This window comes from Stegostoma tigrinum, chromosome 30 (assembly GCF_030684315.1).
Source record: "Stegostoma tigrinum isolate sSteTig4 chromosome 30, sSteTig4.hap1, whole genome shotgun sequence".
Lineage (NCBI taxonomy): Eukaryota > Metazoa > Chordata > Chondrichthyes > Orectolobiformes > Stegostomatidae > Stegostoma > Stegostoma tigrinum.
In genome coordinates this window covers 39,426,430-39,497,478 of record NC_081383.1, presented here as the reverse complement: position 1 = coordinate 39,497,478, position 71,049 = coordinate 39,426,430, and the positions used below count along the sequence as shown (strand labels likewise).

Genomic DNA, 71,049 nt, shown 5'->3' with positions numbered 1-71,049 from the left:
CTTATAGATTGGAGACGCCCTAGTGCCATTTACAGCACTGGGCCAAGGCCCAAGTATGTAGCTCCAGGGTTGCTCACTTCCTCCGTATCCTCAATCCAGGCTGCCTTTGCCAAGTGTGGAGCAAAGCTGAGCTATGATGAAGAAGATTGAAGAAGTTAGGACTCTACTGCTTGAAGGGAAGAAGACTGAGAGGAGATTTGACAGAGGTTTTCAAGCTCACCAATGAGCTGGGTAGAGGAGATAGTGAGAAGCTGTTGCTGCAAATAAAAGAAAAGAAGATTGAGAGTGTATAGATTTAAAATAATGTAGAAAAAAAGAAAAAATGATGTGAGTAGTTCGGGGCTGGAATTCACTGCCTGGAAATGTGGTGGAGGCAGGGCTAAATGAAGCATTCAAGAGGGGCTCTAGACAATTATTTGGGCAGAAATAGTATGTAGGGATATGGAGAGAGGGCAGGAGGCTGGCACTGGAGAATACAACTGATGCAGATATGATGGACTGTATGGCTTCCTTCTGCATGGTCACAATTCTGTGATTCTCTGATTTGTATCTATGTTGCTCGCATGTAGCATCCCCCAGCCTTTTAGGATTCCCAAGGCACCACCCCAATCCACTTGCAGGACAATTTTAAGCTTAAAATCAGCGTCTTATGTTTTTCTGGTATTGAAATATTGCTGCATGGATACAGTACGTGCCAAGCTCACAGAATGGACCAGGCTGCATCTCAGGGCTGTTTGTTTACTCTCTTGACAATCACTCACTGTGAGACTATCTGGATGTTCACAGCATCCCTGCCATGCCACATTGCATTTTGTCCCCTCAGCCAGAATTACATTGCTCTCAGAATTTCTGTCTTGCATTGCATTTCCGTGCAGACAAAAAGCCAGGAAGCTTGTGCAAGGAAGATAGCTCTCAGTGAATGCATAAAATGTCAGGCAGCCCATCACTGGTCTTGGCTCTTTCTGCCAAATTGTGTGTTGTCCACTCCTGGAGTGACAGAAAGGGAGGGATAGAGTGAGATGAAAGTGGGTGATACAGTAGCTAGTGCTAGTGCAGGTGGGGCAGAGTGCTGTGGTGTACTGAGTGAGAGAAAAAGTGAGTGAGTGAGCGAGCAAGCAGATAGACAGGACAAGGATCTTGTATAATCAGCAGTATTGTGCCAGAGGTGCGTGAGGATGAGTGAGGAAAATAAGGCCAGAAGAAATAGCAACAGGAATAGGCCTTTCTGCCCCTCAAACCTGTTCCTCCATTCCATAAGATTACGGCTGATCTGATACACCTCACATTCAGTCTCCTGCATTTTCCCATAATCCTTGATTCCCTGGCTGATCAAGATTCTATCTATCTCAGCTTTAGACACAAAGACTCTGCTCTCAAAGCTCTCTGTGACAAGGACTTCTAAAGACTCACAGCCTTCTGAGAGAAGAAATTCATTTATATCTCAGTCTTAAATTGGCACGACTAAATTCTAGGACCATGCCCTTGAGTCCTAGACTCCCTCATTAGAGAAACAACCTCAGGATTAATGCTGTCACGCCACTTAAAAATATTAGATGTTTCAATGAGAACACCTCTCCCTGTTTCTAAATTCCAATCAGTTGAGCTCCGACCTGTTAGCCTTTGTTCATAAAACAATCTCTCCATAGCCAGGAGCATCCCAGTGAACCTTCTCTGAACTGCCTCCAATGAAATTATATCTTTTCTTAAATAGGTTCAAAACTACTCACAGTGCTCCAGAACATTGGATTCTGGATAAGTGCCAGAGATTAGGAAAACTGTCCCCACTCAAAAATGGAGGGAGATGAAAATCGGGAAACTTTAGACCAATGGGCCTCATATGTATTGTTGGAAAAGTTTTGGAATCAGTTTTAACGAAGTTTTCGAAAGATTTGGGAAATCATCATCTAATCAAACAGAGTTAGCACGACTTCATGAAAGTGAAATGCTGGCTGACTAATTTATGAAAGATCTTTGTGTAAGTATTAATCAGGGAAGACAGAAAGGAGCCAGTAGATGTGTTGTATTTGAATTTCCAGAAGGTGTTTAACAAGGTTCCCACCCACAAGTGATGCACCATGTCCCACTTGTCTGCCAGGTCTGGGGCAAATGCACAAGCCGTATCTGGCAGCACCAGATTGACAGCGCTCATCCGAACGCAAAGCGGAGTTTAAAGATCATGCAGGAGTGAGTGATATGGATCTCTGAGCTCTGGGATGTTTTTCTGGGTATGGTGAGTAGTAGAATCAGACAAAAGCATTGTCATGAGGGAGGAGGAGGGAATGAGTCAAACTTAGGATGATATGGTGAGAAATCTCACTCTCAGTGAGGAGCCCTCAGTGTAAATCAACTAAATTGACACTTGGCTAAACTTTGATAAGATTCACCCACAGAATTGTCCATTATGTCTGCACTAGCTCCATGAACTTTTTAACTTAGCACCAATCTAATGTCTTTTCAAATAAACCTGCAGACTCTTTCCATTCAAATAATCATGCAAAGGCCTCTGGTGTGCCTCAACTAAACTTACTTCCACTGTGCATTATTACAAAGTAAAAAGTGTTACAAAAGGATTTGCCGTGATGTTAGTGTATCTTGATTGAATGTGGAAGTATTTACTTAGCACACTCTCAATTCCAACAATCTTTTGACGTGTGCCCTCCTAGCTGCTGGCATGTAACTTATTCGATACAGAGTTAGTTCAAATTCAGGGAGAGCATTCCTGATGTTATTACCAATATTTATAGGGCTAGATCTATTCACTTTAAGGACAAGTCACTTTTTCCAGGTGAACATTGTGAGGACGATGTAAAGATTTGTGTGCTCCCTGCAAACTTAACGCAGAGCTTCAAGATGGCAATGTCTGAGGGATATTGGATTCTGCAATAGAACTGCTGGAGCATGAAATAGGGAAATGAAGTGTTACAATTCAGGCAACTTCCCAAAATTCTTATCATTTGTTCATTTAGTTTTGAATAACCGTTAAACCACAATTTCCAAACATGCTCCATTTCTGTTATCAGTTCTCTATTTGTATTGCTCTGATCTTCCTGTAACTGGCACAATTTCTCCCTGTATTTCTGACAGGGAAAAAATTAGTTGGGGAGGCTTTTTCCAGTGGAACCACCAATGTTATGACGAGGGAGTGAGAGACAATCTCAGGAAATCAATCCCACTTGCATTAAAGGGTGAGATACTTCAGTTCTTAGGAAAGCTAAAATTAATTTGTACATTCTTTATATGCAGCAAGAATGATATTTGATAATAAAGCCTGTTATTTGCCTATTGTGTATCAAGAAAATTTCCATGACTTGATTCAGTGTTTCCTTGGATTTGTCAGATATAAATGAAGTTGATGAGATAAAGGCAAATAGATTAGTTTAAATGTGACATGCTTTATCGATGCAAAATGTGTGCTCCACATGCATACCTCTTGAGTCTGATTCATGTTCTATATGCCAGATTATTTATGGCTAAATTGGATTTTCTTTCTCCACTTCACTATTCCCACTTCTATAATTGACGGAATTTAAATTCATTTAGTCGTGCGACTTTCTGAAAAATGTGGCATCAAGAGCGAGTCTCATTAATGGTGATTGTAAAAGTACCATTAATTGATGTAAAATTCCATCTACGGATGGCTGTATGTGACTGGATGTTTATGTCTTCAGATCCACAGCAACAATTCCTTACTACCCTCTGCAAGCAAGCACTTGGCTGTAACGAACCCGGATGGGCATAAAAATCCTGGCATTGCCAATGATGCCCATGATGTAGGAAGAATAAAACTCTGTGTAGAATGTTATTTGTACTTCAGTGCAAAGTAACTCTGAGCTGCCCCTCCTCAGAAAGACAACACAGAATGCTGGTGCTGAACAGAATGTAAATCACACAACTTTAAACAGAAGGATCATGTTCATATTAGTGGCGTTGGAAAGAAATGGACAACATTAAAGTCCCATGATTCATCACGTTAGTCTTAAAATGAATCTGAGGAAACCCACGAAGATTTCGAGAACTGAATGGCACAGTGGGTCACAGAGATCGGAAAGTAGAATCAGGATGGGGTTTCATTGTCACTTGTACTCGAGTACAGGGATACAGGAGTACAGTGAAAGGTTTACAATGCCGACATTAAAGCTGCCATGTGAGCTACAAGGTACATGGATACAAGATCTTCAGTAAAGAGTCCAAAAATAAAGAAGTTAAAAAGTTCAACACAAGAGATTTTCTCAGTATAAAATAGTGAATAAAAAGTAAGGTTAAAATTTCCAAATTACAGTCCTTCTTTAGCCATGGGCCAGCAGTAGCTCCACACTGAGCATTCCCCATGAGGGCTCAATCTCTCTCCCATGCTGGATTCAACTTCTTGACCCCGCGTTATCACTTTGCCGTCTCACCAGCGACTGCTGACCTGCTGTGGTGCTGCTCCTGGCTCCAAGCCACTTCTATGATGTTACTGACAGCCAGAGTTCTGCCTGGGCTCACCACCTGCCTCATGGCCAGCTGCTAAAGTCCACATTCTGGGTCCCCAATTGCTGCTGTCACTACCACTGCCTCCACGAGCGAGATCCCTTCAACAAGTAAGCAGGGAGAAAAAGAAAACTGAAAAAAAATGTAATACAGGCATGGCTCATTTCCTTTTGTGGAAAGACAGCCAGTGCTTTAGTATAAATGGGCTCATGTGCTCCTGGATATGACCCCACCTATGGGTCAGCAAACAAGGGTTCAGGTCCCATCAGCTCCAGAAATGTGTAATAACATCTCTGAACTGATTGCTTTGAAAATATCTGTAAATCAATGCTAAAGCTCCTCTGGAAAGCAGCATAAAGAGCTCACTTTGACTCTGGGAAATTCACCCTTATTCTGAAGGAATACTTTTTGAATGCTGTAGAAAAAGGGGGTTTACTGCTTAACATTGACACTCTGGCAACAACTAAGTGAAAACACCTCCCTTCCCATTACTCAGTAATCTCTCGAATAAATACCAGTTTTGTTCAAAATAATATGTGGATGAAAGGTAAATATCATACACTAAGCCAAGTTGTTCTATGGATTTTTTTTTAATCCACATGTACAGATATATTATGGTGAAGGTGGGACTTGAACCTGGACACCTGGCCTAGAGATAGGGACAATACCACTACACCACAAGGTCCCTAAATCTCCCTTTACACTTGAGGAAGGAGGACGCAGTTTATATTTTTTCGTCTTTCATCTGGAGATGCAATTGCACTCAAGTGATTTTTTTTATTAACCACCGTCAATCATCCGTGTTTCTAAATAAAACCGCAATTTATAGAAGTATGCAAATTGTTCAGCAATTCTTTTCATGACTTGCACTATTTGACTGTATTTGTTCATTAAACAATTAACCATGTTCGATTTGTCAATCAGTGATGCTATCATGATATTGAAGGGAGACTGTGTGTATATAAGGCAGGAATACACATGATGTGTGAGAGAGCGCTGTACTTAGATGGACCTAATCACTCCAAGAGGAGCTTATGATTACAAGGGATTATTTTCTTTTTCGAATTCCGGGATGGATAGCTGGATAGTTGGATGGATGGATGGATGGATGGATGGATGGAGGGATGGATGGATGGATTACGTCGGATGGGACTTCACTGTACTGTTTTACATCCAACTTTTGAAAATTCCGTTGTGTGATGACAGTACTATGACTTCAAGAGGTGCGTTTTGTATTTGTTTTTCGAGAGAAATTGGGGGAACTGGTACCAAGCAGTGTGAGAGGGTAAACAGCTTGTGACATCATGGGTGCTTTCTTCAACCATTGGAACAGTAGAAACTGTCTGAATTTGTTGGCCAAATGCCCACCCACAAACTAGGAAATTTAGGTTTAGCTTTCAGCAGTTTCTGTCTGAGTCTTGAAGACGTAATCGCTGCATTTTCCCTCTCTCAGTTACAGCTGAAAGCTGGAGTTCTCTATCTATCTGCAATATTCTTTCCTCCTGGATTGGAGAACTACATGTGACGCCTGAATTCTGAATTTGCCTTTTGTCAAGGGTGTGCTTATAGGATGTTACTATCTTCGAGTTGTTACTGTTTCTTAGTAAAATAATCTATTCTTCCATTCAGCTTTCCCATAGATTTGTTATTCCAAGTTCTTCGTTTTTGTTGTATTTTAAAAAAAGTGTTTAAATAGTGTTTTGTTTAACATGGAGTGTTTGACCAATCAAATTTTATCTGGAACACAACACCTCACATTTAACTTTAAAATAAGAAAATTAGGATCTCGACTGTCTTCAGAATAGTTTGAGGGGTTTTGATCTGGTCCATAAGAGAGCTTTGTGATTTGTAGGGAAGTATTTAGCCATGATAGAGGGGAATTTTGAGAGGTTCTTATTGAAGAGTTTGTAGAGTTTCTCACTCTCACCTTTTGCCTCAGTTGCTCTGTGCCATTTTCCCCGATCAGCACAGAAGTGAGTACAATCATAGAAATAGGATAATTCCTACTCTATAACCTTGCCTGTAATTAGGACCTGACAGCACATGGAAGGCCATGATTCATAGATTGAAGCTGGCTTTCCCCGCCGTTCCTATCCTCCCTTCCCCACCAGAGTTGTGTAATCTCAATTGTCAGGACCACCATCTGTGTCAATGAAGATCACCTCAGCACTGATTGTATTTTTAATACATGCAGCTTATCTTTGTACAGTGATATGTGTGAGATCACGTAGAGGAAAACAAGAGGCTGCACTCACCACATAACCAGCGACGTTTTCTGAAGGATAATGATTAAACTAACGTTGATATTTCCTGAGAACAGCTTCAGGAGTGTTCTATTGTATTTCACTGGATCACTGGCTTCCCCGACATATTTTACGAAAGGCACTGAATAATGAATAGATTATCAGGAGATAGTAAGAACTGCAGATACTGGGGTCAGAGATAACAGTGTGGATTATCCTAATAGACTATCAGGAAGGGCTTTTATCCATTCTATAATATATTTATTTAGAAAGGTCACCAATGGATTATGAATGCAGGTGTCAATGATGTGTCAATGACATTGTTATTCAGAGAATTCAGATTTATATTACTCCTTGAGAATGTTAACTCTACAATCTGATGAGTATTTAGTGATTGGTGTCACCAGTGAAAAATGTAGATGTGAGATGTTGCAGCATCAGTGATCGTGTGGGGTGGAAGTCGGTGGAAGATATAAATATGTACACATCAAAGACTGAAGAGGATACCCAGGATACGAATTCAGCAGTGTTTACATACCTATGTGTGAAAATGTCAAAGATCATCATGGCTGATTGCACTTTGACCTGCAGGAAGGCCCAAAACTTTACCCCACAGATGAGATAACGTCAGAAACTCATTGGATAGACCCCCAAGCATAGCAGCTGCTGGACGCTGCTCTGGGGAACACTTTTAGAATTCCAAAGTGCAGCTGCTGGCTGATCCACTTGGGCCAGGGAAATGGTGCAATTCCTCGAAAAATATGTTGTATGTTTTATTCACCTGACCAGACCACAGATAGGTGTGCAGCCAGATAGAGTCTGAAACGAGGTGAGTTCTGATTCTAAATGTCTCTGGCTACACATAAAACTCTCTGTTTTTGTCCCAAGAACTTCACAAAAGGCAAAATCACCCTCCCTCCTCTTGGAGAAAGGACTCAGACAAGAGACAATGTTGGCATGACGATTTTTTTTTAAACAACAGAGACACAATGCAATTATTTTGTGTGGCATTTATTCCTGAACAAAACACAACAGAGGGTAACCTAATGAATAATAAAATAACCAAATTGGAGCACTATACATCAGCCGAGGAAATATATTGGAGAAAATTTAAGGAATTAAATTCCAAAAAAATGCCCAGGCCTGACCAACTCTCTCCTCATGTTCTCACCTCAATGGCTGCAGAGAGAGTGGATGTGTCAGCTACAAATCTTACAATCTCCTTAGATTTATGATTGAATCGTGGATTGAAAGTTGACCAATGTAATAAAGTCAAATGGAAGCAGGGAACTGCAAGCCAGGAAGCTGACATCAGTCAGAACCTGCTAATAAGAGCCTCAGTAATGTGCTGAGAATCATTTCGCATGATTGTAACAAGTCAGCATGGTGTTCCAAAATGGGAATCCTGTATCTGGTAGCCCAGATTAAGAGGATCTAATAGGCGTAATGCACCTCAATTACAAAAAGCATTCAATATGATAATACAAAATTAGTAAATACAATTAGGGCTCGTGGAATTGGAAGCAATAAATTAAAATAGATAGAAGATAGCAAGGATAACATCAGGAGTGAGGATAACATTTATCACCCATGACTACTCACCAAGCAGAGAGCAGTGATGATCAAGTGTATCAAGTTTATGAGAAGGCTTGTAGCTCCTGTTGTGGACGAGGTGGGAGCCTTGCTTGCCGAGCCGGTGTGTTTGATTGCAGATGTTTTGTCACCCTGCTAAGTAACATTGTCAGTGCGCCTCTGGTGAAGCGTTGGTGTCCTGCCCTGCGTGTTATTTCTATGCCTTGGTTTGCTGGGGTGGTTGGCATCACTTCTGGTTGTGTTTTTCAGTGGTTTGTGTGTCAGAAACAGTTCAATGTGTTTGTTGTTGGAGTTCCGGCCGGAATGCCAGGCCTCCAGGAATTACCCGAAATGTCTCTCTTTCACGTGTGTTATTATGGATGACTCAGTCGAATTTGTGCCCCTCTTTGTCCATGTGTATTGAGGCTAGTGGGAATTTATCGTGTCTTTTGGAGGCTAGTTGGTGATTTTTTTAAGATTAGATTAGATCAGATTATCTACAGTGTGGAAACAGGCCCTTCGGCCCAACAAGTCCACACCGCCCTTTGAAGCATCCCACCCAGACCCATCCCCCTATAGCCCACACACCCCTGAACACTACGGGCAATTTAGCATGGCCAACCCACCTAGCCTGCACATCTTTGGACTGTGGGAGGAAACCGGAGCTCCCGGAGGAAACCCACACAGACACAGGGAGAATGTGCAAACTCGACACAGACAGTCGCCAGAGGCTGGAATTGAACCTGGGACCCTGGCACTGCGAGGCTGCAGTGCTAATCACTGAGCCACCGTGCCACACTATGTGGATCCTTATTGTCAGTTTCCTTCCAGTTCCCACGGTCTCACAGCCCTTTCTTGTTATTTTGAATATTAAATTAGTTTTATTGGTTGTGGGTATGGGATCCTTTATGCTTGTCAGCAGCTGTCACAGGGTGGGTGCTGGTTTGAGGTCTATCCTGATACCTCCGGCGGTATCCAGAGAATTCCACGACAGGCCACAACAAGAAGACACAACATGGTCAGACGTACTAGTCACCCTACTGTACAGCAGAGACATATCAGAGATGACCACAAGACTACTCAGACCCACAGGCAGCCCACAAACCAACATCCACCATGTGACAGCTACTGACGAACATAAAGGATCTGACACCCACAACGATTGAAACTGATGGAATGTACAAGATAGCAAGCAAGGACTGTGAGAAGCATTACACAGGCCAAACTGGAGGAAAACTGTCAATAAAGATACAAGAACACCAACTAGCCACCAAAACACAGACCAATTCTCACTGCTCTTAATACACATGGACAAAGAAGGACACAAATTCAACTGGTACAACATATTCATAACAGCGCAAGCCAAACAAAGACATGCCAGGGAATTGCTGGAGGCCTGGCATTCCAACCAGAATTCCATCAACAAACACATTGAGCTGTATCTGATACACAAACCACTGAGAAACAGAACTTGAAGTGATGTCAACCACCCCAGCAAACCGAAGCATATCAATAACAAGCGGGACAGGGCAACGATGTTTTACCGGAAGTGCACTGATGATGTTACCTAGCAGGTCGACAAAACATCAGCAACAAACTCATCAGCTCAGCGGGCAAGGCTACAACCTCACGACTCTGTGTATCTCGAGTCATAAGTACACTAACCGCTTTCCTTTCCTAAGGCACGTTAGTGCACCAGAGATAGTAGGAACTGCAGATGCTGGAGAATCTGAGATAACAAGGTGTAGACCTGAATAACACAGCAGGACGAACACAGCAGAACAAGCAGCATCAGAGGAGCAGGAAGGCTGACGTTTCGGGCCTAGACCCTTCTTCAGATTTTCTAAAGAAAGGTCTAGGCCCAAAACGTCAGCCTTCCTGCTCCTCTGATGCCTGTTGGCCTGCTGTGTTCATCCAGCTCTCCCCCTTGTTACATTAGTGGGCCAGGTGGGTTTTTACAATAATGGTAACACAGTCATCAAAACCATGTGCCGACAACATTAACCTGGGTTTCTTGATTTGTAATCCAGTGACATTAACACTACATCACCCCCTCCCCTGTCAATGGACAGGGAGCAGACAGCAAGCGTTAACACAACACTTTCAAGTTGTCAAGCAGAATATTGGAGTGCTGCAAGGATCTGTGTTGTGCCCTCAGCTACTTACAATGGCTGAGGAGACTGAGAGTAAAGTAGTCAAGTTTGCTAATGATACAAAGTGAGGTGGAAATGTAAATTGGAAGTGCACGAGGAGGCTAATCAGACATAGACAGATTTGGCAACAAAATGGTAAATCGAGTGAATTTAAGGAAATACTTGAGCATAAGAAAAATAATCTGATTTTTTTGAAAAGATTTAAAACTTGTACATGTTCAATGAGACTTTAAAGAATGCAAAAAGTTAGAATGCAATTAGGAAGCAAATGGTTTGTGAGGCTACATTGTGAGAGTACATGGGTACAGGAATAAAGAAATCATGGTACATATACTTACAGTCACCGGGGCTTGGTTGATGCCACATCAGGATTGCTGTGCAGTTTCTCATCTTTAAAGGAGGAGGTATTTTCATTGAGATGGTGGAGTGAAAATTCACTAAATTTCCTGGGGCCTGGAGATTTCTACTATGAAGGGCTGAATAACTGGGTCCATACTCCCTGGAGTTTAAAAGAATGAGAGGTAATTTCATTGAAAGATACAAGATTCTGAAGGGCCATCAGTGTTTCTGCTGGTCACAGAATGTAAAACACTGGTACACAGACTTTAGGAAAGGGGGCGATTGTTTAGCACTGAGATGGGGAACAATTATTTCACTCAAATGATTGTAAGCCTGTGGAATTCTCCACCCAGGCTTCTGTGGATGCCCTATCATTGAATACATTTAAAGTTAGCTTACGAAGAATGTTGGTTTCTCAGGGAATCCAGGGATTTAGGGACTAAGCAAGGAAGTGCAGTGCAACCCCAAGGTGAGCCATGATCATATTTATGGTGCTGAAGGCTTGAAGGATTGATTGGTCTACACTTCCCCCTTTTTCTGTGTGGCTAACATTTTCACTAATTGCCTATTTTCCTAATTTATAAGTTATTCCAACTTTAAAACGGATCATGTCAATAAAATTACTATGCGTTTAATTTAAGTCTGTGAAAATACAGTAACAAGAGTTGAGCAGGGTAAACAGTAACTTATATGTTTAGCTTAAATTCAATTAGCACAACACTGTTAACCTTCTCTTCATATTTGACAGGGAGATGGCAACGTTTTCACTGGATGGAAAATGTATGAATGTCAGGATAATTTAGTGTGGACATTGGTTCAATTCCTACCAGGGCATCTAAATCCTGTTAATTGTCATTATCTTGGATGTAAAGGTCTCATTGATTGTCAGGAAAATGCCCATCTTGTTTCCCAAGTCCTTTTTTGGGGAAAATCAACAATCCTTACCTGGTCTACTGGCTGTCATGTGGCTGCAGACATGCAACAATGTGGGTGATTCTAATCTGCCCTTAGCCTAATAAGCCAATCAGGTTTCAAGGGCAAGTCAGGTTGAGCAACACATGCTGATCTTGCCGATGAGCAAATAAAATGGAAGAACTGCAAATGCTGCAAATCAGAAACAAAAATTGCTGGAGAAACTCAGCAGATCTGGCCGCATCCAGAACATCAACCAAAACATCAACTCTGATTTCTGTCCACTGATACCGCTAGACCTGCTGAACTTCTCCAGCAATTTCTGATTTTGTTTCTGATCATGCCAGGGATACCTATAACCTGGTGAGGCTCCTCAATTAGTCATGGATCGAAATGGGATTGGCAAAGTTGTTAAACTCCTGGGTGAGGAGGGATGAGCCTTTGTCCTTTTTTATTCACCCACCCCATGGCTGATCACAAGAAGGTTAATTTAAAAAGGATCTCCTCCTTTCTGGGTCCCGTTACCTCCTGGACCAAAGGAATTTAGGTTTAACAGGAGGCAGTTTAAACCAGGTTTTCTTGAGTTAATAAAGGAGTAAGCGCATGAGTTACTCAACATGAGAAGAAGGAATAAAATAGCAAGCACAATCAGAGTAGAAATGAAATGTGAGCCCTAGAAGAGTAAAAGTTAAAAGATGTCCAATTCAGTCTCTGGGTCATTCATGATGATTGGATAATGGGACATTGATGGTTGAGCTGTTGATTTTAAGATTCTTGGCTGAGCAGGTTAGCTAAAATTCTTTTATCCTGTCTCATCCTGAACGAGTTTGCAGCAGACAGAGTGTGGGAGTCTTTCACCTGCAACTCAGGCATGACTAGGGAACGGCACTTCAACTGACGTTCACAGTACATCAGTACTTGAATCAAGACTAATACACAAGTACCTCATCCAATTGACAAACAAGATCATTCACAGCCATTCCTCAGCTCTAATTCCTCTTTTTAAAAGATACAGTTGAAAGTTCAATAAATCTCTGTGTGATCCAAACTCTGTCTTTGTCCATTTCAATCCATTTGCTGCTAAAAAAATCTGTTCTTTTTATTATTGACTTATTGGAAAGCTTAGAAAGAATGGGTATGGAGGTGGGTGGCTCTGTTAATATAGGCAGCGTGGCTGTGAATAACAATCTTGGCTTTGAACATTAAGATGTAGAAATAGCTTGAGTTTAGTTCAGAAATACTAAGTCGAAGAGAATAGTTTATCGGTGTCCTAAACAGCAACTGCATTGTTGGATCAAGTATAAATCAAGGAGCAAAAGAGTGGTAAGAGAGAGATTGCAATATTAATTTTCATACATTGGACATTGCAAATTGGTGAATGTAGCCTTGCAAAGTGTGCAAATGAGTGTATGTGAGACAGGTTATGTATACAAGCAGTTGAGGAGGGGTAAATGTGCTCAATTCTTATCAATATCCCATTTGGCCATTAATAAATGTTCAAGTTCTGTTTAACAAATGGCAATACCCTTTCCCAGTTAAAATGTAATAAACTGCTTTACCCAGAAACACCAATGAACCAGTAATAAGGTTTTCTTGAGTGGAAGAAAGAGTATCTTTATTACTTGTTAAGTCAGAGAGAAGATGGTTCAAGAATCATACAGTATTCAGGCAATTACACAGGTACAAGGTTGGGGGTGGGGGTGAGGGTGTGGAGGTTAGTAACCAGTTCAAAAAGATGATAAAATGGCACATAATTTTAAGCCTTTCTTATGTTTTCGTGATAGAACATAGAACATAGAACATCACAGCACAGTACAAGCCCTCGATGTTGTGCCAACCTGTCGTACCGATCTCAAGCCCGTCTAACCTACACTATTCCATGTACGTCCATATGCTTATCCAATGACAAATTAAATGTACCTAAAGTTGGCGAATCTACTACCGTTACAGGCAAAGCGTTCCATTCCCTTACTACTCTCTGAGTAAAGAAACTACCTCTGACATCCGTCCTATATCTTTCACCCCTCAATTTAAAGCTATGCCCCTTCGTGATCGCCGTCACCATCCTACGAAAAAGGCTCTCCCTATCCACCCTATCTAACCCTCTGATTATTTTATATGTTTCAATTAAGTCACCTCTCAACCTTCTTCTCTCTAACGAAAACAGCCTCAAGCCCCTCAGCCTTTCCTCGTAAGACCTTCCCTCCATACCAGGCAACATCCTAATAAATCTCCTCTGCACCCTTTCCAAAGCTTCCACATCCTTCTTATAATGCGGTGACCAGAACTATACACAATACTCCAAGTGCGGCCGCACAAGAGTTTTGTACAGCTTCACCATAACCTCTTGGTTCCGGAACTCGATCCCTCTATTAATAAAAGCTAAAACATTGTGTGCCTTCTTAACAGCCCTGTCAACCTGGGTGGCAACTTTCAAGGACCTGTGTACATGGACACCGAGATCTCTCTGCTCATCTACACTACTAAGAATCTTACCAATAGCCCTCTACTTTGCCTTCTGGTTACTCCTACCAAAGTGCATCACCTCACACTTGTCTGCATTAAACTCCATTTGCCACCTCTCAGCCCGGCTCTGCAGCTTATCTGTGTCTCTCTGCAACCTACAGCGTCCTTTGTCACTATCCACAACTCCACTGACCTTAGTGTCGTCTGCAAATTTACTAACCCATCCTTCTACGCCCTCATCCAGGTCATTTATAAAAATGACAAACAGCAGTGGGCCCAACACCGACCCTTGCGGTACACCACTAGTAACTGGTCTCCAGGATGAACATTTCCCATTAACTACCACCCTCTGTCTTCTTTCAGCAAGCCAATTTCCGATCCAAACTGCTATATTTCCCACAATTCCATTCCTCCGCATTTTGTATAATAGCCTATTGTGGGGAACCTTATCGAATGCCTTGCAGAAATCCATATACACCACATCATCTCATCTACCTGTTTGGTCACCTTCTCAAAGAACTCAATAAGGTTTGTGAGGCACGACCTTCCCTTCGCAAAACCGTGCTGACTATCCCTAATCAATTTATTCTTTTCTAGATGATTATAAATCCTATCCCTTAATACCTTTTCCAACACTTTACCAACAACTGAGGTAAGGCTCACTGGTCTATAATTACCAGGGTTGTCTCTACTCCCCTTCTTCGACAGGGGAACCACATTTGCTATCCTCCAGTCATCTGGCACTATTCCTGTAGACAACGACGAGTTAAAGATCAACGCCAAAGGCTTGGCAGTCTCCTCCCTGGCTTCCCAGAGGATCTGAGGATAAATCCCATCCGGCCCAGGGGACTTATCTATCTTCACCCTCTGAAGGATTTCTAATACCTCTTCCTTGTGAACCTCAATCCCATCTAGTCTAGTAGCCTGTATCTCAGTATTCTCCTCGACAACATTGTCGTTTTCTAGAATGAATACTGTCGAAAAATAGTCATTTAGCGCTTCCCCTATCTCATCTGACTCCACACACAGCTTACCACTACTATCCTTGATTGGACCTAATCTTACTTTTGTCATTCTTTTATTCCTTAAATACCTATAGAAAGCCTCAGGGTTTACCCTGATCCTATCAGCCAACAACTTCTCATGTCGGACTTCAAACTGAGATTGTGGTTGGGTCGTTAATTTTTGAGACTGTCAGCATCGAACCAGAGAGCTAGAGGAATGATACAGCATAGAAGGGCCTAACTTGTCCATGCTGACCCAAGGGCACCTAGATGGCCTTTCTAACTCCATCTTCCTGCACACAGCTCATAACCCTGCATCTTAAAGCACTGAGGTGCAGATCCAGGTACTTTCGAAAAGAGTTTCGGATCTTTGTCTCCACCACCAACTCAGGCAGTGAGTTCCAGACACCACCACTCTCTGTGTAAAAAAAAATCCTCAATTCCCCTCTAACCCTGTGACCACTCAGCCTGAATCAATGACCCCCGGTTTTTAAAATCGCTGCCAAGGGAAACAGGTTCCTCCTGTTTACTTCAATCTCTACCCCTCACAATTTTATATACGTCAATCATATTGCCCTTCAGCCTTCTCTGTTCCAAGGAAAACAACCCCAACCACTCCAATCTCTCCTCATAGCTACAATTCTCGAGCCCTGGCAACACTCCAGTAAGTCTTCTCTGTGCTCTCTGCAGAGCAATTATGTCCTTCCTGTAATGCGGTGACCAGAACTGTGCGCACATAAAAACATAAGAACATAAGAACTGGGAGCAGGAGTAGGCCATCCAGCCCCTACAGCCTGCACTGCCATTCAATAAGATCATGGATAATCATTTTGAGACTCAGCTTCACTTACCCGCCCATTCATCATAACCCTTAATTAGAATATAGAACATAGAACAATGCGGCGCAGAATAGGCCCTTCGGCCCTCGATGTTGCACCGACCTGTGAACTAATCTAAGCCCATCCCCCTCCACTATCCCATCATCATCCATATGTTTATCCTTTTGCTGTTCAAAAATTTGTCTAGCCTGGCCTTAAACACATTCAGCGAGATAGCTTCAACCGCTTCACTGGGCAGGGAATTCCACAGATTCACACCCCTTTGGGTGAAAAAGTTCCTCCTGACCTCAATCCTACGTCTGCTTCCCTTTATTGTGAGACAATACCTTCCCGTCCTAGTTTCACCTTCTAGCGGAAACAACCTCCCTGTCTCCACCTATTCTATTCCCTTCATAATCTTATATTTTCTATAAGATCTCCCCTCATTCTTCTGAATTCCAATGAGTAGAATCCCAGTCTACTCAGTCTCTCCTCATAGTCCAACCCTCACCACTTTGGAATATAATAAGATTATACAATATTCCATTTGTGACCTTAACAGTGTCTTATACGGTTTCATCATTTTCTCCGTTTTTTGGTATTCTATCCCTCTGTCAATGAAAGAGGGCATTCCATTTGCCTTTTTTACAACCTTATCTCCCTGTACTGCTCTCTTTAGCAGCATCTGCACTTGCACACTAAGATCTCTCACTTCATTCACTTCTCTCAGTATATTCCCATTTGTTGTGTATTCGCTTTTACTGTTAGACATCCCTCAATGCGTTATCTCACACTTATCAGAATTGAGCTCCATCTGCCACTGTCCTGCCCACCCCATTAACTCAATTATGTAGTTTTGGAAACAAAAACAGAAGTTAGAACATAGAACATAGAACCATCCAGCACAGTACAGGCCCTTCGGCCCACGATGTTGTGCCAACCTATTATCCTACTCAGGTCAATCTACCTGGCATACCCTACATTTTACTATCCTCCACGTGCCTTTCTAAAAGTTGCTTAAAAGAATCTAAAGTATCTGACTCCACTACCACTGCTGGCAGCATATTCCACACGCCCACCACTCTCTGTGTAAAGAACCTACCTCTGACAGCTCTCCTATACCTTCCTCCAATCACCTTAAAATTATGCCCCCTCATAATATTCATTGCCACCCTGGGTAAATGTTTCTAGCTGTCCACTCTATCTATGTCTCTCATCATCTTGTAAACTTTTATCAAGTCACCTCTCATCCTTCTTTGCTCCCATGAAAAAAGCCCTCGTTCCCTCAATGTTTCCTCATCAGACCTGCCCTCCAGTCCATGCAGCATCCTGGTAAATCTCCTCTGCACCATCCCTAAAGCTCCCATACTTTTCCTATAACAAGGTGACCAGAACTGAACACGATACTCCAAGTGTGGTCTAACCAGTGTTTTATAGAGCTGCAACATAACCTCATGGTTCTTAAACCTCAATTCCCCTGCCAATGAAAGCCAACACACCATACGCCTTCTTTACAACCCAATCAGAGTTAACATTTCTGGTCCTTCAGAAGTGAAGTCTTCATCTGATGATGGACCAGCAGACTGAAAGACTGTGATTTCAAATAAATTGTTGGAATTGAAACTGGCATCGTGTGATTTCTGACTTTGTACATTACATCGGCGAGACAATGGGCAGGTTTGCCTCCTCGCCAAAGGAGGCTGGTCAGGGAAGATTCCCCAGATTGTTCCCTAGGATAAGAAGTTATGTTAGGAGGAAAGATTGAAGAATTTCAGGCTTTACTTACTGAGGAAGTTGTGATAATCTTGTTTAAATATTTAAAACTTAGATTTCTCAGTTGTGCCATTACAATTGTTAATTATTCGTGGAGCCTTTTTCTCAGTGCTCTGTGAGTTTGACTACATTATTTTATGATGCTTACTTATTATGTCAAATTAAGTAGAGAATTCGTGGCAGGAAAAGGCATATTTGTTTCTTTGGAATAAACCAACTCTCAAAGTGATGGCTGACGGTGTTTATTATGTCAGTCAACATCAGCAGTACATGCAGATCATTGTCACTCCACAAGCTGGAGAATGTAGGCCTGCAGGCATTACTGTGGTTATATGTATTAAACATACAATGACATTGGCTTTTATGTAATGCAATGGAAATGTGCAGAAGCTGATGTTATTCAACTGTTTCAAATTGCAACAGACAGTTAAAGCAATGGTGTCGAATGTGTCAACATTGTCAGAAATGGTTCCATCATTCTTTCGGGGGAGTTCACTGAAGCCCTGGTTTAACTCCTGGCTCCTTACACGAACGTATAAACTACATCCGTGGCAATTCCATAGTTATTTCCACCCCCTGATCCTTAGACATTTTGATGTAACTTTCTTCCCCTCAGTCAGTTCCCCAACTGAAAAATTATCAAAAAAACAATGTTAATATTGTAAAGTTGTTCAAGAGATACAAAAGAGTGACAATGGCTTTCAGGGAGATCTTATGAAGGGTGACATCTCGAGGAGCAGGTAGGTGGGGAGAAGGGGCAAGTGAGATTAGTAACTGCTTGCCTTATAGGGGAGAAGAGTTTCCCAGATTCATCCTGAGATTGGCTCCCACAGGAGGAGGTTGAGTTGATGCTGGGTGCAGATTACCTAGTGTCTGTGAATTCTTGCACACACATGCCCTGCCCTGCAAGAATACTACATTCAAAACACTTGCTTCCAATTGTTGTTATTACATTCCTATACAACTTTCACAAATCTATTACCCCACAAATTAAACTCTGATACAATCCAACCATATAGTACATGCTACCTTCCTCCACATATATTTGTTTCTCTTTATAAAGTCATATGGAAATGAGAGATCGATTCATAGAATCAGAATAATGCAGTACTGAAGAGATGCTTCAGTCTGCACCAACAAAAATACATTACTACCCAGACTAATCCCATTCTCCCACATTCGGCTCAAAGCCTTGAATGTTCTGACAGTTCAAGTGCTCATCCAGTAAACACAGACAGGAAGTTCTCATTTAAAACTCCACCAAAGCCATCTGGCTTCACACACAGATTGCCCCAGACATCCCGAATAGGCCATGGTCTTTCCCTGATCATTCTCTTCCCTTTGATACTCCTCTAGAAATTCCAGTGTTTTTCTCTCTTTGTACCTGTCATACATCTCTGTTTGCCTTTATGTCCAGTCCTGAACATTGTGAGAGATCTTGGGTTCTCTGGTCATGTTGCTCTTACATTTCACCATAAGGGGAGCATGTTGAGTTTGTACTCAATTTTTGAATAAAATGTTTATATGGAAAAATTTTTGAATACACCCCAGTGTTCTGCTGTAGATTCAACCTTAACTAGCTTTTCCCAGCCTACTTTAGACAGATCCTGCCTTATTTATAAAATCAGCTTTCCCCCAATCCAAAACCCTTTTTATTCAGACAATCCTCCTCCTTTTTCATAAAAAAAAGCTGAAAATGATTAGTGCATTGATTACCAAACAGTTTGTGATCTGTGAACATCATGAACACTTCTTCTGTGGCCAAGACTAAACGCAGACTGGGTGACCTCTGAATTACAATTCATGGATTACTGGCTTCTGAGTCAAGACATGCTCAGTTAAGGAAGGATTTTTCACACAAGACTGTGAGCAGCAGTGGCCCCAACACTGGTCACTGAGGTGCACCAGTTTTCAGTTTCTGCCAGAGTGAATCAGTTATCTTTCATTCCAATCTCAGCCTTCTGACCTAATGCAAGTTAGAAAGACCACTTTGTTCCATGACTCTGCATTCTCTGACCTGATTTATTATTCAGTTATGGGGAACATCATTGAAAGCTTCTTGAAAATCTAGATAAATTACATCTACAGCATTACAAATGTCTACTCCCTCTCTTACACCCTCAAAAACCTATTGATTCACAGCATTTAAGCATCACTGAAAGGGCTGAAATGTATTGCCCATCACTGATTCCCTCAAGAAGGTGCTCATGAGCCATGAGCTTCCAGTTTCATTGCAGTCTTGGAGTTTTCTTGGAGTGATCTCATTGATCATCTCTCTTTTACTTTAAGCTGGCCCGTGGAGAACATGTCTTTCTGTGATAACTCTTTTATTAACTTTATGTCTCTCTATATGGACTGTATCTTTGTCTTCCAAATGGCATTGTCTTTTTGACAGCCCTTCTGTTACCTTTAATAAATGCAGGTTCTCTACCTCCCCTTTATTTCATCTCTGTATCTTTTCTAAATATATTAGATGCTGCAGTGCCTCATACCCAGCCCTGTTCTTTCTGAAGTCATATCTCAATAGCCTCTGTCATGTTCGTTTTCTCTACATCCAGCACCCTGGTCTTATGCCAGACATTGTTTAACACATTTTAATTGGATAACTCTCAATTTACACTTAGACTGCTTTTCTGTAATAGCACTTACTACATAGGTGTGAATGGCCTCCTTGAATTTATTTTTTATTCCCAGAGCTTTCTTTCCTGTTTCATTCACATTTAAGCTGCTTTTGTTTCTTGTCATTCTGTCCCCTAATATCAGTCATCGAAATATAGATGGATTGGGAACATTACACAGAAAAGTTTTTTTTAATTATACTGGAATTGAGAGATTTTCACAATGAAAAAAAATCATTGAATATGTTGAAGCTTTTTGATCAGAAAGGAGAGAACTGAGGGTGACCAGAGAGATGATTTTAAGATTGTAAAAGTGTTTTTGAGCAGTTAGACACAAATATAAATGTAAATTTGTCACGAACAAGTGAAGAGTGACCTCAGGAGAAATGACTTTACCCAAACACTGTTTAAACTGTGGAACTGGCAGCTACAGGAAGCAGTTGAGGTGACGAGCAGAGATGGAATAAAGGGTAAACTAGATAAGCAGATGGCGGATAGAGGAAGAGAAGGATAAGCTGATAGGGTGACAATACACATGGGAGCAGGCTCATATGGAGCATAAACATTAGCTTGGGTCTGACAGGCTGAATGGCCTGTTTCAATGCTGTAAATCCATTGTAACAGTTTGAAAATTTCACAAAACCACATACCTCTCAATTTAGTTTCCACTTCCTTGTAATTTTTACAAACTTGCTGTTCTGTTTGATAGAGATGGACCTTCCACTGTGGTTTCTCTATTGAAAAATAAACCTCTCCTAATGCTTACATCCACCAGTTTATAATGTTTCCCATTGACCACAAGTTGGACTGGAGCTGCCAGACTAACACTATTGTGAGAGACACAGGGCAGAAGCTGTGTATTCTGAGACAAGTGCCTCATCTCCTGACCCTTCACAGCCTCCCCAAAACTGACGAGCTCCAGGTCAGGAGTGCAATGGAATAATCACTGCTCACCTGGAAGGAGCAGCTACAACACTGTCCAGCACAGAGCAATTCACTCGATTGAGGTTCCTGCTACTAGACTCCATTTCTCCTGCAGCACCTAGTGCCCTGCAGCTGCAGAATGTACTGTCTACAGAATGAACTGTAACAAATCACTAAGGTTACTCCTTCCCTTACAACCTCTACCACTGAGGGGACCGGGGCAGCTGTGTCTTGTGTACAACCCTCACCTTCACACTCCCCTCCCAGTCCCACAGCATTTGCACATACTGCTGCTGTCTTGTCAGTGTCATTGCCTTGGGCTCTCTAAGACCATTGTGGGAGCACCTCCACTACCAGTAATGCAGCAATTTCAATAGAAGGTCCTGCACCACCTTCTCAAGGCAGTTCAGGATGGGAGATAAGTGCTGACATTATCAGCATCGTCCATATCCTGAGAGCAAATATTAAAACCAAACTGGAAAGAGGAGAAGCTCATTGAGAAGGTGATTTGAGACAAGTTAAACCACTTTCCCAAATCGCTCTGACCCATTTGGACATGCACATAGAATGAGCACTGAACCCATTGCACTCCACCGAAACAATCATGAATAAGTGAGAAGTCTTATATTAACAAGCTCATCGTGAAGTGAACCTGTGCTCTGACAGCCGCAATGCGAAATAGCAGGTTTTCCCACATTGTATGGATACATTGCATTGCAAGACCATTCCTCTGATCTTTTGCAATATCTTTCATTGTGAAGTTTGATGATTAACAAATTAAGTGTGATGTCTTCCAGAATGCAGAATCAAATTCCACTTTTATAAGTTTACACAAAGATATCCATTACCACCTTTGTCAAATGTTGGATTAACTTTCCAATTTATATAGATCATTGAACAAAATTAATGTGATAAGATGTATGTGGCTGACACTGTGCTCCATTCGAGCCAGCTCACTACAACCACAGAAATATGCAGTGCCCAGTTCAACAGCAGCACAGGTCTAAAGTGTCATTGTTACATTAGATCCTGTCTTTTTAACTTTAAGTTTCACTGAGCATAATAATTTTATAAACTTCAGGTAAGTGTCAACTTCCTTTCCTGGAATGAGCTGTCACATGCAGGCCAGAGCAGTTGAGGACAACTAATTTCCTTCCCACATACCTGGCTGCAACAGAGGTGCACTCAAAACAACCTGATAGCTGTACTGAAGTTTCCATTCCAGATGAAGCTTCTTATCTAAATTCAATTTCATGAACTGCCATTGTGCGATTTGAACTGGTGTCTCTGGATTATGCATTCGGTTCAGTAAGGGTGCACAGACGTATGAAATGAGGCAGGAGCTGATGCAGGTACAATGGGCGGAATGGCCACATTCAACACCTTAGTAATTCTGTGATCCTGGTTCTGTGATCCACTAATATAACCACATTAGCAATGTTCCCATATAAACAGTAAACGTTACAGTGACCATGGAAATCTCTAATTTGGTGTGTCTAGTTTTGGTTTTTTCTTAATATTCTTCTATCATTGTCAGGACACTTGTGAATTCAAACCATACTCCAGGCTTTAAATACATTGTAAAGGCTGACATTTCAGTGTGTTGAGAAAATGCTGCATTGTCAGGGAACAGTCTATAGAATGAATCTTTGCATTTCCGTTTCTCTCTGTTCTCTCATACGGATGAGAAAGATTCCACAGTATGATCTGATGGAGAGCTGTGGATTTCTCCAGGTGTCTGGTCAACATTTATCTTTCAACCAACAGCACAGAAATTAAATAAGCTCATTGCTTCATTCTCTCACAAAACAGCATCAACTTCACTTCACAAATAACCATTGGCTGTCCAATGTTTAGGGTTGTCAGACATGTGCAGGTTCTTCCTTTCAAGTTTATGACAACCCTACGCCATTGCAATCCACTCACTGTTTTATGAAGTTACGGGAATTCTCCAGACCTTGGCTGAGGTACTCAAATGAAGCCAGCTGCAGCATCAACATTGTTCTCTTAAATGCCCAGCGAAAACTGGTTTTCATTTCAGGAATAAGATCTAATGTCCAATCAGCAGTTTCTGTCCCAATTATTTACCATAAGCAAAGAGAAATAATTGGTGAAATTAGAATCAAAATAGTGACTGAAGATAATTAACTCCTATGTGATCAGCTACTCTCTTACTTCTTGTTGCTTAATCCTGAAGCATTCCTCTGCTGAATCCTGACCAAATGGAACAATGTAAGACCTATGAGCAGAAGTAAGCAATTCAACCCCTCAAGCCTCAAAATCTATCGAACTTCTCCTTAAATTTACTCAGTGCCCCGACATCCAATCCACTCTGGGATAGTTAATTCCATAGATTCACAAACCTTTGAAAGAAATAATTTCTTCTCATTTGCATACCCCTCAGCCGAAATCTGTTACCCCTCTTTCTGGATTGCTCCATGAGAGGAAACATCCTCTCTACATCTATTTTGTCAATCCCTTTGGCATCTTGTACAACTCAATTAGATCTCCTCTCATTCTTCAAATCTCTAGTGATAATCTTCCTACACTGCCGAATCACTCCTCATAAGGAATGCTATCCTTCTTGCCCCATTCATTATTACACATTGGCTCAATTTCCAGCAATCAAAACATTGATTCAGCAAGTTAACCAGAACTGTAAAATCTGCACTTTGAGCTGGCGCTAAATTTACTCACAGTCGGCTTTTCCAAATTTACCTGTTTTTTTTTCAGTGAGCAGGGTTACGGTCAGGGTTAGAGTTACATTTTGTGCAGGATAGTTTTCCAGGCACTGGAGAGCAACTGGACGGAGTGGTATCTGTCCATCCATGGTGGTCATGGGAAGGGACACGGCAAGATTCATTTGCCTGTGTTTGGAATGACTGAGACAAGGTATTAATATAACCTTGCAGTTCTCATTGAGAAATTCAGTGATAGGGAAAAAGAGAGTGAACAAGGAGGGAAAAATATGTGAGAAACACACTTAAGGACAGGGCAACTTGTTGTGATGACCTTGTTGATTATTGTAGTGTGGATCTTTGTGGCTTTCCCAATAAATACCAAACAGAGCAACTTTTCCAGATCAGACCTCATTATATTTTAACTTCAAGGTCCAAATAATAACTCACTCGTTTGAAAATCTTCCAAATTTGAGGTCATATTTTGGATGCAGTGGTAGCCATTTACAGGCTTGTTATAAATATTTAAATGTCATGTTAAGAGTTATTTGCTGATTTAGTCACAGCTATTCAATTGACTATAACGGAGGGCACTATTTCCAGGTGAACATTGCGATGGAGATGTAATGACTTATTTGCTCCCTACCTCCCGAGATCAGAGCATCCAGGTGGCAGAGTCTGAGGGATTTCTGATTGTGCAGTAGAATTGCTGCTAAATGAAGTGGTGAAATGAAGTGTTACAATTCAGGCAACTTCCCAATATTCTAAACGTTTGTTAGGTTAGTTCGTTAGAACCACCAACCGCAATTTACAAACATGCCCCATTTCTATTGCCAGTCCTCTGACGGGATTGTTAAACTTCCTGTCAGTTCTCTATTGAGTGTAAAACCCTTTGGGGTTTTTCACAGTAGAACCACCAACATTATGGTGAGGCAGTGGGAGAGATTTGGTGGAAATTAAGACCACTTGTATTAAAGAATGAGAGGCTTGAGTTGTGAGAAAAGCTTTAGACCAGTCGTTACAACCAACAGGGTTAAGAGATTTAGACTCAGCCCATTGACCTGCACCAGAAATCTGTGAGAGCAGGAACCAGACGAGGGGAATAATCAATATATACACTGAATGTGACTCATACTCCGTCTCAGTTATATTGGGAACTGCAGATGCTGGAGAATCCAAGATAACAAAGTGTGAAGCTGGATGAACACAGCAGGCCAAGCAGCATCTCAGGAGCACAAAAGCTGACATTTCGGGCCTAGACCCTTCAACTGATAAAGGGTCTAGCCCGAAACGTCAGCTTTTGTGCTCCTGAGATGCTACTTGGCCTGCTGTGTTCATCCAGCTTCACACTTTGTTATCACCCTCTCAGCTATCCGTTTCTTGGCACCAGTTCTTAATTTTTGCCAAAGATTACTTAGATGAAGGAATGGAGAGTCATATTTCCAAGTTTTCTGCCAGCACCGTAAGGGGATAATGGTGCATATGGTGATGTCCCTGAAGGAGTGATCCAGAGACCGAGGCAAATGCTCAGGAAACAAAGACTCAAATCTCATTTTCTGAAATTTAAATTTGGTTGATTTGAATGAAATGGGGAATTGAAAACAAGTTTCGATTACAGTGACGATGAAGCTGTCATCGATTGTTGTAAAATCCACCTGGTTCCTTAATGTCCTTTAGGGAAAGATAACTGCCATCCCTACCAGATTATGTCAACATGTGACTCCAGGGTCACACCAATGGGGATGACTCGTAACTACCACTGAAATGACCAAGAAAGATGCTCCATTAGACCATGAGATACAGCTGCAGAATTCAGCCAGCTGGCCCATTGAGCCTGCTTCATCATTCAGTTGTGGCTGACATATTTCTCAGTCCCATTCTCCTGCCTTCTCCCCATAACCTTTGACCCCCTGACTAATGAAGACCCTATCTTATCTCTGTCTTAAAGACACTGAGTGACTTCGCCTCCACAGTCTTCTACCAACAATGAGCTCCACAGATACACCACCCTCAGGCTGAAGAAGTTTCTCCTCAGCTCATTTCTAAAGAGTTACCCCTCCAGTGTGAGGCCGTGCCCGTGGGTCCTAGTCTATCCTACTCATGGAACAATGTTTTAACCACATTGAATGTATCCAGGGCTCTTACTATCCTGTGAGTTTCAATCAGATCCCCCCTCAATTTTCTGAACTCCATCGAGTAGAAGCCGAGAGTTCTCAACTGCTCCTTAAACAACAAGTCCTTCATTCCCGGGATCGTTCTTGAAAACCTCTTTTGGACCTCTCCAATGCCAGAACTTCCTTCCTTAGGTACAGGGTCCAAAACTCTACGCAATATTCCAAACACCGTTGGACTACAGCAATATACCGTGTCAGCAGAACTTTCCTGCTCTCGTGTTCTAACCCTCTCGAAATGAATGCTGACATTGTATTTGCCTTCCCAAACACCAAATGAACTTGCATGTTAAACTTTAAGAGAATCCTGAAATCTGACTCACAACACCTTTTTTGCTTAAGATTTCTGAAGATTTTCCACATTTAGAAAATAGTCTATGCCCTTATTCTTCCTATCACACTTTCCGGCATTGTATTCCATCTGCAACTCCTTTGCCCACTCTCCCAGACTGTCCAAGTCCTCCTGCAGGCTCCCTGCCTCCTCAAAAATACCTGTCCCTCCACCAGACTTCCAGTCATCTGCAAACTTAGCAACAATGTCCTCTGCTCCTTTGTCCAGATCATTCATGTATAATATGGATAGTCATAATCCCAATACTGACCCCTGTGGAACTCTACTTTTCACAGCTGCCACCCTGAGAAACAATACTTTATCCCTATTCTCCACCTTCTGCCAGTAAACCAATCCTCTATCCATATCAGTACCTTACTTCGAACATGATGGGCTCTTGTATTATTTACCAGCCTCCTGTGAAGCACCTTGGCAAAGGCCCTCTGGGACAGCGCATTTCGGGAATAGCAACATTGACTTTAACCTCAGCTCTACGTTCCTGCTACCCCCAAAAATCTTTAAATAGTCCATCTACCTCTGCATTAAAAATATTTAAAGATTATCCCACTGTCTTTTGAGGAAGGGAAATCCAAAGACTCACAATCTTCTGGGGAGAAAGAAAAATCCTCATCTTGGTCTCAAATAGGTGACCTCTTATTTTTAAACAATGTCTCCTAGTTCGAGATTCTCTCTCAGAGGAAATGTCCTTTGCAAGTCCACCCTGTCAAGATCTCTCCAAATGTTATATGCTTCAAATAGTAGGACGACCTTAGAGCAAAAATATAGACTGTGGGAGAATAACTCAAAGATGATGATGAATAAGAACATAGGAATAAATTATTGCTGCTGGTTAGATCTACAGCAGGCCTGATTGAGTACCAGGTTTTGTTGAGGAGGGCGAACAGTAACAAGTTAAGGGTGAGCTTAGTACTTTCTTTCCTCTAAGTCTGCTAGTTGTTAAAGGAGCAGATATGGCAGTCAATGGAGTGGCAGGCTCCTCCTGTCAGGTGTGAGAGATCAGCGAGTAGTCGACTATACCTGGGAGCTATGTCGGCAGGAAGTGTTTCCAGTTGCAGCTCCTCACAGATGACATAGATTAGTTGGATCAGCAGGTGGACATACTGAGGAGTATACAGGAGACAGAGGGTGTGATCGATTGCAGCTTCAGTGATCACCTTGCAAATGCAGTCAGGTAGATAGGCAACAGCTAGGAGAGATAGGTAGGCAGTGCAGGAGTCTCCTTTGGCCATCCCCCACACAAATAAGTCTACCATTTTGGATACCACTGGGGACGGCCAGCCTCTCAGGTGAAAATAGCAGCAGAAGCCAGGAATTTGGCACTACATCAGGCTCTGCACTAAATTCCAAGCAAGCAATTGTGATAAGGGACTCTGTAGTCAGGGACGTAGACAGACATTTCTGCAGCCGTGAGTAAGATTCTAGGAAGGCGTGTTGCTTCCCTGGTGCCAGGGTCAAGGACATCTCACAGCAATTGCTGGAAATTCTCAAAGGAAAGCTAGAGTGTCCAGAGGTCATTGTTGGTGCCAACAAGATAAGTAGAAAAAAGGCATGAGGTCCTGCAGATTGAAAATAGGGTATTTGGCAGGAGGTTAACAAGCAGGAACTCAAGGGTAATAACCTCTGGATTTCTGCCGCTGCCAAGTGCTGGTGAGAGTCGGAAAAGGAGGAAAGCACAGATTAATGCCTGGCTGAGGAGCTGGTGCAGGAAGCAGGGATCCAGATTTTTTGGATCATCAGGATCTCTTCTGAGGCAGAAGTGATCTGTACAAGAGGGACAAGAGGATATGAGCATTGAGCTCATATTGCTCTGAACCCTTACTAGAAGTTTGTCAAATCTTTAGTCTGTAACGTGCAGCTTTGTGAAGAAACTGAAGCCTGAAGACTGTCCTTGACCCGGCTTCTCTTCAACCAATCTGTCATGAACCCAAATGTGTGGACGTTGGCATCAAACCACACTACAAAAAAAAAACACTGGATTCTAACCGCAAATCACTTCAAATCATCTTACTTTAATGGTGGAAGTAATTAGAAGTAGTTTGTGACATTTCTAGAGGATATATAAAATTGTGGCAATTGAACACAATGTAAGCAAATAGCGACATCACCAACTTTGCACCTGTAAAGGGTTGAACTAAGTGTGTTTCAATGATGGAAAACTAGAACTAAGGAGGTTTGGTGATCCAGGTCGATAGATCATTAAACTGTAACAAACAAGCGATGGAGATAATGTAAAAGCCTTCTCGAACAGTGACCTTTCCATCGAGGGGTTTTGACTTATTTTTATTCATTCATGGGGTGTGGGCATCGCTGGCCGGGCCAGCGTTTATTGCCTGTCCCTAGTTACCCTTGAGAAGGGGTGGTGGTGTTGGGCTGCCTTCTTGAGCTGCTGCAGTCCATCTGCTGTGGGTTGACCCACAATGCCAGTAGGGAGGGATTTCCAGAAGTTTGACCCAGCAACACTGAAGGAATGGCGAAATATTTCCGCGTCAGGACGGTGAGTCGCTCAGATGGGAAATTGCAGGTGGTGATGTTCCCATGTATCTGCTGTCATTGTCCTTCAAGGTGCAAGTGGTTATGGATTTTGAAGGTGCCGTCTCAGGACCACAGGTGAATTTCTGCAGTGTATCTTGTAGATAGTACATACTGCTGCTGCTTCACATCAGTTGTGGAGGGATTGGATGTTTTTGGATCTGGTGTCAATCAAGTGGGCTGCTTTATCTTGGGTTGTGTCAAGGTGCTTGAGTGTTGTTGGGGCTGCACTCAGCTAGGCAATTAGGGTAGGGAGTATTCCATGATAATAAAATGTGAGGCTGGATGAACACAGCAGGCCAAGCATCATCTCAGGAGCACAATAGCTGACGTTTTGGGCCCATCACAGTTCTTCCTGTGCTTTGTTCATGGTGGACAAGCTTAGGGGAGTCAGGAAGTGAGTTACTTGCTACAGTATTCCCAGCCTCTGACCTGCTCTTGTAGCCACTATGTTTATGTGGCAGGTCCATTTCAGTTTCTGGTCAATGGTAACCCTAAGAATGTTGATAGTACGAGGTGCAGTGATGGTAACACCCTTGAATGTCAAGAGGTGATGGTTAGATTCTCTCTTATTGGAGATGGTCATGGCCTTGCATCTCTGTGGCGTGAATGTTACTTGCTATTTGCCAGCCCAAGCCTGGATATTGTCCAGATCTTGGTCAGAGACAAAAAGACTGCAGATGCTGGAATCCAGGGTAAACAAACAGGAAGCTAGAAAAACACAGCAAGCCCAGCAGCATCTGGAGGAAAGGAGCAGTCAATGTTTCTGGTAACACCCTTCTTCAGGAATCCTCCTTCAGCATTTGAACAGTATCTGAGAAGTTGCAAATGGTGCTGAACATTGTGCAATCATCAGCAAACATCCCCACTTCTGACCGAGATTACAAGGCTGTCAAAGTTGCACATCAGTTATGAAGTTCCCTGCACAGTCCACACCGAGAGCATTGTTCTGCACCAACAGATTGAGGAAACCTATTCCTGCTGGCTGAGGAGTTTGGGTTGCAGAACATTATTTAAATTTGGAATTATATTACTTCAGGAGGTAAAATATGAAAGATATTTTTAAAAGTTGCCAATGTTTGAAGTGAGATTGATGGTTATTTGTTCATTCATTAACATGCATGAGCCAGGATTTTGGATGAGATCACATTGGGTCTCATTGGATCCAAAGTGTTAAATGCTGTCCTCCAGTTCCTAGATTCTTGGAAAAGGAATGAATGAAACTGAGAAAGATCTCCTGATTAGAAAGGAGACAAATGCACTGCAATTACTTTACCAACATAGTCGGCACGGCAGAATCACATTGCTGCATTCACTGGGAGGCACCAAATTTCTTTCCTCATCTGGACATCTAACGGGAGCAAAGCTTCAGATTTTCAAAGTATTTGTCCCTTTTCTTTTTAAAAGCTATCAGTAATTTTGCAAACAGCTTCAATCACATGTTCCTCGGAGTCAATAAAAGAAATCTCCCATCATTCTTTTGGTAACCACTGAGAATTTACACCTTCCAGCTCCCAGCCAGGAGAAATCATTTAACACAATTTGCTTCATCCATCAATACCTCAGAAGCAATGCACTCCCAGGTACATCACTTAGCCTGCTTCCTCACTTAGGTATTGACACACAAAATAATTTAAATCTTTCAAGAAAGTATTGAAAAGCCAAAGTCCATTTGGAGGAACCACTTTTCACAATCTGTCAATTGTAGAACATGCTGATTTTTCTCACTGTTTGGCTCTTCCGTCCTCACAAATTCCTTTACCATATCAACAGCTCATCACAATTTGCTTAACCCAGTTAGTTCTCATGTAGGATCTAGTTATTTCCTCAGAACTGAAATGTTTCATCCTTAAACACAAATAGGATATTTTTTAGAGCCTCTCCCTCTGCTCCATCATAACATTGGTGATTTCACAGGGAAAAAACCCAAAGGATTTTTATCTCCTGAAGGGAACAAACTAAATTATAACAATTACAAGTAGGTCAGAAGAATAGAGAATAGAGAACTGGCAGTAGAGTTGGAGCACATTTGGAAATTGTGGTTGCAAGCTACAGTGAATTAAATTAACACGTGAAGGCACTGAAGTGTTTAATCAGTTTTTATAGTATTAAATGGTGGTGTAGACTTGACCAATTGAATGCGTACTCCTGCTCCTATATTTCCATGTTCCTGTACAGTGTCCTTGAGTGAGTAAAATTACTCGAGGCACTCACAGCAGTGTTGCGCACACTGAGCCACACACTGAGATAGTATGAAAATGTCTCCTGGCCCGCTCAGTATCAGAAAGCTAAGCTCATTGAGCAGAAGCCATTTTGGAGGTTTGATAACACAACGAGCTTCTAAAACTGACGCCACCGAGCCCACTTTCTCACCCGTCATGAATAGTCAAGAAAAGAAATACTGAGCTGGTTAAAATTGGTAAGGTAACCATCGAATTGTTGTTCAAGTTAAGTTAGTTTGTTTCTGAATTTGGGGCAGGGAAGGCTGATGTCATTGGTGAACCAGTCTGACACCAATGTCATTGTCTCCTAAGTGCCTTCTGCTTCGTGTAGAAAGTCACCCCACTGTATCAGACTGCTGCCATTATTGGTTCAAGAAATAGGCCCATCACCACCTTTTAAATTTATGGAGGAGCAATAAATGATGGCCATGCTACTGGTATCCACATCAGAACGCCACGTTATTCAAAACAAATCCCCATAACTCTCTGAAAGCCAAGCTTGTGTCTTAAGATTCATATCCCCCTCAGTAGTTTCAACCCTTATTATAACCTTTATTATTGCACAGTTTAGTGCAGCTCGAGAATCCACCCATTAAGGAATAAAAATCATTGCACGCTGGTTCAAACTACAGCATTCTGCAATGAGCAGTTCATGAACCAATTCACTTGATGTCATTCTCTATCTGCAACTATCAGCAGGCTCGCATCGAGAAGTCAGAAATCAGTGAAGACAAGCACTGGAGCTCGTGAACCAAAACAGAAATTGTTGGAAAAGCTCAGCAGGTCTGGCAGCATCTGTGGAGTGAAATCAGAGTTCATGTTTCAGGCCCAGTGACCTTTCCTCAGAGGCTATTGACATTGAGCAAAATTGGACTTGGAATATTTACACCAATATGGTCCAGGTGGCACTCATTTAACTTGGTGTCTGTCTGTCCAGAGAACTATCTGGGCTCTCCAATCAGATTATGAAGGCAGGATGACATTGGGATTTAACAGGATTTTAAGAAGCCCATGTTAAGTGATGAATTATAACAAGAGCTCAACACTTGATGTGTGGAAATCCGTTGGTGCCAAAATCACATGGTTAGGCACAAGGTTAGATTTTCATAACTTAACTGGAAGTCAATTGTTCGTAACAGAGCTTGGGCAATGTACTTGCCCAAATTCGTTTCTTCTTTTTTTTGGTTGGGCTGAATTAGTAACCAGTGAACATCTATCTCAACCAAGGTTTCCGAACCCCTTGAACACTGGATATTTTCAAATGGAAAGTTAAACTTCAAAGTTTTCCACTGATTAAAAAGAACTAAAAATTCCAGGTGCCTACATTTTTTACAGAGATCTGCCAACAAAATCCATCACATATTATGTCGCAAAACCCAGCAGACATTAGCAGAATACTATCCATCTACTCCCACCCCATGTCTTCTATTGGACAGCCAGTTCTGTATCCAGACAGCCAAATTTCCTGAAATACTTACTTTCTGAATGAGGCTACCATGTGGAACCTTAACGAATGCCTTGCTAAAATCCATAGAGACCACATCCACTGTTCTACCTTCATCAATGTGCGTTGTCACATCCTCAAAGAATTCAACAAGGCTTGTTAGGCATGAGCTGGCCCTCACAAAGTTATGCTGACCATTTATAATCAAACTTTTCCAAATAATCTAAATACTATCTCTCAAAATCCTCTCCAATAATTTGCCCACCATAGAAGTGAGACTGACTGGTCTGTAATTTCTAGGATTATCCCTTCTCCCTTTCTTGAACACGAGAATGACATTTGCCACCCTCCAATCTTCTGACACTACTCCAGTGGACTGTGAGGATGCAAAAATCATTACCAATGGGGCAGCAATCTCTTCCCTCGCTTCCCATAGGAACATTGGGCATATCCCGTCTGGCCCACGGGACTTATCTATCCTCATGTTTTTCAAAATTTCTGGCACATCCTCCTTCCTAACATCAACCTGTTCGAGCATATCTGCCTGTTTCATCCTGTCCACACAAATGTAAAGGTCCCTCTCATAGATGAAGCAAAGTATTCATTAAGGACCTCCCCTACCTCTTCTGACTCCGCACACAAGTTCCCTCCACTATCCATGATTGGTTCTACCTTCACTCTGGCCATCCTCTTGTTCTTCACGTAACTATAGAAAGCCTTGAGGTCTCCCTTGATCCTACCTGCCAAGGTTTTCTCATACCCACTTACAGGTCTCCTAAATCCATTCTTCAGCTCCTTCCTGACTACCTTGTAGATCTCTAGAGCCGTGTCCGATCCATGCTTCCTCAAACTTAAGTAAGCTTCCTTCTTCCTCTTGACTAGGTGTTCAACATGTCTTGTTATCCAAGGTTCCTTTACCTTCCCATCCTTTCCTTGCCTCAGTGGGACAAACCTATCCAGTACCAGAAGCAACTGCACTCTCAACGATCTCCACATCTCTATCGTGCATTTCACAGAGAACATCTGATCCCAGTTGGTGCTCTGTAGTTCTTGCCCAATGGCTTGTAATTCCCCCTCCCCCAGTTAAATCCTTTCCCATACTGTCTGCTTCTATCCCTCTCCAAGCCTATCGTAGAGGCCATGGAGTTGTGATCACTGTCACCAAAATGCTCTCCCACCGAGAGATCTAACACTTAACGTGGTTCGTTGCCAAGCATCAAATCCAGTAGGGTCCCCCCTCTTATCGGCCTATCTACAGATTGAGTCAGACGTCCTTCCTGGGCGTACCTGACAAAATCTGCTTCATCCAAACTATTTGTACTTCGAAGGTTCCAGTCTATATTAGGGAAGTTGAAGTCACGAATGGCAGCAACCCTATTGCTTCTACACCTTTCCAAAATCTGTCTCCCACTCTGTTCCTCAGAGTCTGTCTTGCTATTAGGGGGTCTATAGAAAACTCCCAATAAAGTGACTGCTCCTTGCCTGTTTCTAACTTCCACCCAAACCGACTCAGAGAGCAAACCCTCCTCAATGACCTCTCTTTCTGCAACTGCGATACCATCCCTGATTAGCAATGCCACTCCTCCACCTCTTTCAACTCCCTCCTTATTTCTTTTGAAACACCTATACCCCGGAATATACAACACCCATTCCTGCCCCCATGTTATTCAAGTCGCCATAATGGCCATGACATTGTAGTTCAAAGTACTGACCCATGCTCTAGGTTTGGTCACCTTTAATCCTGACACTTCTTGCCTTGAAGTAGACATACCTCGACCCATCGCACTGACTGCCACTTTATCCTATCAACTGCTTATCCTTCCTTGTAGATTCTCTGCTTGCTCTAACTAACTGTAGACTGGCTACCCCACACTCTGATCTGTAACTCTCGTTTCCATCCCCCTGTCAAACTAGAATACAGAGTCACATGCAGGGGTGAGACCATGGAAAAACCAAACAAGTTAGTTTCTGCAACAGAGAATGGGAGACCAAAGCTTTGAGGTCGAAAGAAGTTGGGTGCAGCACTTTTGAGAAAAGTGTGAAGGTATTCCCTCATTAGAGTCACGTACCTAATGTGAAAACCCATGGAACAGATAGTAATCATAGAATCATCGAATCGCTACAGTGTGGAAACAGGCGCTTCAGCCCAACAGGTCTATGCTGAACCTAGACCATCCCAACCAGACCCAAAAGTTTCAGAAATAATTGGTTTGGAAATTGTCGGAGTGACAAGAGACAAGTAATAAGGGTACTGAGAAGATACGCTCATTAAAAAGATGTCGTATCCTACAACGATCTATATTGGACTCTTCACTGTTTACCTTATTAATTAGCAAGTTAAGATTGGAGAGAAAATTACAATAACAACATTTCCTGATGACACATAGATACATATGGATGAAAACATAAAGTAACAAAGAGGCAGTGATGGATAAAATTAAAAGCCAAAAATGTGCCAAAAATAAATAGCACAAAGATCCTTTTGGATCAATTGTTCAATGTGAGTTTGAGAAAGGTAGATTTTTGTTATACCACAGTATTAAGTACCAAAATACTGTAAGAGTATTGTTACACAGCCGAAGTGGTAGAGGAAATCAGTTCACAGGGCAGGCAGCATTTCATTGACATGAGCTCGAGGAGCTGATTGAACTCATCCTGCTTCTGCATTGTCAGTGCAGAGCTTGTAAATGTTGGAACAGGGCAGATGAAGATTATTCAAATCCTGGGCCATTATAATCCTATTGATGCTGGCACTTGTTCACAAGAAATTCCCAGGGTTTACACTATTTCTACTGAAAATAAATTTTCATCAAAAATAGTGAACAGAGAGGTGAATTAATAAAGCAATTATTCGGTAAAACCTATGTGCCCCTAAAACTGGGCAGAACACATTCCTGGAATGAACTGGCCAGAGCTGGAATACAGAGATAACACAGTGTGAAGCTGGTTGAACGCAGCGCGCCAAGCAGCATCAGACGAGCAGGAAAGCTTGACGTTTTGGGTTGGGACCTTTCTTCAGAGCTGGAATACAGTCAGGTTATTTCTAGTTAACTTGTTAATAACATCACAATGCACAACGTAATGGGAACACGGCACGTTCAATGGCCATGTTATGGTCTATCGGTAAGGCTTAAATCTCTGTGCAACTTGTTGGAGTTGAAATGCAATTTTATGGACACCTAGTGGTCAGTATAAATGGGAAAACACTCAAATATTTAAAAGAAGGTGATAATGCTCTCAAGGGGATTACATTTCAAGGACATAGTCTCTTTGTCATTTTCTAAAAGAGGAAATTTATTCTTAAGCAATATTCTGAAAGACACACAAGGCTATCTCACTTCATTCAGTGATCACCTCGTCCATTTCTCAATTACTAATGTTGCCACAGATCCAGAGGGATGGCCTTCCTGGAAGATTGTGTCTATATATTGTGGAAGTGCACTTGGCGTTTGGTGGAGCCATATTGAGGATCTCTCCCAGGTAAGACTGCTGAAATTAGGCCTTGTAAATGTAACTTTTCCTTCCAGTTGAGCAGTTGATTGTTCTATGGCACTCCTGACTTGAAACGTGTCAGTTTTGGGGAGGCTCTAAAAGATCAGAAGGTGAGGCACTTGTCTCAGAATATCCAGCTTCTGCCCTGTGTCTATAACCATAGTGTTCGTCTGACAGCTTCAGCCTAGCTTTGGTCAATGGGGAGCATGATAAACTGGTGGGTGTGAGAATTAGGAGAATTAGATCAGTGGAGCATGTTTATTTTTCAGTAGAGAAGCCAAGGTGAAAAATCATTGTCCATTAATTGGAACAGCAAGTTTGTAAAAAAAAAGAGGCAGGGGAAACTAAATGAATGAACATGTGGTCATGTGAAAATTGTGAATTATTACAATGGATTTGCAGCATCAAAACAGACCTAGGGTCAAAGCTAGTGTTTATGCTCCACATGAACAGCTTCCCACCCTTCATTTTCTCACTTCATCAGCTTATTCTTCCTTTCCATTTTCCCTCAACTGCTTATCTCGTTTACCCTTAATTCCATCTCTGCTTGTCACCTCAACTGTTTCCTGTGGCTGTCAGTTCCACATTTTAAACATTTTCTGGTCAAAGTAGTTTCTCCTGTGTTCAGTCTTCAAATTGAGAAGTTATTCACTTTGGTTGTAAAAATAGAAAAGCAGAATACTTTTGAAGATATGAAAATTGTAAGCATTGACATACAATGCTCATGAAGAGAATGCAGAAAATGACCACGCAGTGACAGCAGGCAGGAAGCGTATGGAGTAAGAGTCTGGTCCTACAAGGAAAGACTGAGCAAAATGGATCTGTGTACTCTGGGGCTGAGAAGAATGAAAGATGATCTGAGTGAACTGTTCAGTCTTCTGAAGGGAATTGATAAGATTGATGCTGAGAGACTATTTCCACTGAGAAGGGAATATAAAGCATGAGGGCACTGCCTCAGAGTGAGCAGTTGATTATTTTGGACTGAGATGAGGGGAAATTGCTGCAATCAAAGGGCTGTGATTCTTTGGTATTATGTACCACAAAGGATTGATTATTGAATGAATTGGGACAGGTTCAGTGCACAATATATGTGTGTACATCCAGACAGACTGAGTATTTAGGGAAAGTGATTTAACCTGCTTCAAAGAAACAAGTTATTAAGCTTCTCCTCCAACGTGTGTTGCTCTAATATTTCTTCTCAGGCTGTAGTCAGTACTGCCACGGCTGGATTTGATCACTCACCCTGCGGTAAGAGGGTGGTCCAGGGTCTTTCATTTAAATGGCATCCCTTGTTTCAAATGGTTGAGGTTTGGATGGACAGATTTTTTAATGATTTCTCAGGGAATCAGGGAGACTGCAGACGATGATAACGTACAATTTAAGCCTAAGGTCATCCACAATAGCTTTAAATGACAGGACAATCTCAACGGGCCAAAAACAGAAGTTGCTGGAAAAGATCGCATGTCTGGCAAAATCTGTGAAGAAAAAGCTCAGTCAATGTGTCGGATTTTTAACTTATTTTTTAAAAATTTGTTCACAGGTTGAAGGCATCACTGATCAGGGGTGGCATTTACTGGCCATCACCAGTTGCCCAGTTTCAACCACACTGCTGTGAGCCTAGAGTCATATGTGGGCCAGACCAGTTAAGGATAGCAGCTTCCTTCCCTAAAGGGCATTAGTGAACCTGATGTGTTTTTCTGACAAACATCAACGTGTTCATGGCCAACACTAGATTCTTAATTCCAGCGATATCTTATTGAATTCACATTCTACCACCTGCCGTGGCACGATTCAAAGCCGGGTCCTCAGAATGTTATCTGGGTCTCTGGGTTAACAGTTCTGTAGCAATACCTCTCGGCCATTGCCTCCAATTCTGAGTTCTGAGGAAGGGTCACCGGATCTGAAACATTAACCCTGATTTTTTTCTTCACTGATGTTATCAGACCTTCTGTGCTTTTCCAGCAACTTCTGTTTTTGTTCCTGATTTACAGCATTTGTAGTTCTTTCAGTGTTCAATCTCAATGGGCCTTTTTACTCTACAATCTACTCTACAATTACTCCCCACTTCTATTTTTTTTGCTTTCTCCAAACTGTCTATGTTTAAAGTACAAAGACTGGTAAGGGAAAGCTCAACAAGAAATACAGCCTTAATGAAAACAGATCAGGAGAAAGGGGTCAGGAAAGATTAACGTCCAAGAGGACATTGATGGCAAGGAAGTACCGAGAATTATGCAGCTGGAGTCTGAAGAGATAGTTCAATGTAGAGTGGGAGAAAACCTTACTTAAATGAACCAACAAATGTTTGCAGTAAAACAGGGGGAGCCGAATACTGTATTGAACAGCAAGGAATCAAACATCAGAGCAGTTATTAGGAAGTGCTGCAGAATAATTCGGACTCACAATTAAAAATTGCAATGTAATATATTCAGAAATGATGGTGAGGGTAAAAGGCAAGTTGAATGAGCTGTATTTATTTGGGAAAAGTAGGCACAGCTACCAGCAGGGCAAAAATAACATCCATATGGAAGGAGCAAAAGAATATTAAAGGATCAGCAAGAGGTGATGTCTGCACAATACCTACTAGGTTTTGGAAAGGAGGTCAGGTAAAAAAAACATGCAGACTGATTCAAATCCGTGATCTCTATCAGCCGAAGGAGTATGAGACATACGGGGATATCCCACCCATTACCGCCAGCCATTTTAATTTGGAGAGAGATCACTGCTTCTTTTATTGCCAGTGGATCAAAATTCTGTAACTATCCCTCACAGCACTTCCAATGTCACTGTATTACATGGACTGAGCAGTTCAAGGAGGAAGCTCGACCGCACTTTCTTTGGAGCAGTTATGGATGGGAATAGACATTGCCCTCGACAGTGATGAACAAGGCCCATGAAGGAATCACAAAACAAATAGGGCATTCAGTAAAAATCAAACATAGATTGGTAACTATGGGGCATTTTAATGACACTGATATTAATTGACAGAATTGTCAATTATCAAAACAATAACTGTTTTCTCTCCACAGATGCCCTCAGACCCACTGAGTTTCTCCAGCATTCTGTGTTTGTTTCAGATTTTCAAAATTAATAGTATTTTGCTTTTACATCATTTATTACTGGTTTTCCATCTCAGATATTAGACTAACAATCTTATAGTTTCCTGTTTTCTACATCCCTCCTCTCTTGAATAGGGGTCTTAAATCTGTCTTCCCAAACGGCCTGGATCTTTTCTGAACCAATAGGAATGTGTTTACTATCTCCACGGACACTTCTTTTCAGACCATAGGATGTTTCCCATCAGGTCCAAAGGGCTTCGGCATTTCACTCAAATAGCTCTCCCTATACCTGTCACAAGCTTATTGTTCTTTCTTGCCTTTCATCTCTTGATTTTCAAATATGCATAAGATGTTTTTCCAGTTTTTGCAGTGTTAGACACGAAATACCCGTTCAATGTTCTAACCATATCCTTGTTTCTAATTGTTAATTCTCCATCCATATTGTCTCATGGAACATTGTTCACTTGAAATATCAACCCAGTTCCACTGTCATCACGCTGCTCCCTGAGCTATTGATGGACTGATGCAGACAATTGGCTGTTAGCTGAGGAATGCCTATTACAAGGGGACAATTTATATTCTGTCCACACTTGCTCTTTCCAATACTTAACAAAACATTTTGAACAAAATTAATTCGATAGATTTAATGGCATGAAGATTTTATTTCAGAGACTATGGTAATGAGGTATTTTATCTACATAAGCAAGATAAAAATGCAAAAGATGATCGCATTTGATTGAGGAGGATAATATGTGCATCGTCCTTTTAACCAAATAATTTAGCAAAATTAACTCGGAAGAAATTGCAGCATTGTCCATTCCCTGTCTAATCCCATTGGTTTTGCTCCATTAGGTTGCCCATCATGAAGCTCTCTCTGTGTCTGGGCTGTGTGGTGATGTCTATTCTGGCTGGAGCCTCAGGCCACACCTTTAATTCGACACTGGATGAAGACTGGAGGAATTGGAAATTAGAGTATGAGAAGCAGTACACTGAGGTAAAAGGAGAATTTGCTCTGGTACAAAATCTATTCCAAAAGTTCAGTTCGCTCAGAAGGGGAAGTGATTCTGTCGTCTAAGTTATTGAAATTTCTTAGTTGGAGATAAAGTGGGAGAGGACCATTCTCTTTTGGCTGGAACAGATAAGTGAAATGAAATTAGAAACACATTGATCCTGAAATTCCTATGGGCATCCTCCCAGTCTCTAACTTCAGTAAAGGACTGATGAAACTCACAATCAAAGAGCATGGACTTGTGGTGTCTCAGTTTACTCGGGTCCACTTGAGTTACCATGGAAACCACAAATACACCTCAAGAACATTCAAACTTATCCTAATGAATATGTCGACAATGTCAATGTTTGCACCAATCAGAACACGTCCAAAAATTATGATTAAAATAGTGGAGTAAAGTATCTAAAATGTAAAACTTATGAGTGACATTTTTCCTCTATTATCCAACTCTCACTCCAGAATATTTGTCCAAGAACAGAGATGTTGGACTGATTGATAAGGGCCACTGTATTTCCCACCTGGCCACATCCCTTGCTCAAAAGCTGTAGATAGTGATGTTACCCAGGATAACAATAGCTTTCAGCTTCATGTTCTGAAAAAAATCAAAATGATTTCTTTTCTGGAGATCTCGCGTGTACAAGTTGATTCATCTGGGATCTATTAGATGCTAGTTATTGTGAAAGTGGCCATCATAGACCGGAGGTGAGCTTTCTGCCCCACTAGAACTGGAAGTTCGAACTAAGAGACCAATCAGACAAACAGAGATTGGTGTCTCTTATTGCACTGGGGGTACCAGAGGGAGTGATGGTCGCTGCTGGTACTGCATTCGGGAGTTGAGGCCTGAGCTGTGATGCAATGGAACTTGGTAAATGCTCAGGGTGAGGAAGATGGGGTTAACGTTTAGGAGGCTGTGCCAGGAGGACAACTTGGAGGGTGACCCATTGAGAGAGACCTCCAATCAGTCTAAGGGGGCCTGTTAATCAGAGATAACTTTCTGCCCACCATCAGTCTTCTGGATTGGCAGGTTGGAGTGGGCCTCTCCTGCACCAAGGTGATGAGATTCCAAATTGGATATTAATTGGAATTGGCTCCAGTCACCCTCCTGCTGCAGGAGCCATGCAATGTCAGCCTCACAGCTGGAGTAACTGTGCCTGGGTTGAGGTATAACGACAAGCCACTGGCTGGATTATTTGCCACCCAACTTCAAACCCATCACTGAGGGGTCATGAAACCGGACCCTCAGATCCATCTGTTTATTCCTCCAATTGCAGTGTCACTAAGACAGTGATACAAGATCAAATGGGTTTTGCTCTCTGAATGAGTGGGGAGAGGAGAGGAGAGGAAGGGACTGACTGCTACTTTTCAGATCTTATTAGGAGGATTGAAACACAATTGCAAAATGTTATTTCGGGTTTCTCACAGGGGCTATTGAAGCTACTGTATAAATTTATGAATGAAAGATGCTGGATCCGGAGCCTGATTGGCTTAATGTCTTTATTCAGGATGAAGAGACCTACAGGAGAATGGTCTGGGAGGACAATGTGAGATACATCGAACAACACAACCTGGAGCATTCGATGGGGAAACACACATTTACTGTGGGAATGAACCAGTTTGGAGATCTGGTGCGTACAAGACATTTCATCTGAGATCTGTTCAATGCCAGTCATTGTGAAATTGTGAAACTGGTGTAAGGTTATAACAAGAAGCAGGAGCAGGAGTTGGCCACTTAGTCCCTCAAGCTGACTCTACCATTCATTATATTCAACGACTGACTGGATTGTGATCTAACTCCATTTTCCTGATTCCTTCTTCCCCACTCCACGCTTCCATTACCCGGAACTTCACTGTAAATCAAAAATCCATCTCTCTCCAACTCGAATATATTCAGTGACTCAAGCCTCCATGTCTCTCTCTCTCTCTTTCTCACGCACACTTTCTTTCTCAATGGAGTAGTTCTGTATGTAGAGTTAAGCCTTGTCTATTGACACCACACACATACACTCTGCACATTTCTTCAAAGTTCACACCTACATGTTTACCAGAACCACACATGTGGCCAGAACAAAGGTTTGTTGTCAATTTGTGAATTAGCTGCAATCAAATCAACATGATAAATAAATAACATATGGGAGCGAAGCCTGAGGCTTGGCAGGGCTGTCTGCAAGAGACAAATGGTAATCAGAGAGCAGGGAGCTGTGTTGGGAGAGAGACAGACAGAGAGAGAGAGAGAGAGAGAGAGAGAGAGAGAAAGGGGCTGTGCTGGGGCAAAAAGAGCAATGATCAGGAAGAGAGAGGGAGTTGTGAAGGGAAGAGAGAAATGACACTACAAGGGGTAAGGGGAGGTTGTCTGTGAAGGGATAGAAAGGGGGAATGCTATGAGGGGAAAGAGAGAGAGGGGTCTGTGAGGGGAAGGGGAGGGGGCAGCGAGGGGGAAGAGAAAGAGGGGTCTGTGAGGGAGTGGAGGAGAGGGGACTGTGATAGCGAAGGGGAAGGGGAGAGGGTCCTGTGATGGGAAAGGGGAGAGGGAGGTCGTGGTCTACTCCATCCATATCATTGTCCATTCTCTGCCTTCTCTCCGCAAATCTCCCAACATTGTGCTCGCTCTTCCATGTCATCCCTCATCCTCTCCCCACTCCATTAATTCAATGCCCCATCACTCCACCACTTGATCCCTCATTCATTCACACAATCCCACTCTCCGCTATTACTTCCATCATTTCCTTATCCCTACCCTCACTGATATGATACGCCCCTATCACACCCCCAATCCTTCCTTCCCTCCCCCACACTTTCCCTGTTCAATCCCTCCCCCACACCATTCCCACTCACTTTCTCCCCCATGTGCAGCCCGCACTCCCTCACTCCCTCTCTCTTCTCATTCTCTCACCCTCACTCCTTCCTTGCTGCTTCCCCTACACTCTCACCGTTCGCTCCTTCCCACACTCCTTCCCCAACTCCCACCCTAGTCCCTCTACCACACTTGCTTACTTCCTCCTTCACTCCACACTGCCCACTTTCCTGAACTCCCCCACACAGTCCCTCCCTCCTGCACTCTCTGCCCCACTCCTTTCCTCCCCTCAACCTCTTCCCACTTGCTCTACCCCACCCTACACTCCCTCCCTTCACTTTTTGCCACACTCCTTCTCCTAATAACACCCCAATCCCTCCCCACTCCTGCTCAATTCCCCCCTCCCTGCCTGTCTGTTTCACAATCTTCCCCTGTCCCTTGTTCCACATTCTCCCTCATTCTTTCACTCCTTGCTTGCCCTCTCTGCCCACTTTGCCCCATTCTTCATTCTCCACACATTCCCTTTTGCATACTCCCTTCCACTCCAGCCACCCCCTCTTTCTCACTATTCCCGCTCTCCTGTTTCCTCTTTCCCTCCTTAATTTTGATTCCAATTGCACACTTCTGAATGTGTCCTGTTGTTTCTCAGGTGATGCCACTGAAATTCTACATGTTGCATGGGTCCTGACCTCACATGTACAAATTTGGCATGGGCAAAAGTACTGGCCAAGTACATTTCTGCATTCCTGAGCATCGCAGTTGCAAACAGTGTCAGCAGAGACTGCTTTAGACTTATAGAATCTTGCATTGCTTCTCTATGCCTTACATTTCAAACCAATTTTGAAATAACCTTCACCAACTCTGATTTCATACCCTTGTATGTGACGTTACTTTATCCCACATTTCTGACCCTCAAACAGAATGTGAAATTACTTCACTGAATGAGGTATGATATGGTTTGTGATTTTTAACAAAGAATCTCAGCTTCTTTGCAAATGTATGTTTCACAAAAGTGACTCTGCCTTCCAATTTACATCCATTTTCATCCTGTTTGCGCTTGTCAAACAGCCAATTCCATGGCCTGGGCCATTGCCCATATATCTGCAGTAATTTCCAAATATTAAGCATGGGACAGGTTCACCTACACCTAACCAAGAGACAATTTTCAAATGATGGGATATTGCTGACAGTAGTCAATACACCAGCCTCATTAGTCTCACCCTGACCCTCACCTCACACAATGGAGACAAAAAGCCACCATTTGGATTAATGGTAGTTCAGAGTTCTGAGAAAACTCAGTGAAAAATTCATGAAAAACAAATTGCACTGTGGGAGTGAAATAAATTGAAAAGCGAAATGTCAGATCTGAGTACAAAATGGTGCCTTTCAGCTCCGTGAGTTTATCAACCCTCCTCCTGCACATTGTCAATTCATAGGTCCTGTTTTCATTCGCGAGACTTCTTGTATTTGATTTTCTAGACCAATGAAGAGTTTAATGAACTCATGAATGGATTCCTCCAAGTTGAAGTTGATAACTCGACTGAAGAGGAAGTTGATGAAGAAGATGATACTGAAGATGACGATGAAGACTTTGAAGAGAATGATGAGGAATTGCGGGGTGCAACGGTTGACTGGCGTAGAAAGGGTCTGGTTACTCCCGTGAAAAACCAGGTAACAATCAGCAGGAATCCTCCTTGTGATTGTGAATTGTCAAAATTAAGCTGTGAACAATGTCGACCTGTGGTGTGCCTGTCGGTGCCGAGAAAGAGGGCTGCGCTTCCGCTTTAGATCCTATTTACCCAGAATGCACCATTGCTGGGTGCCATTGACTGCACACAACTGGCTGTGTAATGGCCCCCTTTATTCCTCACCAACAATGTGGTTTAACTTCCCTCTCAGACGAATATTGACCCCTGCAACAGTCCATCATTTCCATCTTCCACAGCAGCATTCTCATTCCTTGGAGTCACATTGCTTGTTTGATGTCAATGTTTGTCCATTTCTTTCCCCTTGGTTTAAGGCTTATTAAGGAGGAGGTTGAGATTGTCAAATTTCACAAATTATTCCTGCGGCCCACAGAGACACAAAATCGGAATTGTATTTCACCCTGGATCACAGGCAGTGGTTTATCACCGTGTGCCTGACTCCATCCTTCATCTCTCTTGAAAAAAATTCTGCAGTCAATATTCTCCAACACCAAGGTTTCAGGCAGTGCCCTCCGAATCCTGTTACACAGACACTCACTGACCCCGTGTGATTCTGTGAAACTTCATCAAACAGACTCATAATATCAGTGTGAGGCTGTACTCCACCTGAAAGGAGATGGAAAAAGGATTTTATTTTTACATCAGGATAGTTTAATGTGATTGTATTTCTGTCATTGCCAGGGACGATGTGGTTCATGCTGGGCTTTCAGTGCAACTGGGGCCATTGAAGGACAATGGGCAAAGAAACATAAAAAATTGATCTCTCTAAGTGAACAAAACCTGGTTGATTGTGATTGGCGAAGCCATGGATGTCGTGGTGGATGGATGACAAGTGCCTTTCGATGTGTGATGCGAAATAAAGGCATCAACTCAGCTGCAACCTACCCATACACAGCACGGGTAATTCACTTTTCAGTGTGTTTCAAATTCACCAGCTACAAAGTGTTTACAGCATTCATGGTGTTACACAGTGGAGCCTTGTAATGATCTCCGAAATCCCCATTCAACACCTCTTGCTCTCAGGCAATGTGAATGAAGAGTTATGGGTATTTGCATTCCTGTGTATTGCTGCTCACCATTTTGTGAGCCAGGATGTTGATGTGACAGTCAGCTAAATCATCAGATCATTCAGCATGTTCTGTACTTGATCTGGGGAATGCACACCACCCAGTACAACAGTTACTGCAGAAACACCATGATGGAAAGGACTGAAGTGTTCGAATTAAAGGAAATTACTTTAGTCTGTCTGCATCTCTCACGTTCCCCGAAAGGCTGTTTATTCATTCAAATATAAGTTGCAACTTTACACAAAAAAAGAAATAATTTAAGTTTAGGATATTTATTCAGAATTGACTTGCAAACTATTTTCTAGGCCACTCTAAGTGCAAATCTAGTTGCTTCGTAAGAGCGGTGTAAGTACTTTTGGAATGGCATTTAAGCTGCAACTTGCTGCTTTGACATTTTGAATTTGGGGTGTAATTAAGACATAACTTACTTTGAATCTGTTCTGAAGTGAATATTTGTGTGAACTTCCTTTTGTGCTGATGCTGTTTCTCCAGCAGCCACTGTTTTTTCTATAATTGGTCCCTCCACGTCACAGATGTCCCTCCGTACTGGATGTCATTGTGATCAGCCTCTTGCAAGTAACACCCAGCTGCGTGTCTCAATGTCACACAGATTCAGCTCGCTCTCCAGTGCATCTTTCAAATCTTCCACCAGCGACTCCAGACTCTCATGTTGAAGCTCTTTGTAAATGACACCAATGTGTGTGTTTCATCCAGCAGAGTTGTGGTTTCTGAGTTCTGAGGAAGGGTCACCAGACCTCAAACGTTAACTCTGAATTCTCTTCACAGATGCTGCCTGACCTGCTGAGCATTTCCAGCAACTTCTGTTTTTGTTTCTGATTTACAGCATCCGTAGTTCTTTTGGCTTTTATTGGGATTGTTTCAACACTGTTCGATTTTCCTTTGAGGTAGCATGAGGAGCCAGGGCTGTGTAAGTTGGCAGGTTAAGGAAAAAAGTGAAATGTCACATTGCGTAGGTAGATGGGTTGCCCAGAGGAAATGTAGGAGAGGGAGGCGGGTAATGCAGGAGTCTCCTGTGGCTATCTCCATCTCAAACAAGTTGTGCAGGGGAGATGGACTTTCAGGTGAAATCAGCATTGACAGACAGGTTTCTGGTGCCACTCTAATGTAACAATAGGTGCATCAGGTTTCAAGCAATTGATTACGACAGAGAACTCTCTCCTCAGAGGCGCACACAGACATTTCTGCGGCCAACAACGAGGCATCAGAATGTTGTGTTGCATCCCTGGTGCCAGGGCAAGGATGTCTCCGAAAGAGTACAGAATATTGTCAAAGGGGAGAGGGGCCAGCAGGAGGTCATTGTACACATTGGAGCCAATGACATAGGAACAGAAAAGGTTGAGGTCTTGAAGAAAGAATATAGGAAATTAGACAGGAATTTAAAAAGCAGATTTTCAAGAATATTAATATTGAGATAAGTCCTGGTGCCAATTGCTAGTGAGAGTAGGAATAGGGTGATAGAGCAGATGAATGCATGGCTAAGAAAGTGGTGCAGGGGAGAAGGATTTATATTGTTGGATTATTGAAATTACTTCTGGGTTCGAAGTGGCCTGTTTAAGAAGGATGGTTTGCACGTGACTTGGAAGGGAACTAATATACTGGCAGGGAGATTTGCTGGACCTATATGCGAGGATTTAAACTAGTAAGGCGGGGTGGAGCATGGGTGGTAACCCAGTGAGATCGTGAGGAAACAGATTAAGATCAGTCTGAGGCTACTGCAGTTGTGAAAAGGACCAAGTCAAACAATCAAGGCAGGCAGGAGCAAAGCAGAAAATGAGGTAGGGCTGATAAATTAATCTGCATTTATGTCAATGCAAGAGGCCTGACAGGTAAGGCAGCTGAAGTCAGGGCATGGTTGAGAACATGGGACGGGGATACCATAACTACGAGAGAGGTGTAGCTCAGGGATGAACAGGGCTGGCAGCTGAATGTTCCAGGTACAAAAGGAAGAACGGAAACAGAGCCAAGGAAGGAGGGAAAATGGCATTGTTGATTAGGGAATAACATTCCTGCTGTACTTAGGGAGGATATTCTGGGGAGTGCATCCAGTAGAGTTATTTGGGAGGAACTGGGAAATATGAAGGGATGATCACATTATTGGAATTGTACTATTGAACCCCCACAACCCTTCCCATAGTTAGTGGAAATTAAGAAGTAAATTTGCAAGGAGATTTTAGTTATCCGGGAGAATAATAGGGTGGTAATGGAAGGGGATTTTAACTTTCCAAGCATTGACTGGGACTGCCCTGGTGTTAAGCCCTTAGATGGAGAGGATTTTGTTCAGTGTGTATCAGAAAACTGTCTTATTCAGTATGTGCATGTACCTACTGGAGAAGGAGCAAAACTTGACCTTCTCTTGGGAAATAAGGCAGGGCAAGTTACTGAGTGATCAGTGGAGGAGCACTTTGGGGCCAGTGATCAAAATTCTACTCATTTTGAAATGGTGATGGAAAAGGATAGACCTGCTCTAAAAGTTAAAATTCGAAATTAGTGGAAGTCCGATTTTGATGGTATTCAACAAGAACTATGAGAAATTGATTGGATATTCACAGGTAAAGAGAGAGTTGAAAAATGGGAAGTATTCAAAAATGAGATAACAAGAGCTCAGAGACAGCATGTAATAGTAAGAACTGCTGATGCTGGCGTCAGAGATAACACAGTGCGAAGCTGGAGCACCACAGCTGGTCAGGCAGCATCAGAGGAGCAGGAAAGCTAATGTTTCATTTCCGGACCCTTCTTCAGAAAGAAGAAGGGTCCCAACCCGAAACATCAGCTTTCCTGCTCCCCTGATGCTGTCTGGCCTACTGTGTTCCTCCAGCTCCACACTGTGTTAGCCCAGAGGCAATATGTTCCTGTTAGGGTGAACGGTACCAGTATGCGTAAGGAATGCTGGATGACTAAAGAAATTGAGGTTCTGGTCAAGAAAAAGAAGGAAGCATACATCAGGTATGGACAGCAGAGGTCGAGAGAATCCCAAGAAGAGGAGAACGGCGATAGGAGTCTCCTCAAGAGGGAAATCAGGAGGGCAAAAAGGGACAAGTGATGTCTTTGGCAAATAGGGTTGAGGAGAATCCAAAGGGATTCTACAAATACATTAAGGACAAAAGAGTAACTAGGGAGAGAATAGGGCTCCTTAAAGCTCAGCAAGGAGGCCAATGTGTGGAATTGCAGGAAATGGGGGAGATACTAAACAAGTGTTTTTGCATCAGTTTTTACTGCGGAGCAGGTTATGGAAACTGGAGAACTTGGGAGTGTAAGTGGTGATATCTTGAAAATTGTCCATATTTGAAAGGAGGATGTACTGGCTGTCTTAGGTTGCATAAAGGTGGATAAATGCCTTGGACCTGATCTGGTGTACCCGAGATGTCATTGAATCCCTACCGTATGGAAACAAGCCATTCAGCCCAGCATGTCCATACCAACTCTCCAAAGAGCATCCCACCCGGGTTCAGCCCCCCTAACCTGTAACCCAGCATTTCCCATGGTTAATCCCCAAGCCTACATATCCCTGGACAATATGGACAATTTAGCATGGCCAATCCTCCTAAATGGCACATCTTTGGACTGTGGGAGGAAACCAGACCATCCAGAGGAAACCCATGCAGACATGGGGAAAATGTGCAAACTCCACACGGAGTCTCTCAAAACTGGAAGTGAACCCAGGTCCCTTGTGCTGTTGTGCAGCAGTGCTGAGCCACCATGCCATAGAAGTTGGTGGGACACTGGACGAGTGATTGTTGGGCACCTTGCTGAGATATTTGCATCATCATTGCCATGGATGATGTGTCAGAAGACTGGAGGTGGGCTAATGTGGTTTCATTATTGAAGAAAGGTGGCAAGGAAAGATCAGGGAACTCTGGACTGGCGAGCCTATCATCAGTGATGGACAACTGGTTGGAGGGGATTCTGAGGGTCAGGATTTATGTGTATTTGTAAAGGCAAGGACTGATTGGGGATAGCCAACATGGCTTTGTGCATGGGAAATCATGTCTGACTGGCTTGATTGAGGATTTTGACAAAGTGATGAAGAATCTAGATGAAGGCAGAGAGGTGGACGTGGTCGACATAGACTTCAGTGAGGAGTTTGACAAGTTTCTGCCTGGTAATTAGTTGACATGATTCGATCACATGGAATACAGGGAGAACTAACCATTTGGATGCATAATTAGTTCTGAGGTAGAAACAGAGAGTGGTGGGGAAATGTTGCTTTTTGGACTGGAGGCCTGTGACCAGCAGTGTGCCACAAAGACTGGTGCTGGGTCCGTTGCTTCTCATCATTTATACAAATTAGTTGGATGTGGACATAGGACATTTGTAAATGACACCAAAATTGGAGCGTAGTGGTCAACCAAAACTGTTATCTCGAGGAAAACAGGACCTTGATCAGATAGGCTGATGGGCCAAGACAGATGGAATTTAATTTAGATAAATGTGAGGTGCCGTATATTGTCAAGACAAATCAGAACAGAATGTATGAACGTAATGTTGAGGCGTGTTGCCAAACAAAGAGACCTTGGAGTGCAGTTTCATAGCTCCTTGAACGTGGAGTTGCAGATAGGATATTGAAGAAGAGACATTTGGTACTCTTGCCTTGATTGGTCAATGCATTCAATACCGTTGTTGGGAGGACATGTTGCAGCTGTACAAGACATTGTTTAGGCCACTTTCAAAATACTGCGGCCCCCCAGCTATAGAAAATATGTCATGAAACTTGAAAGGGCTTTGAAAGGCTTTACAAGGGTGATGCCAGGGTTGGAGGCTTTAAGAGATTGGGTGAAGCTGAATAGGCTGGAGTTATTTTCCCTGGAGCATCGGAAGCTGAGGGGTGACCTTATAGAGGTTTATAAAATCACAAGGGGCATGGATAGAGTGATTAGTCAAGGTTTTTTTATTACCCAAGGGTAGGCAGCCTAAAACTAGCAGGCTTGGGTTTAAGGTGAGAGGGGAAAGATTTAAAAGAGACCTAAGGGGCAACTTTTTCACACAGAGAGTGGTGCGTGTATGGAATGAGCTGCCAAAGGAAGTGCTGGAGGCTGGTACAATTACAACATTTAAAAGGCATGTGGATGGGAATATGAACAGGAAGTATTCAGAAGGACATGGACCAAATGCTGGCAAATAGGACGAGATTAATTTAGGATATCTGTTTGGCATGAATGAGTTGGGCCGAAGGGTCTGTTTCCATGCTGTACATTAATCTGACTCTATAAAACACAAGCAAGTCTGCACAATATTTCTTCTGATGATGGTTTCCCATCTGCATGAGCAGTAAACTCACTGTAGGAGGGGGAATTAAATCCCACCTGCCCCAGCCGATGTTTCTGAAACTGCACCCATTGCAGCATTGATGAAAAGGTAACTGAGGGGCTCATTGTCCAAAATCTTCACACTAACAGACAAAAGGCATATTCTGCAAAATTCACCACATTTGTAAGGTCCCATTTTCATTTAAACATGAAAATGATGGTCGTGCCTTTGATGATCAAAATGCTCCATAGTTTCCAAGATCCAAGAGGCTGTTAAAGATCCTGAAAAGATAACACTGGTGCTTTAATGCATATCACATGATCAGAATGAGTTTCATTTGAGCATTTTCTTGAACACTTAGAGAGGAAGATGCAGATTTCAGAGAAACAACGTTGCTGCCAGAATCAAAGGATACAGACGCGTTCGAAGAAGAGAAAGAGCTTTAGCAAGAGCAGCGAAAAGTGTGGGACCAATAGCTGTCGCAATTCACGCAGGGCAAAGGTCCTTCCATCTTTATAGACGAGGTAAGAAACAGAAGCTGTGGTTCAATTGGATTATCCACTATTCTTTATAAATATTGAAAATCACACATCCATGCACACTTCGACACAATTATTTTATGAATGCTTTTCAATGTTTACCATGGAAGTGACCAGACACCTTCCCCTTGTTCATGTTTTCCTCTACCCCGTGCTACATGTTGTCTGGTGCCGTCAGACTCCATGGAGTTAAAATGGGAACAGAATGGGAGAACCAATGGATTGTCTTTCTTATAGAATGTCATGCTTCAACTGATCTGAGATAAATTGGAGAATGAGGCCTTCAGGCCCGCAGGTGATGTGCTTTGATGTGGTAATGAGACCAAGAGCTTCTCTTTTAAAAGTATCCTGATATTGAAGCCAGAAGACAGCACTCTGTGCTCATGTCCTTTCCTGGTACAATTATCGTTACCTCACCTCCCTGATTCTGTCGGCTTCTGGCTTGTGATCGGAAATTTGCAGATTTTCTGACACTGGGATTATTTTGGGAATGTGAAATGAAGAAGGCAGTAGACGGGTATTTCAGGGCAAAAGAATCTCTGCATTTGTTAAATTCAAAAAGATAAGTACAAAACAAGAAAAAGGCAAATGTAATAAAAACAGTGCAACTAAAACAATTGTACAGAAGACAATAGCTAAATACACGATCAAATTAAACACAGGTTAAACACTATTCGAAGCTAAAAAAACAATTTTACTTACAGACACTTTAATCAGGTCTCCCACAGTTGAGGTTCCCTGCACAGTGACATCTCCCCCTCCCTGCTAGATAGGTTGGAAACTTTGGGCTCTCAGGAGTTTCAACTCATCACTGGGGAGAAACATGATTTGGAAGTACTGCTGGCCGTTCCCACTTGCCATACCCAGTGCCTCAATGAAGACTTTAGATGGTGCAGGCCTTCAGTCTGGCTTGAGTCCACTGATGCAGTACAATGTGTTTTAGGATTTATCAGGTACGTACTTGGCTTTTCTTACTTTGTGGTAGTTTTTGCAATCCGGTTTTCACCCCAGATGTGCCTGTGGCCTTGCGGTGTCAGTCCAGTCAGTGGTTTTTGGAGGTTGTCAGTTGCTGTTGGTTTGCCTGGTACAGAACAGACCTGTGTCAGTAGGTTTTGGAATTCCTGCCAGGATTTCTTTTCTGGAGATAGCGGTGCAGATAGCTTTCAGGGTGGTCGCTATTTTCAGGTGAGATTGGGGCTTGCAATTATACTAATTACATGCCTCTTATCTTCGTGTTAAATCTGTGCTTGCTTGGTGTTACTGGTGTTCCCTTTCAGGTAGCTGGCTTCCTGATAGTTAAGAGTTTGTGCAAGTGTATTTTGATTAAAGTTGAAGCCCACTATCTCTGTGAATGGATATTGATTTCAGTTGACAGTCTGGTATCTGCAGTGGCCCCATTCAGTCTGTGCTGGGTGGTGTTAGGTCTGCCTGATTGTTCTTTTCGAGTCAAGGTGTGAATTGGATTTTTGGGCTGAACAATGGCTCCATGCAGCTGCCTCTGTAGAACATAGAACTGGGCTGTCCACGATGTTGAGCCAAACATGACGCCAAATGAAACTAATCCTTTCTGCCTGCCTTTGGTCCATGTCCCTCCATTCCTTGCATATTCATGTGCTTATCTAAAAATCCCGCAAATGCCCCTATCGTATCTGCCTCCAACGCCACCCTGGCAGTGCGTTCCAGACTCCTACCTCTCTGTGTAAGAAGACTTGCCCGTCATGTATCCTTTGCACTTTCCTGTCGAACCGGAAATGCATCGTGCCGCGTATTAGATGCTCCAGCTCCGCTAAGAGGATTCTGACTGTCAACCCTCTCCATGCATCTCGTCATTTTATAGACTTCTATCAGATCTCCCCTCAGCCCCTGCCGCCCCAGAGAAAACAACAGGAGATTTTCTAGTCTCTCCTTATAACTCATACCCTCTAATCCAGGCAGCATCCTGGTAAACCTCTTCTGTACCCTTTCCAAAGTCTCCACATCCTTCCTGTAATGTGGCGACCAGAACTGAATACAGTGCTCGAAATGAGACCTAACCAAAGTCTCATAAACCTGCGACACGTCACCATGATTCCTGCACTCAATTCTCCAACCAATGAAGCTCAGCATGCCTTATGCCTTCTTTACTACCCTATCTACTTGTGTACTTCAGGGAGCAATGGAGTGAAACTCCAAGATCCTTCTCCACATCAGTGCTTTTCAGAGTCCTGCCACTAACTGTACACCTTTTCTTAACAGTTGGTCTCCCAAAATGTAGCACCTCACTCTTACCCGGATTGAGCTCCATCTGCCATTTCTCCACCAGTATGAGAAACTGATCTATATCTCGCTGAATCCATTGACAACTTTCTACACTATTCACAACTCCACTGATCTTTGTAATGCCTGAAAACGTACTAACCCACCCATCAGCATTGTCATTCAAGTCATTTCTCTACATCATAAACAGCAGAGGTCTAGTACACATCCCTGTAGAACACCATAGTCACGGACTTCCAGCATGAAAAACACGCTTCCATCTCTTCTATGGAAACGTCAATTCCAAATCCAAATCACTGTGAATCCCATGCACTTTAATCTTCTGGAAGAACCTACCATGAGGATCTTTATCAAAAGCCTTACTAAAACCCATGTACATCTACCATCATTGATCACCTTCGATACCTCCTTGAAAAATTCAATCAAGTTCCTAAGACATGACCTGCCCCACAGAAAACTATATTGACTGTCCCTAATTAGGTTATGCTTTAGCAAATGGTCATAAATCCTATCCCTGAGGATTCACTCCAATAGCTTCCCAACCACCAATGTGAGACTCACCAGCCTGGAATTTCCTGAATTATTTCTATTTTTCTTCTTGAACAGAGGAGCATGAGCTACTTCTAGGGCCTCTCCCAGGGATTAGCGAGCGAGACAAAGATCTTGGTCAAGACCCCTGCGATCTCCTGTCTTGTCTCTCTCAATAACCTGGGGTAGAAATCATTGGTCTCTGGGAATTAATCCACTTTGGTGCTCTCCGAGAGACGCAATATAACTTCTTTCTTGAACTCAAAATGAGCCAGCATTTTCGCATGCTCCACAGAATCCTTATTATCCTCGATATCCTTCTCCTGGGTGAATGCCAATCCAAAGTACACATTTAGGATTTCATCCACATTCTCTGCCTCCAAACACAAGTCTTCTCCTTTATCATTGAGTGCTTCTACCTCCTCCCTCGTTATCCTCTTGTTTTTAATGTATCTATACAATGCCTTGGGATTCTCTTTAATTCTACTTGCCAAAGTCGTTTCATGGCCCATTCTTGTTCACCAGTTCCTTGCTTGAGTACTTTCCTGCTTTCCCTGTGTTCCTCATGGGCCCAAGTAAATTTACAACCTCACTTGTTATAAAAGGGCCCCTTATCTTGCCATCCTTGAACTCCCTTCCTTACTGGAACATGCTGGTCCTGAACTGTCCCCAACAGGTCTTTAAATAGTTTCCACATGTCAAATGTGGACTTGCTGGATAACAGCTCCACCCAATTAACACTTCCTAGCACCTGCCCAATGGTGACATAATGTGCCCTCTTCCCAATTAAGTACCTTCCCGCAAAGTCCTTACTTATCCTTGCTCATGGCTTTCATAAAACTGAAGGAATTGTAATCACTGTTTCCAAAAAGTTCTCCCACTGAAAGGCCAGTCGGTTGACCAGGCTCATTAACCAAAACAAGGTCTAGTTTGGCCCCTTCTCTAGTTGGACTATCCACATAACATCTCAAGGAACCCTCTCGGATGTACTTAACAACTTCCGCTCCAACCAAGTCCCTTGCTCTCAGGGAGACCCAGTCAATACTGGGACATTACTCACCCAGTGGGACAGCCCTGTTGCTATGGCATCTTTCCATAATCTGCTTACATCCTTATTCCTCAATGTCCCAGTGGCTGTTGGAGGGCCCTATAGCATAATCTTATCAGAGTGATTGCATTCATCTTATTTTTGAGATCTACTCATATTGCCTCAGTGGATAGGTCCTCCAGCGTGTCCTTTCTGAGCGCTGATGAAACATTCTCCCTGATTCGTAATGCGACTCTTCTACCTCCTTTACCTTCCTATCTCATCCAAAACAACAAAACTGCAGACACTGAGCAGCCAATCCTGTCCCTCTTTCAATCAAGTTTCTGTGATGGCCACAACGTCATAGTCCAATGTACTGAATCAGGCTCTAAGCTCATCTGCCTTCCCTATTATACTCTTTGAACTGAAATAAACACGGTTCAGCCCGTTGATACCATCGTGTTCATTTACGCACCTCTACCTGTCTTTTCTTTCTGATATCCTGATCTTAACATCTACCTTTCCCTCAATCCCCCCACTTGCTGACCTGCTGCTCTTCTCCCCGGCCCGTTGGCACTCGAGTTTAAACTGTCCTGAGTAGCACTAGCAAACTGCCCTGTGAGGATATAGGAGCAACCCCTCCCTCTTGCACCGGTCTCCCCTGCCCCAGAAGAGGTCCCAATGATCCAAGAACCTGAAATCCTGTCCCCTGCTCTAGCTCCTTAGCCATACATTCATCTGCCCTGTCTTTCCAATTCTTGCCTCACTAGCACATGGCACTGGTAGTGACCCAGAGATTACTACCCTTGAGGTCCTACTCTTCAGCCCCTTTCCTAACTCCCTGTACTTATTCTGCAGAACCTCATTCCCTTTTTCTACCGATGTTCCTGGTACCAATGTGCACCACAAACACTGGCTGCTCGTCCTTCCCCTTAATAATTTCATGCAACTGCTCAGCGACGTCCTGGGCCATCCTGGAATCTTGGCAGTGGCCATAGAAACGCCTGTCTGTGCCCTTAACTGACAAGCCTCCTACCACTTTGGTCACTTCAATCTTGCCTGACCCGGTGCCTGTGTATCTTTCCCAGAGCAGAGCCCAGCTGCCTTTTAACTTGCAAAAGATTTTGAAAAGTCCAGGATTTTGGTCCAGTATTTCAGTTGGTAGGGATTTTTGCTCAATCCTGCAATTTGGCAGTGGATATGAAGGCTGCTCCAATCTGGAAAGATCAGCCCCACAATCAGCTTCACAGTCACTGACTGCCATCCCTGGCCTCCTCTGAGGATGCAGTGCTGCGTCCGACAGATGGCAAAGTTCTGTGAGCAGTGTCTTTAGGAAGAGAAGATGATACACTCACTGTTACTGGGTTAGGTGGAAAGAGGAGAAATTCTCCTGGAATTCCCTAGCCCTCTTGCTGAGAGCCCCCACCGATCCACCCGACCCCACCTCACCACCAGCAGTTTCTCTTCCTTTCTCAATCTCCTCTCATATGGTAGCTCAAGAGCAATTGCAAAATTGTGGCCGACAGGAGGGTAGTTACCTGCTCAGATCTTCTCCATGTGCAGGACCATTGTCTCTCGACTTCACCAACTTTAACCAACACGGCAAATCTATTAAGCACTCCCACAACATAACACAGAGGAAAGATTGATCAGCAACAAACTGCAAAATGGGTAGTGATCCCTCAAAATAGTACATTGTGGAGTTCCTTTCGAAACACATCTATGTGTGCACATGTGTGCATGTCTGTGCGTGTGTGTGCGTGTGCGTGTGCGTGTGTGTGTGTGTATGTGTGTGCTTTTGTCTGGTTAAGAGAATGTGTTCACTCACATGGCATCCAATTGACATTCCACACTGACAGAAAACATGATTGGTGCCTGCCCCTGACTCCCAGACCCTCCCTGAGATGTGACATGTTTTTGTCAAGTGGAAGGAGGGAGGGTGTGTATAGAAGAAAAGGAAAGTTCTGTGAGGAGGCGGAAGAAAGAAGATGAAGTGACAAAAGGGTTGACAGAGCAGGGGCAGTGAGATTGGACATGGGTTATTTGAAGGAGTAAAAGATGTGTTTTGAGGAGCTGTGAATAGCAGAGGGAGGGAGAAAAGTTGATAATGTGACAAAATGTGACAAAAAGAAAAGGAAACAAGGTTCTGACAGAAAGAATGTTTACCAGAAGATGTTGCAGAGGAAAACATGACATAGAGTGAATATCTGTGGGAAAGGGATAATAATTAAACACGTTACAGATTAAATGGGCTAAAGATAAATGTTTCCTTACAGGAGTTTACTATGATCGCAGATGCAGTAAGCGTCTCAACCATGCAGTGCTGCTGGTGGGATTTGGAAGAGAAAGGGGAATGAATTATTGGCTTGTTAAAAACAGGTATGGACTTCATTTTTTGACTGTATTCATTCACAGGATGAGGGTATTATGGTGGTTAGCATTTATTGTCCATCCCTAATTGCCCAGAGGGCAGCTAAGAGTCAACCACATTGCTGTGGGTCTGGAGTCACATGTAAGCCAGGCCACGTAAGGATGGCAACTTCCTTTCCTAAAGGGCATTCGTGAACCAGATGGGTTTTTACGAGAATCGAACATGGATTCACAGTCATCATTAGATTCTTAATAACAGATATTTATTGAATTCAAACTCCACCATCTTCCGTGGTGGGATTTGAACCCACGTCCCCAGAATGTTATCCGGGTCTCTGGATTAACAATCTCGTGATACACTTTTTGATTGGAAGAATAGATTCATAGACTATTTTCTAAATGAACAAAGGTTTCAGAATTCTGCAGCACAAAGGGACTCGGGATTGAGTCCTAGTTCAAGATTCCCTGAAGGTTAACCTCTGTCTTCAGTTGGTGTCTCGAAGGCAATGCAATATTGGCATTCGGTTAAAGAGGGTTAGAACACAAGAGGAGTGATATAGTGCTGAAGCTGTACAAAGCTCTGGTCAGACCACATTCAGAATAGTGTGAGCAGTTTTGGGCCCCATATCTAACGAAAGATATGCCAGTGTTGGAGGGGTTTCAAATGAAGTTTGCATGAATGATCCCAGGGGTGAAGGCCTTGTCATATAAGAAGCGATTGAAGAGTTGAGACCTCACTGAAGCTTACAGGATACGGTGAGGTCTGGATAGAATGGAAATGGAAAAGATGTTTCCCCTAGGAGGAGAGACGAAAAGCCAGGAACAGAGCCTCAGAGTGAAGGGACAACACTTTAGAAATGAAATGAGGATGAATTTCTTCAGGAAGAGAGTGGTGAATCTGTGGAATTCCTTGCTGCGGAAGCTGTGAAGGCCAGGCCACTGAGTATATTTATGACAGAGGTAGGTAAGTTCTTGATTCATCAGGTGATCAAGGGTTATAGGGATAAGGAGGGAGAATGGGTTGAGAACCATTTCAGCCATGATCAAACAGTGGACCATACTTGATGGGGTGAATATTCTGCAGCACTCAAGATGTTAAAAATTAGGGATCCTTTCAGATAGTCATTAATAAATCCAATCAAAACCTCAGGAGGAACCTCCTTACTTTGAGGAGGGTGGTATTGGAGAAAGTGTTACAGCAAGGAGTGGGTGAGCTGAATAATACAGATACATTGAAGTGGAAGGTGGATACACACACGAGGGTGAAGGAACAGAAGAGATATTGACAGGGTTACAGGAACGGAGCTGGGATGAGACTCCTACAGACAATTGCCAATGACACAGAGTGAATTCCCTGTCTCTGTGCTGCAACCTGTGTATCTGTTTAACCAACATGAAACACTGATTATCTCGATGCGAGGGATTAACAGCAGAGCTATCTCCGATGATATCAGGGTTGGAGGGGATGGTAACAGGATTGGGTGAGGTGGGCTTCCTCAGCGTTGGATTGGTTGGTAGATTGTTTGAATAAGGAAGTGCTGCTCACTGAGTAACACCCACTCCCAGCTCACTACCTCTGAGTCAGAATCTCACCATTCAAGTCCTGCCCCATTACCTGTTGACGTTAAAAGGAATGTTCATGACACAATCAAACAGGGTGATAATCCTCTTGACAATCTTTACACATGCCCCCACTATTCCTCAAATTATAAATGTGGGTCAACAAGGATTGGGAAACCTACATCCACCATCACCATTCACTTATAGGGTCTCCCCTAAGCCCCACACTGAAGTTTGGATTGAATCCACACTCACCGCGCAGACCAGCACTTTCAGTCTGATGTCACAAGGAAGTGCTTCCAAGCACTGATTCTCACTTCATATTTCATAACCTTTACTGCAGTACCCTCGTTATATTCAGCTATCTGGTTCAAATAACTCACGTGTTGAACAGAATCTAACCCCTCTCAATCATTTCAACAAATCCCAGAGTAAAACAAACTCAGTTCTCCAAACCTGTCTCCATAACAGAAGTTTGATTTCAACACATCATTTTCTTTTCTTATTTTCAGCTGGGGAAGGTCATGGGGTGACCGCGGTTACATCAAAATGGCGAAGGATCGACGGAATAACTGTGGAATTGCCAATTATGCAGTTTATCCAACTGTGTGAGGAGGGAGGTGTTAAACCAGAGCTTCATTGAACTCCACTTGAAAAAACGATGGGAACATTTCTGCTGATGCTGACTCCTTCAACAGTATCGCTTTAACTCTCTGCTGCAGTTCAGCAAGTTAAATAATGACAGCTTCTGCGTATTTCTATAGTTTTACATAGCAGTCACTGTCAGCGTGTGTTTGATACATGTAACCATAGTAATATCTCCAGCTTGTGTACAGACAACGACCTGAATGTACTGTTGATGTCGATCAATATAATAAACATTGCCAGCAATCACTTTGAGAGTCGGTTTATTCAAAGGAACAATTTCATAATGCTTTTCCACGGATGGGAAACAGGTACAATGGGCCACCCGGCTTCCTTCTGCACTGCAATTATTGTGTGATTGTGTGAATTGTTTAATATAATTCGGAATGATGTTCTTAAAATGATGTGTACAAACAGAAAAAATGTTACAGAATTGGCCGTTTTATGACACAAGTATAATTAATAGCTATCACTGAGGTATTTAAAGTTTAATTTAATAGTACTCACCCCAAAACTCTCCTTAAGAAATTAGAGAATGAAAGGCACTGTGACTGTGTGTTGGTAGTATTCACAAAAATTAATTACTTAAATGCACAATTGAGGTAAATAGCACCGATTTCATTGCCATTACAGAGGCATGACTACAAGGTGACCAAGATTAGCCACTGAAGATCCATTCCATTTACAAATATACAGAAAATGCCTTAATCTTACCCAGGTCACAACCCAGTGAAATTAAAGACGGTCCCATTCATGATTCAAGTGTATTCTCCCAGCGATTTTATGACTCTTATAATGGGAGTGTACTTCACATCGAAGTAAGCCATTCATGAAAAGAGGGTGCTGTTCATAAACATCCCAGATTCAAAATTGTGTTGTGTAATGAATAAAAGTTTTGGAAAAATTTGAGAATAATCAGAAGTGCTCCAGAGCTTTGTGCCATGCAAATGTTACAGCTTGTTTTCCAAAATATAAAGACAAGCCTGGAGTCTTGACAGCAATCTGCGCTGAAGTTCAACCCTTCTGTTGCGAGAGCCCTGCACATATGAAAAACTTTAAGGATAAACATCTTTCAATAATTACCATTTTGAAATTTTTGGACTATTTAGGTAAAGTTGATGGAAAGATATATCAGAGCAATGATTTAAGTAGTTCAGATTGATGGGAAACCTCTCTGGCTATGTTTGCAGGTTTCTTTGATGGGGTCTCTGGTAAGTAATATATCATTGTAGATAGATGAGGTCTCATAGACTCCTAAATGGCCACACTTTACAACAGGGCAATATAGGTACATACGGTACAATCTCTCAATGTAAGTTGAAGTTCGCAATTCATACTGGGAAGGTCAACATTTCTGGAAGGTAAAGCAGGAGATATTTAAATATGCTGCATAGTTTCATAATAAGTTGCTCGCTTTCAGTCTCAGTGCAATCAGGTGATAAATCAGGCATTGACTTTCCAATTAGTGAGGACAAACACTGCCTGGAACATTACTTCAGTACCCTGCCCCTGGTTTATTCATAGTTCCCCACTCACCACAAGCAAATCTCAGAAAGGTGAGCTGGTTCAGGGCCTCTGATAGATTTCCATCCCTCCATCCACTTTAACCACTATAAGAACCCTGCGCTAAATGGAGAGATGCTAGAGCAGTATTGTTCATCTGGTATCTCTGGCGTAGGTGAAAAACACAAAAAGAGCAAGACAAGGTGATGCAAGACAGGGATGTGAGTATCTGGGTAGTCTCAAAGTGAATCAGCACTGACAGCGAGTGAAAGACCAGCGATGCAGCCCAGTCCAGCCCATGAACTATTTGTCCTTTCTGTAGCATAACAATGATAGTTACCTATGCAGCCAAAGGCACGACATTGAAGCATAAAAGCATCCTGGAAGTAGATGGAAAATATGCCACAAATACTCTTAATGGCTGAATCCCATTGGACAACAATGACTATGGAAGTCAGGTGCACCTGGCTGATGCCCATGGAGAACTCTGAAATTTAGTGTCTGGTGTTCAGTATAGAGCTCTTTCCGAGCAAGTGGTGAGTTCATGTTGACATGTACCCACTCTATCTTCCAGTTTGAGAACTGTTGATGCGGGGTTTATTGTGGTAGTACATAAGTCAGAAAAATTTGTCGTCTTCATTTTTAAACAACAAACTGCTCGGGACTGAGTATGGGTTTTTACAATTATTTATTCAAGAGATGCAAGGAGAGATCTCCCTCTGTTCTTGGAATGGTGAAGATTAACCTGACTTGAAACATTAATTCTGTTTTTTTTTCCCACAGATCCAGCCAAACCTGTTGAGTTTCATCTGTAATTTCTGTTTTGTTTCAGATGTCCAGCATCCACTGATCTTTATGTTTCCCTATGGGTGTTTGTACCTTAGAGAATGTATGACAGCTGCAAGTCATGGCCATTTCCTTTTGGAAAAGGATAGCCATTTCTCATGTGCCATCAAGTTTTTAGTGTATTTTTACAGCCACATCAGCCAAATTGCTGCAGATAATTTTGGAAATCCCTTTCTTCAGATCTAAAATCCTCACTTTAGAACAAACTATGATGACCTCAAACTTAATGTGAAATGTTACCATATTACTGTCGCCATTTCCCAAAGACTCCTTTACAGCAATTTTAAAAATTAGCCCTTTCTCATTACACAACCTCAAATCCAAAATATCCCAGTCTCCAGTCGTTGCTTCAAAATTCTGCTCCAAGAGGCCATCTCATTCACACTTTAGGCTTTCATCCTCCACAACATTAGTACCCTAATTTGATTAATTCAATTATTTGCAAATTGAAGCCACCCAATACCACAGTATTTCCAATTTATCTGTAACTTCAATCTCTTGATTTATGTTGTGCTCAGTAGTGCAGGACATTCAAACTAACTCATACCAGAGTGTTCTCCCATCTCTAGGGTCTACCTCCTGCAGATGTACTTCAGAATTCAAGAAGGCAACTCACTGCCACCTTCTCAAAGCCATCAGGAGATGACCATTAAATGCTGACCCAGCCAGCAAAACCCACATCCCATAAACGAATGAGGCAAAAAGTCTGCATTTGTGCACTTTATTTTAGGGCATTTGTCATTGTCAACATTGTAAGTGAAGGGGTGAACTTCCAAAGATTTATAAAATCATGAGGGGCCTGGATACAGTGATCCACTGGATAGGGAGTCCAAAGCTGGAGGGCAAATGTTTAAGGTGAGAAAGGAAAAAGCAAAAAGATCTAAGGGGCAACTTTTTTACATAGAGGGTGGCGTATGTATGGAATGAGCTGCCACAGGAGGTGTTGGAGCCTGGTACAATCACAACATTTGAAAGGCCTCTGGATTTACATATGAATAGGAAGGATTTAGAGGGATATGGGGCAAAAAAGAAGCTGGCAAATGGGACTGGATTAATTTCGGATATCTGGTCAGCATGGATGAGTTTCACCAAAGGGTCTGTTTCCATGGTGAACAACTTTATGACACAAAGACAACTCATGTGATAAAAAAAAACTGTTGTTTGTGTGGAATAATCAGACTCTCAAAGTGATTGCTGGCAGCGTTTATTGCATTGCTCGACATTAGTGGCATATGCAGGTCATTGTATCTCCACAAGCTGGGGAATGTAGTTTTTTTCATTTATTCATTTTTGTTTTGTGGGATGTAGGCATCACTGGCTGGCCAGCATTTATTGCCTGTCCCTCGTTGCCTCTGAGAAGATGGTGGTGAACTGCCTTCTTAAACCACTGTAGTCCATCTTATGAGGGTTGACCCCCAATGCCATTAGGGAGGGAATTCCAGTATTTCTACCCAGTGTCCATGAAGGAACGGAGATATGTTTTTCCAGATGAGGATAGTGAGTGGCTTGTTGGGGAGTTTGAGGGTGGTGGTGTTCCCATATTTCTGTTGCCCTTGTCCTTCTAGATAGAAATGGTTGTGGATTTAGAAGGTGCTGTCTGAGGATCTTTGGTGAATTTCTGCAGTGCAGCTTGTAGAAAGAACATGCTGCTGCTACTGAGCATCGGTGGTGGAGGGAGTGGATGCTTGTGGATGTGGTGCCAGTCAAGCGGGCTGCTTTGTCCTGGATGGTGTCAAGCTTCTTGAGTGTCGTTGGAACTACACTCTTTCAGGCAAGTGGGGAACATTCCATCACACTCCTGCCAGGTGTCTTGTAGAGAATGGTCTGGCTTTCGGGAGTTAGGAGGTGAATTACTTGCCGCAGTATTCCCACCTTCTTAGATGGTCTCCAATTGGTGATGGTCATAACCTGGCATTTGTATGGCACTGTGTAGTTGCTCAGATATTACTGTGGTTATGTTTATCAAACACACAACAGTGACCTTTATATGAATCTATAGAAACATGCAGAAACTTGTTATTATTCAACTTTCTGAAATGCAGCAGACAGTTAAAACAATACGGTTGAACGGGTCAGCATCAACAGAAATATTTCTGTCATTCTTTCAAGTGGAGTTCAATAAAGCTCTGGTTTAACACCAGCCTCCTTAAACAATTACCTAAACTACGTGATCAGAGATAATGGGAACTGCAGATGCTGGAGAATCCGAGATAACAAAGTGTGGCCTTGATGGACACAGTAGGCCAAGCAGCATCTTAGGAGCACAAAAGCTGATGTTTCGGACCTAGACCCTTCATCAGAAAAGGGTTTGATGAAGGGTCTAGGCCTGAAACGTCAGCTTTTGTGCTCCTAAGATGCTGCTTGGCCTGCTGTGTTCATCCAGCCCCACACCCTGTTATCTAAATTATGTAACTGGCCATTCCACAGTTATTCCACTGATCCTTAAATATTTTGACATAACCTTGTTCACCCCATGTTCTTCCCCAACTGAAAAAAGGAAATTATGTTGAAATCAATCTGCCATCAAGACAAGTTTGGAGAACTGGCTTTTTTTTTCACTCTGGGATTTGTTGAGATGATATGAGGGATTAAATTTGGTCCAACACCTGGGTTATTTGAGCCAGATAAATGAATCAAACTGAACAAAACCAAAAGTAGTTGTGAAATGTGAATCGCAGTTCAGTGTCTAGAAGCACTTCATGATGACATTGGACTGAATTTGCCGGTCTGTACAGCGAGAGTGGATTCACTCTTAGTTTTTAATACACTCAGAAGTGGAAACATGTCATCGAACCATTTTGTGACAAGGTCTTTCAGGACCTTGCTACCTCTATCAAGTTGTCCCTGCACATTTATTTCCCTTAAGAAAAGATCTCCAGTCTGTGCAGCTTTTTGTCATCAACATTTCCTCTCCATTCTAATGTCATCCTTATGAATCTACTATACACCTCCTCAAGTACCTGCAGACAGTATCTCCATCCCATCCTGACAACAGCCTCGGGATCAGAAGCTCCAAGTTCATATCCCATCTAGTAATATTCATATCAGAGATAATGGGAACTGCAGATGCTGGAGAATCCAAGATAAGAAAGTGTGGGGCTGGATGAACACAGCAGGCCAAGCAGCATCTCGCCTGCTGTGTTCATTCAGCTATACACTTTGTTATCTTAGAAATATTCATAGCATGGTTTGAACGAGAGAGGAATCGGCCTGATAATTCTCTGCATACTTCTAAACTATTCTCCAAATGGCAAAAATGTATGTGCAGTACAATAAAATCTCTGATGGGAGGCTTAGTGAGTGATGGGTGCTAGAACATCTCAGTGAGGTGGACGGTATAAGTGTCAGAATGAGATGACAACATTTGGGACCGTTTTGTCAGGAGAATCAATATCATGGGAGGGTAACTTGTGTGTGGGATGTTTCTTTCCTTAACCCAGAATCCCTGTGAGTAAATACAATGCTCCTGTCAGTGTCCCAGGGCTCTTCAGCTGTTATTATTGTAAAGTACATACCTATCTTTAACAAACCAATATTTCATTCCCCTTCTCTTCCAAATCCCACCAGCTCCACTACATGGTTTAGGTGCTGACTGCATGTTCATTCACAGTAAACTCCTGTAAGGAAAGACTTATCTTCAGCCTGTTCTGTCTGTAACATGTTTAATTATTATGCCCTTCCTAGAGATATTTGCTGTATCAGAGACAGTAGGAACTGCAGATGCTGGAGAATCTGAGGTAACAAACTGTAGAGCTGGATGAACACAGCAGGCCAAGCAGCATCAGAGGAGCAGAAAAGCTGACGTTTCGGGCCTAGACCCTTTCTCTGGTTTGCCCTCGCCTCCTTGACCTGTCCATCTTTTCTCCCACCTATCTGCTCCTCCCACCTCACTGAACAATGCCCACCCCAATTCCTTCCTACTAGCCTCATCCCAGCCTCATTGAACTGTCCATCTTCCCTCCCACTCACCCACCCCTCCCTCCTCAGTGACCAACCCCCATCCCAACTCCCCACCGACACTCACCTGTTCCTGCTTCATGCCCGCCTCCTTGACCTGTCCGTCCTTTCTTCACCTATCTGCTCCTCTGCCCACGTTCTACCATCGCCTCCCTCTCTCTATCTATTTCAGAGCCCCTATCACCCTCTCCCATTTCTGAAGTAGGGTCCAGACTCAAAACGGTTTCAGAGATAGTAGGAACTGCAGATGCTGGAGAATCTGAGATAACAAGGTGGAGAACTGGATGATCACAGCAAGCCAAGCAGCATCTGAGGAGCAGGAAGGCTGGCATTTTGGGCTTAGACCCTTCCTCAGGGCCTGCTGTGTTCATCCAGCTGCACACCTTGTTATCTCATCTCCTGGTTCGTCTGTTTGACAACGGCACTGTATCAATTTACAAGTTATGTTTCACAGTGTTGTTATGATTCTCACTGCTTTTATGAGTAGATAAGTTAAATACCGGGGACAAATCTGGCTTAATAGATCACAGTTTTTTTTAAAATTTAACATTGTTACCTTTTTATGAAACTTAAGCACATCTGTTTATGACAATAAAGCACAATTTTATTACATCTCCTGTCCAAACCTAGCACTTTTCAGTTACTCAATGTCCTGACAAACTTTTCAAACTGTATAGAATCATAGAATCCCTACAGTGTGGGAGCCTGCCCTTTGGGTCAAAGAGTCCACACTGACCCACAGAGCACCCTCTCCAGATCCATTCCTCTGTAACCCATCTAATCTCCATGCCTCCGAACATGACAGGCAATTTAGCATGACCAATTCACATAGCTTGTACATCTTTGGACTGTGGGAGGAAACTGGAGTACCCAGAGGAAACCCACGCAGACACGGGGAGAACGTGCAAGCTCCACGCAAACAGGCACCTGAGGGTGGAATCGACCCCAGACCCCTGGTCCTGTGAGGTAGCAGTGCTAACCACTGAGCCACCATGCTGCCCCCCAAAAATCTAAATTGACCCTTGCAGGTTCAACTTAATTGCTTCTTTTCACTGATTTTCCTGTGAGATGTGAAGTATTTTCCTTGAGTATTCACACGATTGAGAGATTACACTTTCTCATTTTTTAAATAAGCAGCAGCATCCAAAACCAAATACATCTGGTCTGGAAGTTTTCACAGACTGAAATCTTTACAGTCAGGCAATGTATTCTCTTAACTGCTCTGCTAAACCTTCTTTTCCGGGGAAGATTATATTTGTGTCTGACATCAGTTAAGTCTCCCTTGATCTGAAACCAAAAATGTTTGAACTGAGTTCCAAAACACTTGTTCATCCTTAATTTATTTTGCTCACTCACAGGTCAAAAGCCTTGCAATGTAAACAAACATCCAATCGCACTCCAGATCGCCTCACAGTTCTCCAACACTGTGTTCAAATCATGGTTCCTGAAAGATGGACCTAATTGTTTTTTGAACCTCTTCACAAACGTAAATGTTTACACAGGTGCTGGCATCAGAAATAACACAGTGGGGAGCTGGAGGAACACAACAGGCCAGGCAGCATCAGAGAAGCAGGAAGGCTGACATTTTGGGTCAGGACCCTTCTTCAGAAACGACAACGCAAATACTCCAGAAAGGTCCTGAACCGAAATGTGAGCTTTCCTGCTCCTCTGATGCTGCCTGGCCTGCTGTGTCCTTCCAGCTCCACACTGTGTTATCAACACCCATATGTTACTCATTTAAAGTCTAAGTTCTAAGACATGTGATGTTTGTCTTTTTAACTTTGCTTCTTGCTTTTCTGATCTATGGTTGCACTGTGTACAAGTGTAAAGCAACTTTGTTTTCTTCATTTCTCTATTCTGTAACTAAGAATTGCATCTGGGTAATCTATACCAAGGATTGTTTCATATGTTGGTAACATTGTTACATTGCAACTAATCTTGTAACTGAGGAAGCTATACCTAGGTACTTTTGTACCAAAAGTGGTGCTGTTCGTGGAGAGTTATAAACTTTTCATTCTACTCATTTGACTACAAGTGACAATAAAGCTGATTCATTCATTCAGATGGTATCTACATATAAATCACACATCTTTGATCATGTGGTGAACAGACTAGCATGTGATCTTCTATATGCCATGGAATGGCATACACAAGTGAACAGGGGCACAGCCCAAGGCCTCTGTGATGCCAATAGAAGTGACTCTAGTTCAGTTAGGCATGTACCCATCCCTTTGCATCCTTACCAGCATGTTGTGCCCTCTTGTGGACACTGCAGAAATTAGCATTCTCTGGATAGAGATAATGACTGATAGACTCAAGATTCAACAGAACAAAAATTAGTTTATAGGTTTACAAGCTGTGATGTAGGCTATACAGTAGATTGTTCTTGGACTGAGACTGGACATGGTATCCCAGTCATGAGCCATTTCAACTCCCCCTCCCATTCCTCAGACAACATGTCCATCCTGGGCCTTCTGCAGTGCCACAATGATGCCACCCGTAGGTTGCAGGAACAGCAACTCGTATTCCGCTTGGGAACCCTGCAGCCCAATGGCATCAATGTGGATTTCACCAGCTTCAAAATCTCCCCTCCCCGCCACTGCATCCCAAAACCAGCCCAGCTCGTCCCCGTCTGCCTAACCTGTTCTTCCTCTCACTTATCCCCTCCTCCCATCTCAAGCCACACCTCCATTTCCTACCTACTAACCTCATCCTGCCCGCTTGACCTGTCCGTCGTCCCCGGACTGACGTATCCCCTCCCTACCTCCCCACCCATACTCGCCTCTACACCTATCTTCTCCTCTGTCCATCTTCAGTCTCTCCCTATTTATTTCAAAATCCTCTCCCCATCCCCCTCTCTGATGAAGGGTCTAGGCCGGAAACGTCAGCTTTTGTGCTCCTGAGATGCTGCTTGGCCTGTTGTGTCCATCCAGCTAAACACTTTGTTATCCTGGTATCACCAGGAAGTTTGAGTATGCATCTTGAAACATTGTCAGTGTTGAGTTTTACCAAGTTGGATATAAACATTTTATTTCAACTGTACAAAGTATACTCTTCATGAATATTAAATCCATTACAAAGAATTCAAAACAGCTTGTATACTTTGGGAAAAAAATCAGATTCTAGCCACTGTATATAGAAGAATGTTATTTAAATAGACCACTCACACCAGGTTCCCATGCCTGACCATTACCAATGCAGAAAAACAATTTCAATGAGGAAGCAAGAGATTCATTTCCAGGTAAAGAAGCTCTAAAACTGTAGGTGAACCCTCCTTAACAGTTCCTAAACATCATCATGACATCAACATAATTCACAACCTAACTTTCACATTTAACAATCATGAGAAGGATTCCTTCTCACTGTAACCTGGTTCTTCACTGCAGTCACCAAATTTCTTGCTTGGAAGTCAACCTTTGCATGTTTCAGATCATCATCACTTTCTTCATCTTTATTAGATTCATCTTCTTCAATCAAACTATCAGCTTCAAGTGGGAGGAATCCATCCATGAGTTCATTAACCTCTTCAGTGATCTAGAAAGTCAAAGACATGGAGACTCATTAATGAAATGATTGGCTTTGAATGGAGATCATGCAGGAGGAGTGTTGATAACCTCACAGAGCTACATTCCACACATTCTGTAAGTTTAGCAAAACAGGACACCAAAGCAGCACTGACAGTCCATCCTCATGTGTAATGTTTGACTGAAATAAAGGGATGGAGAAAAATAACATGAATTCCTTATTCCACAGTTCAGTGTAAAGGTGAATGAAGAGCCTGAAGGTGATAAAGCATTCATCGCATCTATTGTACAACAAACAAAATAACAGCACATTTATACATGCCCTGCATTTCATGAGAAATGATTGGATAATCTTCTCTGACCATTAAAATCTTTCAGAACACTTTCAGCATGAAGGGAGTGGGTTAAACATTCCTCATAGATAATGGGAACTGCAGATGCTGGAGATTCCAAGATAATAAAATGTGAGGCTGGATGAACACAGCAGGCCAAGCAGCATCTCAGGAGCACAAAAGCTGACGTTTCGGGCCTAGACCCTTCATCAGAGAGGGGGATGGGGGGAGGGAACTGGAATAAATAGGGAGAGAGGGGGAGGCGGACCGAAGATGGAGAGTAAAGAAGATAGGTGGAGAGGGTGTAGGTGGGGAGGTAGGGAGGGGATAGGTCAGTCCAGGGAAGACGGAGAGGTCAAGGAGGTGGGATGAGGTTAGTAGGTAGCTGGGGGTGCGGCTTGGGGTGGGAGGAAGGGATGGGTGAGAGGAAGAACCGGTTAGGGAGGCAGAGACAGGTTGGACTGGTTTTGGGATGCAGTGGGTGGGGGGGAAGAGCTGGGCTGGTTGTGTGGTGCAGTGGGGGGAGGGGATGAACTGGGCTGGTTGAGGGATGCAGTGGGGGAAGGGGAGATTTTGAAACTGGTGAAAGGTTGCAGGAACAGCAACTCATATTCCGCCTGGGAACCCTGCAGCCATATGGTATCAATATGGACTTCACCAGTTTCAAAATCTCCCCTTCCCCCACTGCATCCCTAAACCAGCCCAGTTCATCCCCTCCCCCCACTGCACCACACAACCAGCCCAGCTCTTCCCCCCCACCCGCATCCCAAAACCAGTCCAACCTGTCTCTGCCTCCCTAACCGGTTCTTCCTCTCACCCATCCCTTCCTCCCACCCCAAGCCGCACCCCCAGCTACCTACTAACCTCATCCCACCTCCTTGACCTGTC

The 71,049-nt window shown here is 42.8% G+C and overlaps 1 protein-coding gene across 1 annotated transcript; it reads left to right on the top strand.

The window, feature by feature from the left end:
- Positions 1-36,049: 36,049 nt before the first annotated feature.
- On the top strand, positions 36,050-60,248 carry LOC132206064 (procathepsin L-like). The gene is made up of 8 exons (XM_059638477.1): positions 36,050-36,168; positions 40,089-40,230; positions 41,748-41,870; positions 44,516-44,707; positions 45,424-45,642; positions 51,436-51,598; positions 57,701-57,803; positions 59,867-60,248. The coding sequence occupies exons 1-8, from the start codon at positions 36,065-36,067 to the stop codon at positions 59,964-59,966; spliced, it is 1,146 nt and encodes a 381-aa protein (XP_059494460.1). The 5' UTR covers positions 36,050-36,064; the 3' UTR covers positions 59,967-60,248.
- The last annotated feature ends 10,801 nt before the right edge of the window (positions 60,249-71,049 follow it).

Bases quoted from the DNA above. Each gene is read 5' to 3' on its own strand.
- LOC132206064 (XM_059638477.1), top strand. From the start codon at position 36,065: ATGTTGCCACAGATCCAGAGGGATGGCCTTCCTGGAAGATTGTGTCTA. The intron at 41,871-44,515 runs GTGCGTACAAGA...TTGATTTTCTAG, and splicing joins TGAACCAGTTTGGAGATCTG to ACCAATGAAGAGTTTAATGA. The intron at 44,708-45,423 runs GTAACAATCAGC...TGTCATTGCCAG, and splicing joins TTACTCCCGTGAAAAACCAG to GGACGATGTGGTTCATGCTG.